The sequence below is a fragment of the Cloeon dipterum genome, chromosome 1 (genome assembly GCF_949628265.1).
Source record: "Cloeon dipterum chromosome 1, ieCloDipt1.1, whole genome shotgun sequence".
Classification (NCBI taxonomy): domain Eukaryota; kingdom Metazoa; phylum Arthropoda; class Insecta; order Ephemeroptera; family Baetidae; genus Cloeon; species Cloeon dipterum.
Genome location: NC_088786.1, coordinates 36,609,376 through 36,666,748, shown reverse-complemented (window position 1 = coordinate 36,666,748; position 57,373 = coordinate 36,609,376). Strand labels below are relative to the sequence as shown.

General features: G+C 37.6%; 3 protein-coding genes across 8 annotated transcripts; all 3 read right to left on the bottom strand.

Annotated features, from left to right (window-relative positions):
- Positions 1 to 1,474: 1,474 nt before the first annotated feature.
- On the bottom strand, positions 1,475 to 6,794 carry Rpn13 (regulatory particle non-ATPase 13). Of its 4 annotated transcripts, none has more exons than XM_065497218.1 (5): positions 6,494 to 6,794; positions 6,205 to 6,433; positions 5,893 to 6,144; positions 4,259 to 4,416; positions 1,475 to 1,854 (listed from the first exon to the last, which is right to left on the bottom strand). In XM_065497218.1, the coding sequence occupies exons 1-5, from the start codon at positions 6,701 to 6,703 to the stop codon at positions 1,663 to 1,665; spliced, it is 1,041 nt and encodes a 346-aa protein (XP_065353290.1). In that variant the 5' UTR covers positions 6,704 to 6,794; the 3' UTR covers positions 1,475 to 1,662. The 4 variants fall into 4 exon arrangements, with proteins under 4 accessions (XP_065353290.1, XP_065353292.1, XP_065353293.1 ...); XM_065497220.1 differs by having other exon boundaries at positions 6,214 to 6,433; XM_065497221.1 differs by having other exon boundaries at positions 5,893 to 6,141; positions 6,214 to 6,433.
- A 610-nt stretch (positions 6,795 to 7,404) lies between these two features.
- LOC135948578 (arginine kinase-like) lies at positions 7,405 to 39,640 on the bottom strand. 3 transcript variants are annotated; one of them, XM_065497926.1, is made up of 5 exons: positions 39,506 to 39,640; positions 9,870 to 10,110; positions 9,595 to 9,762; positions 8,438 to 8,764; positions 7,405 to 7,967 (listed from the first exon to the last, which is right to left on the bottom strand). In XM_065497926.1, the coding sequence occupies exons 1-5, from the start codon at positions 39,550 to 39,552 to the stop codon at positions 7,617 to 7,619; spliced, it is 1,134 nt and encodes a 377-aa protein (XP_065353998.1). In that variant the 5' UTR covers positions 39,553 to 39,640; the 3' UTR covers positions 7,405 to 7,616. The 3 variants fall into 3 exon arrangements, with proteins under 3 accessions (XP_065353998.1, XP_065354015.1, XP_065354005.1); XM_065497943.1 differs by lacking the exon at positions 39,506 to 39,640 and adding an exon at positions 34,694 to 34,717; XM_065497933.1 differs by lacking the exon at positions 39,506 to 39,640 and adding an exon at positions 10,588 to 10,743.
- A 995-nt stretch (positions 39,641 to 40,635) lies between these two features.
- Cog3 (conserved oligomeric Golgi complex subunit 3) lies at positions 40,636 to 52,844 on the bottom strand. Its single transcript, XM_065497917.1, has 14 exons — positions 52,632 to 52,844; positions 51,852 to 52,199; positions 50,841 to 51,122; positions 50,552 to 50,791; positions 50,309 to 50,500; positions 47,745 to 48,043; positions 45,357 to 45,496; positions 45,140 to 45,300; positions 45,007 to 45,079; positions 43,179 to 43,354; positions 43,000 to 43,126; positions 41,411 to 41,625; positions 41,158 to 41,352; positions 40,636 to 40,921 (listed from the first exon to the last, which is right to left on the bottom strand). Exons 2-14 carry the CDS (start codon positions 52,008 to 52,010, stop codon positions 40,733 to 40,735), a joined length of 2,448 nt encoding a protein of 815 aa, XP_065353989.1. The 5' UTR covers positions 52,011 to 52,199; positions 52,632 to 52,844; the 3' UTR covers positions 40,636 to 40,732.
- Positions 52,845 to 57,373: the final 4,529 nt, after the last annotated feature.

The following is a 57,373-nucleotide window of genomic DNA, read 5'->3' as shown; positions in this document are numbered from 1 at the left end:
TCGAGACAATGAATTTGAAATTTGAAAAATTGTTTCCTTTGAAAATCCAAGTACAGTCTCAAATTAGCACAGTCAAATGCAGGAGTTCACAAAAACCCACATTTTTTCGGAAAACCAAAGCATTGCAAAAAAAAACTGTATTTTTCGGGTTTTTCTGCAATTTTCTGCACGGTCACAATTTCTCATGGTGGATGAGTAGAATTAATGATTTTAAAAAATCAGTAAAAACGCCACTGGCTTTACCAAAATAAAAAAAAATCGTAATTTTCTAAAATTTAAGTTTTTTGGCGCAAAATGTGACCTTTCCGGGGTTAAGTTCGGAAAAAATGTGGAAAAACCCAAACTGGTGGGGGGTTTTCTAGCTGGTTTTTTGCGCATTGCAAAATTGGCGAGCCCTGATTGCAAAAAACTGTTTTCGGAGTTTTTCCGCAATAATTTAGCTCATTTGTCCGAAACATGTGCATTTTGTATTGAAGATCTGGATTTCTCATGATAGATGGCCAAAAATAGGAATTTTTACTGCCACTGGTTTCACCAAAAGACCATAATATTTCAATTTTCATCGTAATTTTCCAAATTTCTGACATTTTTGGCGCAAAATCTGACTTTTTCAGGGTTAAATTCGTAATAATGCGGAAATGAGCAAAAACTGGTGTTTTTGTTAAATAAAAACAGTGGCAAAAAAGCTATAATTTCAAAAATTTTAAAATTAATAAAAATATAGTTTCGAAAATATAAGGATTTCAAGGGGCAAGAAAACGACTTCAAACCATCTTCGGTAAATTCGTTCCAAAAATATTTGCACAGTAAATAATTGCAAATAAATAGTTCGTGTTCTGCATTTTACCAAACTTCTGGACCGTTTAAAGTCTTAAACGAAAAAATTTAAAGCACTTTATATATCGAAGAACCTTTACTGTTTTTAAGGTGGTCTTGATTTTCTGTATTATCGGTATTATCACATTTTTAAATAAATTAAAGAAAAATTATGAGGACCAAAAAGAATGGGAACGAATTTGCACTTTCCTCTCAAGCATTCAGAAGAAAAATAGAAAGTTTATTTGGCCAAAATTCCAAATATATCATTGCTCTCAGGGTTTGGAGGTCCTAAAATTGAGAAAAATTTAAAAAAGGAATTTCCGGTGTTAACTTTTCGATCCAGAGAATTTAAAACTGCCACTAAACTCATTTTAAAACGCCTTTACAGAAAAAAATCCATTTTGTTTAGCTTAAAATCCTGTAAGAGGTCGCCTGGGAAGTCCTCGTCGGCCCCGGCTGTCCTTGCTCCTGGTGCTCCCGGTCTCCAGGCGGCTCCTGTGGCGCCCGTGCTCGCGGTGGCTGTCCCCCTGCACTTCATGGAATTCTTTTGTCGCTACGAACTTTGCATGTCCGGTTTCTCTAGCCTGTCTTACGTTAATCACTAGAAAACAAACCTAAAAAAATCCAGAAGTGAATAACAAAATAAAACTGCAAATTTTGAATCATTTAGAATTGCGTGTATTATTTCAATTACAAGCTTTCTTTTTGAAGTGAAGAAAAAGAAATGATTCACAAATCTCCAGAAGCTTCGCAGGGCGTGACTTAATTTTATTAATATTGTTTAAGTCGTATTAATTGGATTCATTTCGGAGCGGAAGCGAGTTGATGAACTCCAAAGGGCCATCACTGCGGCGGCGGCTGCATGTCGACGTCGGCAGGCTGCTCAGGGTCGCGGGGCAGGCGCTGCAGGGCGCGCACGAACTCCTCCAGGTCGCCCTGGTTGGCCGCGCGCACCGCGTCGGCGCCCACCTCGAATTGCTGCACCACCGGACCCAGCTGCCCAGACTGCAACGCTGCGCTGAACATGCTCACAGCCTGAAACAAAATTCAAATACGCACAATAAATAAACAAAAAGTGGAGAAGATAATTATTTTCAAGTCAAAAATTCAAAGGAAAAATATTTTCGAAGTTTTAAAATGTCAAAATGTGCCCCAATTACAGTGGAATGATGGTGAATTTTCCCGGTTTAATTGTTAAAATGAAAAAAAGACAATTTTCGAATAAATTAACTTTATTGTGGGTATTTTTATTAATCCCAACAAAATTTAAAGGTTCTCTAACGGCCAGTGGAAATTTTTAGACAAATTTTGTACGAAAATAGCAAATTTGAGATAAATTTGCTCAATGAGAAAAAACTGGAAATTTAATCAGCTTTCTGAAAATAGGTAGTTTTTGACGCTACTTTGAAATGATGAATTTCAATGAGGCCAAACACAAACCCCTTTAGATAGTCTGCAATTTTTGGAAAAAAATAGCTTTCAAGACTAAAAAATACTGTTTTTTATCTTTTCACTTTTGAATTTTCATAATTTTTCTTACCCCGGAAGCATTTTTTCATTTCCTACGCTCAAAAAAGAGGGACTTAACCAATAAAATTTAAAAAAATGGTCGGTTAAGGGTAATTTTTCATGTAATATCATTTTTTAAAATAAAAAAATCAATATCATTCCTCTCTAACGGACATTGGACTCAAAGATAATTTTTTTTAGCGAAGTGCCGTACTAATTTAAAAATTGCAAAATAAATAAGTAGATGTGTATAGTGTTCCGAAAAATGCCTGCTTTTTTATTTCGGCCAAGCTGCTATTAACCAGTTTTTAGCCGGCCAAATTGGCAAAATTGGTTGAAATTAGGTTTCCTTCAACTCAAATATATGTAAAGGAAGAAGAAAACGGTTTCCCTTGAAACATTATAATTTTAAAGCCGCATTTAAAAATTTTCAACACCGTTATTAAAAATAAATTATTGACCATATTAATTAGTGCTCATCGTTTTATGCCTTAAAATTCAACTAATTAAAGAAATGCCAATTTAAGCCCTGGTTTTAACCACCCTGGCTAAAACCGGCAAAATGGAAATAATTAATTTCTTGCATTTCAAACGAAACAAATATGTAAAAATTGAGTGGTAAAACCAGGGGTGAAAACTGGGTGGTAACCCTGCCAAAAAAATTGAAATTTGCCCAAAAAATCATTTTCATTTCCAGGTACGACTTTTTTCATTCCAGAAACAAAAATTTAACGTAAAACAGCAGTTGAACAGATTTTTGCAAAGAACCTGATGTTTTTTAATGCAGTGCAGTGGTAAATAACGATTTTTTTTAATTTTTACCAGTTTTTGGCAGGCAATGTTTGCACCTTACTTTTTAATAATTTTTAATTATTTGCTTGTGACGTCGACTTTAACATAATTTGAGCGAATTTAGTAATTTTTTTAGAATGCAGACGTAGAATTTTATTGGACGGATTTTACTAAAATTTAAGTTACAATCTTAAAACCTATGCAGTCAGTATTTTTGCTTTGAAAAAACTCTTTCACCATTTGACAACCTTGAGAAATTCAAATATCTATTTAAAATATAAAATTACAGTGAAATCTTGCTACACCAAGAAAAAACAATAAAAAATGCACGATTTAGCCCATTTTCATTCAAATTAATAAATTAACCACAAGATTATTTTATAAATCCCTTTTTTTAATTTCTAAGCAGGATTGCAGAAAACCTGATATTTTTTTAATGCAGAGCAGTGGCATAAATCCAATTTAATCTTTCCAAATTGACTGTACTTACTTAATTAATTCCAATTAATTGATTAGCAATACTGCACTGTAAATTCTGACGATAAAGATAACCCCAATTTCATCCTGATTAATGTACACAGCAATAAATATGATTCCAATCAACACTAGATTTCAAGGCTTCTTGTTGAATTTTCGTAATTAGATGAAATTGCGTTTTTTTTATTAAACTGACCCCAAGTTATTCCAATTATTCCCTCACTCAACCCTTCAACCATTTCTATCATTGAGAAGTGAATAAATCGAAGTGCAAAAGATTAAAAAATGCAATGTTTAAATTTTTTCAGTTAAAATGGGGAATAATAATGGTCAAGGGATGGTTAGGAGGACGGCTGAAGGGACGTCTGATTTGGCACCCACCCAACTGTGCTAAAGAAAGCATCATTTTTAATTTCCTTGAATAAAAAATTCCTTGATAATTCAAACTTTAGCGAAACTAAGCAAAATCTTGCCTTTATCTACAGATTTTGAATCAATAAGACTGTTTTGAACGCTTTAGAAGGTCTTAAATACGGTTGAATGGCTCATTTGATGGTCCCACAACGATTTTAAGCTCAGATAAAAATGGGTGACTGTCTAAATTTCATATTAATTGTTTTTTGAAAATTTTAAAGCCCAATAATTAGAGAGTTTAAAGAACCTGTTGGAACTGCGGCGACTGAAGGGTGGACCTTAGTTGGTCTGCCTCGGGCGCAGCGTCCGTGAGGGGCGGCAGGTGCCGCTGCAGCTGCCGGACGGTCGACGGATTCGCCAACATCGCCTGAAGGTTGTCCACGGTCAACGTACTCGCCAGGTCAACTGAAAATACAGTCAGATTAGCAAAAGAACAATAAGTTACTTTAAATTTCCAGTGAAAAGCAAAATGTTATTTTTGTTTAACCCTTGGGTGGATAAATCGACCAATATACTAAAATAAAAGCGATATATGGAACAAAAAATACCACAAAAAAAAAACAGTCCTTGATAGGCAAAAATGAAAAATCGCCAGAAAAAGCATTAAAAACCTGCCTGAGAGCAGATCTCAGGTCGTGGCATCGCAAATCAAAGCCCTCCCTAAGACCTATTCGATGAGTGGTCAATATTAAAGATCGGACAAAATATCTGAATTTAATTAAAAAAAAAAATTTTCGTCGCTGATACGAAAAAACAGTAAAAATTATTTTTAATTTTTCTATGGGCTCAACAAATTTGAAAATTGTTTTCCAAGTCCACGGCAGTCTTTTACATGCGATGGACCCGGTAAAACTCTTAAATTGTCCTTCGTTTAGAAATAAAATTGCGAATTTCTAAAGGAGGAATTGAAAAAATTACGTTTTTTAAAGTTATAAATTTATCTCCTTCTAGGATTTGATGAGATCGGCTTATATTAGGTCTGAAAATCGTTCTAGATAAATTCTGCATCGATCCTAGGGCAATTTTTCAAATTTTTGCCCTGGCCCGGAGAAAATTCTACTGTTTAAAGAAAATAAAATCAACAGCACGACCAAAATTGTTAAAAATATCACAAAATGTTCTTTAAATTGAGGCTAAACTGATTGTCTGGGAAAAATCGATGTATTTTTTTTTTAATTTTGACTTTTTCAAAAATCCAGCAGAAATAAATTCGTAAAAATTCGAAAAAAGGTCTGATTTTGAAAAACCACACATGGCTGTATGCGCCTCACCAAGGAGCGTCAATTGGTGACAGAACCGGCGCCATCCCGCCCTTAAGACCCCAAAAACCACCCTATGAGCAATGACTTGATTTTTTTGGATTTTTTTTTGAGTACATGGAAGATCCGCTTTCTTCCTTAATGCGGAGGGATTTGAAAGATGACAATATTATAGTAAGTTGCAAGAATTCCGTGCACGCCGCCTTTTGATAATTTATCAAGGAAAGTAATTTTTAATTTTAAGTATTAATGTTATTTAAACCTGATTAATATTAAGTTGCTCTCCAAAATGGCGAGACAAATCATTTTCAATTTTTTTGTAATGAAATTCCATGAAAACTACACTGCAATTGTATAAAAATATTTTTAAAATATTTCCCCAGTAGAAAACAAGTAAAAGATATTATTAAAATGACCTCGAAATGTTGGTGCTATCTTTAAATAACATTTTCCAAACATTGCTCTACTATTAAAAATAATTAATACCGTTAAATGTACCATAAATATTAACAAAAGCGTGTTAAATAATATTTACTAAATATTAAAAATAAATACAACCATAATTTTCTATGGATTTCTGTTAAATTTCACGGAAATATTCTAGTTTGTAGTAAAAATAAACCTGAGGCCTCGGCTGGCTGCGCCTGTTGCGGTGTGTCGGCGCTTTTGGTCTCGGAAGAGCCGCGTTCGCCGGTGGTCGTCTTGGAGGCGGACGTCCTGGACGGCGTCCTGCTAGACGATCCGCCGCTGGACTGGCTTCCGGAGATGCCGGTCGGGCCGAGGAGGCTGCTCAGGTTGCCTATCTGCCCGCCGAAGAACTGCATCAGCTGCTGCTGGCTCATGGTGTTGAGCAGACTCTGCAGGTCGCTGTCTGCTTGATGATAAATAAATTGTTTTCAGAAACAAAGCGGAAAACAGGATTAAAAAGACACACTGTTTTCACCTGGGGTAGCACCCCCACTGCGGGTGCTCCCGGGCGTCGGAGGGTTGTTGAGCAGGTCGTTGACCTTCTTGCACAGCTCGTCGTCCTTGTCGCTCTTGGGCTCCTGCATCCAGAAGAAGAAGAGCCGGTGCGACGTCTTGAACTTGAGCACGTACACCCTGCCGGTGGTGCACTGCGGCACCCGCTTGAACTCGCAGTCGTCCGGGAAGATGATCAGGTCCTGTTTCAAACATTAAAAATGGGTAAAATTCGTGAAATCCGAGTTTTCCGATCAAATTACATCCTCGATGGCGCTCGAGTGGCGCTCCTTCCAGCAGAAATGCATCAGCGAGTCGTCCGCCTGGTACACGTACAGCAGGCCCTTGCGCTTGTCCGGGTGCACCATCTTGCCCTTCTGGGTCATCTTGCCCACCCTGAACTCGACCAGGTGCTTGTTGCCGCTCCGGCTGGTACCGGTGCTGCCGAAAAGAGCTCCTCGGTTCGACGACATTGCGCTGGAAATTCTTTTTCGAAATAAACTGCCGAATTCAGAGCGAGAAACACGCGTCCATATGTAGCAATGTAATGCTGATTAATACCGGATACCGGTTATGAATTACGAGCAGTCATGGCCTTACCGGTTTTTAATTGGATGAATTTCTGTGTAGATAGAAGAAAACCGGTATCTGGTGCATGGGAAAACCGGTTTTCTTATGAATGAGTTGTGTTTTTCGTGTTGGTTCATTATCAGGCCGGCAGGGGCGTTGCCGAACTGGAAGAATTTTGAACAACAAAGAATTCTGATGGAAGAGGGCACAACCGAACTGAATGAGTGAAAATGAAAGGCGGTGGCCATGATTGAAGAATTTTTGCATTTGAAAAGCTGAAGAATAAATAATAATTAATCATTGCCAAGCAAAACATTACATTAGGACGATGAAAAGTACAAATTAATCAAATTATTTGAATTTTAAAGATGGCAGGAGTGGTTTCAGGTCCAGAAAATGGTTTTTTTGTTGATTTTTCTCGTCTCTATAAACGACAACACTGCGAAAATGAGTTATCTTGGCTCCTTAAAATAATAATCTTAAATAATCTAAAGTGGCGAATTAAATTTTTCAAAATTCTTCATACTGATAAAACCTAAATTAATCTCTTTTATCCTCATCATAGCGAATTTTAGGGTAGGAAAACGAATGAAACAGCTGGGAGTGGCCTTGATTTATATTTTTATTATTGAGTTTTAATTCATTTTTTATTGTTTCGCGAGAATCAATTAGTCTTGTCGGCTGCTACTGACTAGCTGCTTTTGGCGAGCGACGAGTCTCGCTCTAGTTTAATGAGTGGCCTCGGTGTCTCGTGCGATGGACAAACAACAAACGAACAAGGTGGTGGTTCTTGATTTAGCAGCGGGAATGGCTCGTTCAAGGCAGCTCCTTCTCGATCTTGATGATCTCGAGGATGCCATCGGACATCTCCTTGACGGCCTCGTACTCGGTCAGGCCCATGCGGCGCTTGTTGGAAATGTCGTAGACGCCACCCTCGGCCTCGGTGTGCTCACCGCGGGTGCCGCGCACCTGCAGGTTGAACTTGGAGGCGACCTCCTCCAGCTTGGCCTTGTTGGCGGCCAGCTTGGGCACCTTGATGTGCACGGAGGCGCGCACAGTCGTGCCCAGGTTGGTCGGGCAGAAGGTCAGGAAGCCGAGACGGTCGTGGTGCGAGAAGGGCACGCGCTTCTCAATGTCGTTGACAGCAGTCACCAGGCGACGGTAGACCTGAAATTTCGATAAAATATTAATTTGGTTTCATAAATAAAACTTTTAGACGGGTTAAAAGTATGAAAATTGTTCAAACAGTCTGTTAAATCAATAAAATTAAATTTGGACGCTTGAGGCAGCCATCTTTGCGCAGAAATGAAATTAATAAATACGGGAAATTATCGCCTTGAAGCTTTAGACAGCAATTTCATAGAGGAAATTTCGGTTTTGTACGAAAAATTCTCAAAGGACGCTTGAGGCAGCCATCTTGGGGCGGAAAAATTACTGATGGACACTTTTAACAGTCCAATTAGCTATAATATTATTTCAGGACGCTTGTGGTGGCCATCTTTGCGCGGCAATTTTAGTCTCAACAGCCCGATAAATCGGATTATACCAGTTAAGACGCTCTTGACGGCCATATTTGCGCAGGAAGCTCCTCAACTCATCCCTACAGTCCAAAGAAAAATTCAAGAATTTGGTATCACCTGTCCCAGGTCACCACCGGGCTGCATGGAGATGAGGCGGAGGTGATCCTCCTCGTTGCACCAGATGAGGAAGGTCTTGGCGTCATTGTGGAAGATGCCACGGCCAGTGGGCCAGAAGCGGCAAGCGTTGGCGGCCTGCAGGAAGCGGTCACCCTCCTTGAAGAGGAAGTGATCGTCGATCAGCTTCTGCTGGACCTCCTTGGTCATGCCGGCCAGGGGGTAGTAGGAGCCCTTCAGGTCACCTTGGAAACCGTCCAGGGTGGCCTTCAGCTTCTCCTCCATCTCCTTGTACTGAGCCTCGGTCAGGCAGGGGTTGAAGGGGTATCCCTGAGGATGATACGGAGTTTTAGATTGGAGTTCAGGTTTAGAGAGGTCCAAATGACTTCAAAAGGGAGGTCCGAATGACCTCAAGGGGGATTTGAGTGATTTCAGGACAGTTTTTTGTTTAATTTCAGGTTCAGAAGAGCAATTTAAGACTGGAAATCAGTGCGATTTTTAAGGAGAGGTCCGTGTGACTTCAATGGAGGTGCGAATGACCTCAATAAAGGTCCTGATGACCTCAAGGGAGATCTGAGTGATCTCGGGACAACCTTTTTGTTTAATTTCCGGTTAAGAAGAGCAATTCAAAGACTGGAGGTCGGTGCTTTTAAAAGAGAGGTCCAGATGACCTCAAGGAAGATCCAAATGACTACAAGTCAACTTTTGTGTTTATTTACCGGCTCAGAAGAGCATTTTTTCATGACTAAAAACCGGCCAGATATTATAAGAGAGATCCGAATGACCTCCTGGAAGGTCCGGATGACCTCCGTGGAGGCCCAAACGGTTTTTTACGTGTCAAATCATCAACGTAGCTTCAGTTTTTAATATGAAAAGAATTTCCGAATCAATATTGGCTTTATACCGAGTTTAATGAGAAGTCCGGATGACCTCTTGAGAGGTCCTAAAGACTTTCGACTAGTGTGAGAGGAAATTTTCGCAGTGATTATCGTCTTAATAAGATAAAATAGGGATATTTATGAATTTAGGCTGTTGCAAGCTAGAGTAGGTTTTAATAGAGAGATCCAAATGACCTCAGATGAAGTCCACACGACTTTTTAGGAGTTCAGCCCGAGGTTTTCAAATAAAAACAGCGAAATCTATAACAATGAATCGTTTACCTCCATGGAGCGACCGCAACGGACGCGGGTGGAGATGACGTACTCGCCAGAGGGGTCAACATTGGGCAGGGTGTCAACATCTCCCCAGTCCTTGTTGGGGTGCTTGGCGTCCTTCTTGAAGCCACCGTGGTAGTCCTCAATGATGGGGTCGAACAAGTCGGAGAAAGTCTGAGCAAATTAAAAGCCAAAATTAATTTCAATTTTCTTATTTTCTGGATAATAAATTAATTTAAAAAAATACACCATGCCGAAAAATAGCAAAAAATAATTCTTACTGAGTAAGACTCGGCGTCGGGGGCATAGATGCCAACACCGGAGTCGGGGTTTTCCACGCCAGACTGGATGACGTCGAGCAGGCTCGAGTTGAAGCCAGTCTTCTTGGTCTTGAGCTTGTCGAAGACCTCCTGGCTCAGGTATTTCTTGAGCAGGGACTTGCTCTCGGTGCCCTGCAACTTCTTGAAGGCAGCCTCCAGCTTTTCCAGAACAGCGGCGTCCACCATTTTGTCACTCGAAAATCTGCCGAAAAAAATGCAGGCCTCGATTAGAAATGTGCGAATTTTGTTGCGAATTTGCGAAAATTGCCGGCGCGGCAGACCTGAACTTAATGAGCGATCGCGCGACGGGAGAGGCTAGGACTCCGCCAACCGGCTGCAAAAATCGCAGCATTTCCGCACAAATACATAAAATTCGCGAGCCTCGCATTCCACGCCGGGATGGGCGAATTTTCGCGAGCTTTCACGGCGGAAAAGTGGGGTAGCAGCCCCGGAAAAGGCGAGCGAACCGGGTTGCCAGGGCCGGCGTCGGATTTTTCGGACTTTTCTCGGCTTATGACATTAACGCACGGAATTGCACAGCAATGAAAAATTCGCGAGGGTTAGGGGGGCGAGAAAATCCACGAAATTCGCCGGGAAATGCAACTACGACTCGTAAAGAACGCTTCGGGGGCGCGGGGGCGTCGCCGGGGGCAGCGGGGGCGGCCGTCGGAGGGCCTACCTGTCTTGCCGAGTGCCAAAGTAAAGTGATCGGCCTGCGTCGTCCGCTTCGTTTTTCTCGGCTCGCTCTTGGCTTGCTTTGTGACGTCACGGCCAATCAGCGGCGAGCTCCGACTGGCGCCCCTAGCCGCTCAAAGCCGAACCAGCAGGCGATTGCGAATGTGGCTCATCGGAATTCTGCGCTCGCTCGCTCGCCGCTCGCTCACTGCTCGCCGACCGAACCGGCCGAAAAAGCAGTCGCTTCCGCTTTTTATTGTCTCTTTCGCCGGCCACTCAGGCTTCCGGTTTTCTGGCAAAGCGGTCATGGAGGGTCATTTCCAATGGGGAAATTCATAGATTCGCGGCACGTGGCGATGAAATTATTATTAAAGGACCCCTAAAATTAGTCGAATTAAATTTTTAGAGTAATTAAAACTTAAAGGAGCCTTTAAAAATGGTTTAAAAAAGCGTTTCCAAACGAATTTAAGGAGGAGCTCTGAAATAAAATTTCGAAAAACCGTCCGATCTGTCGAAATTCGGTGGACAGCTGGGTGCCTTTCGATTGAGAGCCGATTGTGCAATGTTTTGGGCCGGGTTCCGAAGTGTTTTGGTGCCTTTGGCAGGTGTCTACTTTGTTGCAAAGCGCAGAAGTGCGAAAATAGCAGAGAAGAGTCTGGCGGGCAGTATATAATATATAATTGTATTCTGGTAATCGGATTGCTCTGGTTGTTACACACGTCACCGGGGCCGTTTTTTTCGCACGCTGCATTGGAACACATTCAAACGAGCTCTCGTGGTCTTATCTCCGACGGTATACGTGCAAATCGAAGCATATTCGCGAGGAAAAGCCGTGCAGTCGATGCAAAATTATCATTTGTCTCAAATTTTAAATTAATTCTAAAAATATTTCAAATTCACGAGCCAAAATCGATTAGGAGCTTGCTCAATTAAAATTAATTGATTTGTCAATTCACCGGCCGGCCCGACAATTATATAGGCGAGTCAAAATAAACAGCTGGTGCGGCGCCAGAAAATTGTTTCGCTTTAGAGATGCAGTTCTGCGGGCAGGGCGTGTGCCAGAGTTGCCGACTGCCACCCCCGGCGCCCAGGGGGCGAGTGCACTGCGCGCAGGGGGTGGCTCCGTGCACTCTGTGCGAAAATCGAAATCGCGAGCTCTCGGTACCTCGTACCGTCGGCGACTTGCTACGCTCTACTTCGCAAATTGCGATGGTTTTGTATGACTGAATCAGTTGGCTTTCAACGAGGAATATATATTTCAAACTGACAAAGTTTAATCTTCAGTGGAAATTAGTATATTCCTTGTTTTTAAATAGTTATAAAGAGATTATCATAGTTAAAACTTTATTTCAGTAAAAAATTCAGTTAACAAAAAGGTTGAAAATTTCCAACTCTTTTTGATTTATTTCCAATAAATAGAGCTTTGAAAATTTTAACTAGAAAATTTTTTATTTTTAAAGGGATAGAATTTTAGATCTGAGTTTTGTGCGACATTAAACGGATAATTTATATTAAATTTTCGCACCAATTCCTTCTAGAAAATAGTACGATTTTTAAGGAGAGGTCCGAATGACCTCCAGGGAGGTCCAGAGAGGTCCTTACGGCTCTTTACGGAGTCATACAGAAATATTTGTCATATTAATACAATTTTTGGATGCGTTTGCTTTATAGTTGTGGTAAAATATTGAATTGGAGTGACGGGAAGGTCCGAATGACCTCCAAAGAGGTCCGAGAAAACTCCATCGAGGTCCTTGCAAGAAGTTTTTCAGAATTTAGCAAAGAAAATTTGATTCAACACAATTTCAGCTAACGTTTGGAGTTTTCTGAGGTCCGGAAGACCTCCAAAAATGTCCAAATGACCTCCATCGAGATCCGAGAGACCTCCATCGAGGTCCTTGTGAGAGGTTTTTCAGAATTTAGCAAAGCAAATTCGATTCGACACAATTTCAGCCAACAATTGGAGTTTCCTGAGGTCCGAAAGACCTCCAAAGAGGTCCAAATGATCTCCACGGAGTTCCTTGCGATAATTTTTTCAGAATTTAGCAAAGCAAATTTGATTCAACACAATTTCAGGCAGAATTTGGAGTTTCCTGAGGTCCGAAAGACTTTAAGACTTCATAATTTTGTGGAGAAAAAATTAATTTTTACAATATTTAGCATTTCCACCAAAACAAAAACATTCTTTTCGCCTTTTAACCAGTTTACTCTCGAGCTAGTTAACTCGAAGGGCGTTGTCGTCATTGTGTCAGCATATGTCTCTCGTGTGTCGTTGGGCGATTTGCACGCGAGTTCAAGGTCGCCGCGGCTGCAATCGACCCCTTTTTATTTAAATATTTGTGCAGCACTATACTGCTTACTGCTCTCGGATCGTCACGGGAATTGGACTTGCGGTGTCCGGTTGCAGCCAAGAAAGAAATATATGTTTCGCGTATTAAGTGAATGACTCACGATATCTAATCGGATTACTTTATATTTAAATCCCTTCACCCCGACCAAGCAGCAGATTATTTGCACGGTTCGCAGATTTCTGTTTGAATAATTGCTGAAGCCCCAGGAAAAAAATGAATGCCAAAATTAAATGGATATTGTTATATACCTTAGAATTTTATAATGCAGCTGGAGGATTGAGGGGAAAATTAAAATGAAGAGAAAGCATCTGAAGAGCCTGGTCACGCGCAGTTTGGTTGAAATTCTGACTCGATAGATCCCAAAAATTTTAAAACTAACCAACAATTAAAGTGGAATGATACTGGGCAACAATTGAAAATTATTTAAATTGTTGGATGCCATAAACAATTTGTTCAACAATTTGCAATAGTAAAAAAGGACCTTCCTACAAGAAAAATTCGAATTTTGCCAATTTTCTCCAAAATTTCGAGTGCTTGAACATATTTTCTTGGCTATTCCGATTCCTCTCGTTGAGATCTGTCCAATTGTGTATGCCACTTATTGGGGAAACTCTTGGTTTTGAAATTAAATCGGATTTCAAGTAAGGAGACAGCCATTTTACCATTTGAAAAACACGCTAACTTTCCAGCCAATTTTCTCAAAAAATTACAGTGCTTCTCAGGTCAATTTAGGCTTTAACTGAATCCTAAGGGATGAGTTTATGCATTGGCAACAAGTATTTTCCAAGCTTTTCCAGTATCATTCCTCTTTAACAATAAAAAGTTCTGAATTGTTTTATCTTTTTTTTTAATTAATTTTTTAATTTCTCGTTTCGAAACGTTTCTGTAACGTTTTCCTAAAAAAGGAAATGAACCCAGCAGTTCTCCTAATTTTTACTCAATAGGTGAGTCAATGCCCTGATGACAGTGATGACGTCATAAAAATAAAAACAATCCATGATAAAATGCGTCAAAACGGTGTATGAATGAGGATCTGCTCGAGCATTGCGTGACCGATTTGCATGTCGTTTCCGAATCAATCACCGTGGCTGCTGGGATGACAAAAGCAGGGAGAAAGTGTTGGCCAACAATAGAAAAAAACGAAATATTTCCAAACACAGTCAAAAGGAATGACAACACCATTCACTCGAAAAATACAGAGACAAAAAACAACAAACTTGGAAAATGTTTTACAAGTGTCAGAGTCATTTAGATTGTGAGAAGTTATGTACACGTTTTATCTTTATTTTGAGGTTTGATTTGTGTCTAAGATAGGTAAAAGTGTGTTTTAAAATTTATTTCTGAGGAAAACGGCTGTAAATATATTTTTATGATTGACTGTACAAATAAATAAAATAAATGACTCTATCTTGTTGAAGGTTATTTAATCTAAGAAACGTTTATCTATTTTTCTTTTTTAACTTTTTAAAAAAGCCAAATGTTTTATTTTATTTTGCAAAGCTCTAGAAGGATCATTTTTCTCAAAAAGGCTAATTTTTTAGGTTGCAAAATTGGCAAACCCTGTTTTGGTTGAAATATTCCGGCTGTCATTTTTTTATTTTTTTTTTAAATCTGTAATAAATTAAAACTTTTTAGGATTCCCTCTGTAGAAAAAAACGACATCAAATATTATATTGCATTCTTCCAGTAATTTATTTTATGTTATTTAAATGTTCTTGTTAATATCTTTTTAATTTAAAATAAAATTATTCTTCATCAACGGTTCTATTTTTTTGGGCTAAATTGAAGCGTTATCATGTTTTCACTGGAATTTGGAACACTTTTCCGTTCTAGACACATGTTTTCCGATAAAAAAATCCATGTTTAAATATTTATTTTCGTAAAATCAAAAACAAAAATTGTCAGAAATAATATTTTCTCTCGTTATAAATTTGTTTTGGGTTTTGCCAACTTTTCAACCGACAAAGAAATAATATCCGTTCAAAAATTTGAAGCTTAATTGAAATTTTAATTAAATTTGCAGCCATGAAACCACAAAGAAATTGTATTTTCTATAAAAAATATAGGGATTATTGAGTTTTTTCCTCTTTTTTGTTGGGAATTTTTGAATTATGGTCGGTCTGTTCGAACCGAAAGCTTAACAAACTAATATTTCTATTTAAAAATGAAGATAATAAAAGTATTAATTACAAAATGACACTGATCAGAGGACTTTTATTGCAGGATTATTAAAATTAAGAAGTGTTTTGGATCAATTATAATTCCAGAGAATAATTTTAAAACATCCCAGAATATCAATTCTAAGCTGGAAAAACGATATTTTGGTTAGAAAAAAATTGCGGATTTCTCAAACAATTGATTTAACTGGAACCAAATTAATTGTTGCGTTACTATTTTCTAAAAAAATAGACTTTGACCTTTACACACAATAAAAAAGCAGTTTTTATCAGACAAGCGTTTCCTGTCTCATGATGCAATAACACGGGATGAGAGACAAGAGGTGCGGTTTGTGTGTGCTCAGAATTATTACGGTTGCATCACACAAGTGAGAAGGAAGAAGGAACGCTTGTTTGGTCGGCGGGGGCAAACAGAATCGAGAGATTTAATTGAGCGACGACGTCGGCGCGGCCGTTTATTATTATGATTATTACTATACATATTCGTCTCGGCGCGGAATTGAGCCGACGACAAACAGCATGTGAGCAGTTCAAATAAAACGCATGCAGTCGTCGCAGTGATAAATCGCGGAGGCGGAGTGGCAAAAAGCAAAAAGCAGAGCACGCACGCAGAGCGGAGCAGAGCAGAGGAAGTCGCCAATTTGCCCTCTCTCGTCGCACTGCTCTGAATAACCCTTTCTTTCTTTCTTTCTCGTGCTTCTCCCCTCTCGCTTTCTTTGATTGTTATGACGCATTTGAAAAATTCCCTTCATTGATTGCGCCTCGCGTGCATGCGGGCGTACGCGCGCGGGGACATTTCTTTTTTTCTCTCGGATCTGCTCTCGTGCAGGAGATACTTTTTCAGATAAGAGAGTTGCTCGTAAAATTGAGCCGCAATTGGGGATGTCCGGCACGGGGACGCATCCCGTTTCTTTCCGTAAATAAAGCAGGCAGCAATTTGTTTGGAGCCGGATATTTTTCTATGTATGTTTAATTTCACAATTTTTCTTTGTTCTTAATTTTTTAATTTTGAAAATTTCAGCAAAGAGGAAAATTACAATTTTCCACTATTTTTTCGTAAATGGCTGAAAGTTTAATTAATATTTGAACACAATATTTAAATTTGAATTAAGCTTCATTTTTAGAATGGAAATTATTTCCTTTTTTATTCCCGAGAATATGAAAGGAAAAACGAAATTACAACGAAAGAAAATATTTTTTGAGGCAATGTTTGTTTTTGATTTTTTGAAAAATAATATTTAGACCTGGATTTCAGCTGGCAACCTGTTTTTAGGACGGACTAGTGTTCAAAATTACAGTGGTAACAGATGATAACGCGCTACAATTTAGCCGAAACATTAAATGTGATAAAGAAGATATAACATTAATTATAAATTTAAAAAAAATAATAATAAAATAACGCAGTTCATGCTGTTGTTCTTTGTTTTTTTGCTAAATGTGCAGTTCTAAAAAGAGTTTTAATTTTTGTAATTAGAGATTTAAAGATGATTTTTGAAAAAATCATAAAAAAATATTAATATTAATAAACGATTAGCCAGAGTTTTTCGATCAACAAGCAAATTCACCAATTTTGCATTGCGCAAAAATGCACCACTAGTTTTTAGCGCAAAAACCAGCTGGAAGAAACCACAAGTTCTGGGGTTTTCCGCATTTTTCCGAATTTAATCCCAAAAATTAGAAGTCACATTTTGCGCTAAAAAAATCAGAAATCTTAGAAAATTAGGACAATCTTTTGGTGAAACCAGAGGCTGTAAAAATTCCTATTTTTGGTCATCCATCAAGATAAATATTGATCTTCAATAAAAATGCACAAAGTTGCAGAAAACTAACAAAAATGTTTTTTGCAATGTAGTGGTTTTTTTTTCGGAAAAATGTTTTTGCGTGACCTGCTAATAATAAGGCAACATTTTTACGAACTTCAGAAAAAAACTGTCTTTTTAATTTTTCAATCATATTAACGAAGAAATTACCAATTTTCGACCGTTCAATTTAACCATTTTTCTTTGTTCTATTTTTTTAATTATGAAAATTTGAGCAGATAAATCAGAAGGCTACGTGGCAAAACAATATTTCATGATTAAAAAATTCAGAGACTATTTTAAAACATAAGAGAGCCTGGAAATCAGGCTCTTACGAAGAATAAAATTCAATTTCCAACATAGTTGTCGAGAATTCAATTCTGAAACTCTAAGAGAAAGGAAAATACTTTACTGGAAAGGTTAATTTTGGCATCGCGATTTCTTAAATTTTCAGAATGGAATAGAAAAAAAACTATTTTAATTAATCTTTCAACGAAAATAAATACTGTTAAATTAATCTCCTATAGAGCCACGACATTCGAAATTCAGGTTTAAAACAATTTAATCAGACGATTTAAATTATATTTAACGAAAAAATTATTATTGGTTGTTTTTGAGTGTTTTAATTTAATTTCCCTGGGTTTTAAAACTATTATTATCATTATACGTTACAAAATTTGCTGCAATACTTCTTGAACTGATTCTTTCAAACAAATTCCGTAAATGAAAGTGAAAGAAAAAATTAAAAAATGATAATAACTCGTTTAATTAATGTTTAACCTGAAATTTTGACCTCTGTGTAAAATACTAGAATTTCTAACTAGCATTTAAATTTAATAGTTTTAGGTTTTAGATTAAATTGAAACATTGATATTTCGAAAACTTAGGAAATATACCTGGATCAAAAGACGCTAAAAGCCATCACGTGCGATTTTATAGGTTTTTGAGATACTTTAGACTAGAAATCTCGACGATTTTAGTTATCAAGTTAAATTTGTGTTTTAGAAAACAGAATAACTTTCGGTTTGTGTTTCCAAATCAGTAAACAACCCCTCTGCTCATTCGAATTATTTCTTCATCACAAAACTGTTGAGAAAATAAAGTTGAGAGATCGATTTTGCTTGAGAAAGGGTTTAACAAATTGACGCCTAGACCAAGCAGATGGGCTATTTTCTCATCAAGCGACAACAGTGTTCGCCTTGAGTCGGCGGGCGGGCGGGCGCGCCTTTCTTTGCAACCCCCGCAGCGACACCCTTGTTTGCGCTGCTCGAACGATTTTTCTCTTTCACTCTCACACGAAGAGCGACAGCTTTTAGGCGTAATAAGTTGGATTTAGTCGGACACACCCCTCGGTTGTGCGTCCAGGCCGCTAACTGGACGCGGTCCAAGCCGCTTTTGTCTTCACTGCGTCGAGAGAGTTCGTTCAGTTCGTTGGCCACTTTTTGCACACCTGCGTGCTCCCTTTTTTCTGCTGTCACACGCAAGAGCACGAGAATTTATTCGTGAATGAATTAGGGATTAGGGGTGTGAAAATCACACGAAACAAATGACCAGTTTTATTTAATTTAATTTAAACTGCAGAAGAAAATTAAAATTCAGAGAAGTTGACCAAGTAAATGGTTCATTTTTGTTATTTTTATTTTTTTAAATAATTTTTCAGAGCCGGTTTCACGCGACGCGTAGATTTGGCGTCTGGTAGAGTACGGCGGGAAAATCTCAAATGTAAAATGAAATTCGCTTGGAAAATTTAGCATGAAAATAGCTTCCGCACATTGAATATTTTTGTTGTTAATTCTTTACTAACAGCCGAGTAGCCCTGTAATTGGCGATTTGACCATTAGATGGCAAATCAGGCGAATGGAAATGAAACAAAATACGCTGGAATGAAATTATTAGGTCGGCACGCCTCTTTTTCGACGCTTCTGATTGGCCGCTGGACTGTCTCCTGATTGGCCTCCATTATTTCGACGCCATATTGAATTCTGACTGGCGGGAACCAATACAGATCGCAACCAGGCCCCCGGTGGGAATTACGACTGCGCAGAAGGTTTTAATTTGGGTCACGCATGCGCAGTGATGAGTTTCAGCCTTACTTTTAGATTAAGAAGCGATCTGAGCTAACTGCGCATGCTTAAGATGCGCACAAGTTTAATGCGCAGCTTCAAAATGGGTGAATATTAAAAAAAAACTAAAAATTTCGAGTCCATATTGATTTCTGACCGGCGGTAACCAATAGAGATCGCAATCCGGGCCCCAGTGCTTCTTTGTATTGAAAACATAGTTTAAATTTACATTTCTCTTTCACTTATAGGTATTGTAATCAACTACTAAACTAATAAAAAATTTAATTCCTCAGCTGTGTTCTTCAATAACGTTCAACGAATCAAATCTGCTAAAAAGCATGCCAAATTTTGGCGAGAAGATGAATGGTTTTTTAATTCTTCATCTACTTTATTATTTTTTCAATTATTTTTGGAACTACATTTTAAGAATTGGTATAGCGATGAATTAGAGGAGAACAATAGAGAAAAAATATTTTTCTTTTGGGTATTTTTATTGTTACAATTTTGAACTTATTTATAAATGTATTAAATTAAGTTAAAAATCCTGAAAGTATAAGAAAGTTGATTTAATGAGATTATTATTTTGTACTAATAAGTACATTTTATTTTGAAATAATGCAGCTGTTAATTTTTTTAATTTATACAAAAATATATTTAGAAAAGAATGGCCGTTCATGAATAAAATATAAATTTTCATCCTCTCTGCGCATATATATGGCGGCTCTGAGAGTCTGGCCTGAAATCCAAGTTTCATCCATCATTCATTCTCTACTATAATTTTTAAAAATTATTTATTATCAACATTTTATATGAAATATTTAGGAAAAAATCGAAGCCGAAGCAAATCCGTGAGAGGCGATTTATAAACCAATGAAAGATAATCGAGGCGGATTTTGAATTGCTTTTGCTTAGGCTGCGCTGCTGGGAGGAGGAATGCCGAGGAATTAAGCGCGGCTGGCACCGAAATTGATCCCGCGCCGCACGGCCCAGCTTCTATTTTCGCCGAGCGATCGAGAGTGCAGTGCAGCCGCGCGCCCAGCTCGCTTTTGCTTTTCGCTTGGCCGAGCGAGCCAGCCAGCGAGCCAGCAAGAGAACGAAAAATGCACAACCAACGGCACCGCAACGACGCCACTCTCTTCTTCTCTTCCCTGCGCTCCAGCCAGCCACTCGACCGAGATCAAATCGAGCGCACAATCAATCTCGCGGCTGCAGAAACTGAAAGACGAGATAGCCAAGGGGGAAAAAAGTGCATTTAGCGGTCCGATTCGCAAAGTGCCGATAAGAAGGTGTGCAAGGACGCGATAAGTTCCAATCCGAAGCCAGAAAAGGAAAAATTCCCATTTAAATAAATTAAATTGTTTTGATTACCAACAATTTAGGTATAATTTCCTGTGGTAAAAATCACAATTTTAAATTACAAGAAAAAAATTGCACTCAGATTATTGCTGATAATGTCAGAAGAACATCTAAAACTTATAAAAAGGAAAAATAACAAATTTAAATAATGGAAGAGGTGCCTCAAACTTCGCATGAATAAAACACAATGTGTTAGAAATTGGAATTTATCAAATTAAAAAAAGAAGAACAAGCTAAAAGTGCCAGAAAATTTTTCGAATTTTACCGGTTACGCCCTCTTTTTTGGGCAAAGTAAATTAATTGCTTCCGGGGTGAGAAAAATTATGAAAATTTAACAGGGAGAAGGTAAAAAAATGTCACTTTTGAATCTTGAAAGCATTTTTTATTTTTTAAAAAATTGCAGATTTTCAAAAAGGGTTTGTATTTAGCCTCATTAAAATTCACCTGTTGATAGTAGCGCCAAAAACTGCCTATTTTCAGAAAGCTGATTAAATTTCCAGTTTTTTTCCTATAGAGCAAATTGTTCTCAAATGTACCATTTTCGCACAAAATTCGTCTGAAAATTTCAACTGGCCGTTAGAGAACCTTTAAAATTTTCTTGGGAAAAAATAAAATACCCAAAATCAAGTTGATTTATTCGAGATGAATCAATTAAAATTACTAGGCTACAAAATATTTTTAAAATAATTTTTTTCATTTAATTAAAAAATATTTTTCCTTATGTTTCTAGTTTTCAATTTTGAATGGACAATACGAAATATTATTTGAGCCTTTTTAGCTTAAACATATTATTCATTATTTTATTTATTTATTTAATAATTTCCTCTAGCAAGATGTTGATAATTTTAAAATTGGCAAATTATTTATTAATACTTGTTTGAAAAAATGTTTAGAAGATTATAATTTAAGATATTAATATTCTTAAAAAAATAAAATGATCGGAATAAGCCTTATACGGGACCCTGCTAATTAAAAAAAAGCTAATTGAATCTGCTGTAAGGCAAATCATATAGACGCATCTGCGGTACTTTTCGCGGGCCGGCGATAAGCAGGTGGCCAAGGACGCGGTGCGATAAGTGCTGATGTCACAGCCGCAGCAAATAATATGACTGCAATTACGAGTGTGTTTGCCCAGCCAGGCCCGCCAGATGGATTACGTGACTTCTCCGCCGCCAATTTGCGGCCAGCCAAAATTATTGTTTCACCAGCCGTTCAGAGATTTAAAATTTTGTTTAATTTGCCTGTGTGTACGTGATAAAAATTTGCAAATTAAAAGCGATGATTAGATTTCTGATTAGACAGTAGTGCGGTCTCTAATCTTTTTATCTAATTTCCAGCTCCTCTAACCAAAGTGTCTGCTCTAAATAGAACAAAAAGAACAACCACGTGCCAAAGATCAAAAGGAGAGTGGTTATGGACTGTGAAAGTTATACTGCTATTTTACGGCTTCTCTTTAAATTTCTCAAACTGTTTCAACCTTTAGAAATATTTAATTTTAGCGGGGGAATTATTTAAAAAAGAAGCCAAAATTTTGGATGCTTTAATTTTTCCAAAAATTGCAATTTTCAGACGAATTTTGTGCGAAAATAGTAAATTTGAGGAAAAATTTGCTCAATAGGTAAAAAACTGGAAATTTAATCAGCTTTCTGAATTTAGGCAGTTTTTGCCACTACTATCAACTGGTGAATTTTAATGAGGCTAAATACAAACCCCTTTCAAAAATCTGCAATTTTTGAAAAAATAAATAAACGCTTTCAAGATTTAAAACTTCAATTTTTTTTATCTTCTCAATATTAAATTTTCATAATTTTCTCATCAACTGGTAGCAATTAATTTCCTTTGCTAAAAAAGAGGGCGTAACCGGTAAAATTTGGAAAAATTGAATTTTGGGGAACTTTTGGTCAGAAGAATGTAAAAAATCGGACTGATAAATACAACATAAAATTACTTTCCTTTGCATAGCCGATCAAATTTCAAGAGAATATAAAGCCGCAGTCAAAACAAGCTCTTAACACCGAGGACTTACTCTCCTGCGGGTCGTCTCTGCTTTTGACGCAATGCAGCTTTCGTGACCGCTGCTGCTGCTGCTGCGTCGCTGGCACCACGGGCCCGCGTTTCCCGTTTCGGGTTTCGAGCGAAAAAAAAAAGAAAATATTGCAGCGGTAGCAGGCGAATTTCGAAACAAGCGCGACGAGAGTTTCGATTTCGTTTGTTTGTGGATGAAGCAACCCCTCAAGGTCTTAATAGGGGTGGCTCGACGTGGCTGAGAGTGCACTGGGTCAAGGATTTTCTTTTAAAGCCGATGGAGCCTTTTCTGGCTTCAAAGGTTGCGGCCCGGCGGATGCTCAAGAAAATCAATTGCTATGCAATTTGCATCGCTCACGCGGAAGAAATCATTACTGAATGCTTAATAGGCGTCTCCGCTTTTGTGCCTCTTAATTGCATAATTTATTTTTAAATCGTACAGGAATAATTATGACTTAAAATTAGACTTTGGAGCCGACGACAACGATTTTTAAGCCCGAAATAATAAATGAAAATTTTTTAGCTGCGCAGAAATGGCCGTGTTTAGGGTTTTATGAAATAATTTAAATTTAAATTAAAATTTGGTTGTAAAAATTAATGGGAAAAAATAAAACAAATGTTTTGAAAATTCACCAGTTGCATAAACCCTAAGTAATCGAAGCGGCCAACAGATGGCGCCACCGTAGACTTTCGATTTTAAGGCATTTCCGCTGCGATTTCAGACTCAATCTAGTTACCGTGCATTCTTCAATTAATTTGCTAATTTTTGACGTGCTGAAAACCAAAATCGGTTCAGCCAATCGCCGTAGAATCGTGAAAAACTATTTTTTGAAATAAAAAACCTTTTCCAACGTTTCTACGGCGAACGGCTGAACCGATTTTGGTTTTCAGCACGTCAAAAATTAGCAAATTAATTAAAAAAAGCAAAATAGCTAGATTGAGTCTGAAATCGCAGCGGAAATGCCTTAAAACCGCTTAAAACCAAATTTTTAAGAAAGTCTGTGGTTGCGCCATCTGTTGGCGGCTTCAATAACTAAGGGTTTATGCAACTGGTCAATTAAAAAATTAAATTCGTTGAAAATTGCAGCGGGGTCCAGATTCGTGCGACGCGCAGATATGGCGTCCGGTCGAGTATGGCGCGAGAAAACGGTGAAAATGCGGGAAAAGAACCAAGTTTTGGTTATGTACATCATAAAAACCTTTTTTGGACTGTCTTTAATGCGTCGAAACTTTAAAAATTTAGTTTCTGCATTTCAAGAAGAATTAATTATGAAATGAACGCTTAAATGAAAACACACTCGACAATTAATTATCCCGCAATTAGGATGAACAGATTGGCCGGCTGCGTGGCAATCGCAATCGCACACAGAGATTTTGGCACGGGCACCGTGATTGTGAGACAATCAGTGATTGGCGTCGAGCAATGAGTCAATTGAAATGGCCACTCGAGTGGATCCAAAGTCGAATAATGTGGCGCAGGAGAATGAGCAGCGAGCGCGCCCTTGGCAATGAGGCTTCGAAAAAGCGGCGTGCGTGTGTGTCTTCTCTATTTTCATCTGCAGCTGGCCCGGCGCGCGGCCCAACCACCAACCGAACTTTTATTTTTGAACAGCCGATCGCACACCCGAGTAGCAAATCCTAAACGAGAGACCTGCACTTACAATAACAGCCAAACTGAAGCAAAAGAGAGCGCCCCGTTTTAACAGCGTCTTCTTAAAACAGTCCAGATTTTCAACTTTAAAATTAAATACAAGAAGAAATAAATCCTTGTAGAGCGGTTCTGCTTGTATATTTTAAGACGCTTGTTAGTCTACTCCCCAATTTAATAGCAAATCCCATGCTTTGAATAACATATTTTTTTAATAATTTTTTTACAAGAGGTATCGATAGAATTTTCATTACAGAGTAAGTGAAAAAATACTACTGGTAATTTTGTAAACAATGTCATTGTTTTTTTAAATACTGCGAATTTTTATAAATAATACTTAAATTACTGGAAAGCCGTCCAGATGAGTTTCAAGCTTTGTATTTCGATAAAAATGAGGGTTTTGGCTGACGCACTTTTGTATTTTCGCCTGAAAAACTCAGTCTTTTGGAGCGCAAATGGTATGTATTTAATTAATTTACTAATTTTATATAAAAATTGGATTCAAAATTATTTATTGCAAATCAGTTTGCTTGCCCTTGAGCCTATTTTAAAAAAATTGACGATATTTTGCTGGCCTCACTGGCAAACACTAAAGTGTCGCTAAAAGATACGTCCATTTAATAAAATAGTATCAAAATTTACGACATTGCATGATCTAAACTTTTTTTTTAAATATAAATTGAGAACACCACGCAACTGTAAACATTTCTCGTGCATACCGGTAAAAATCTCGTCCTCAATAAATGTCCTTTTTAATTATCAAACTTATAGTGACATCTCTAGTGATTATCAACATGTAAGAATGACGTCTTCACTAGACTGGAGTGTGAAATGGTTATTGTTCGCTGATTTCGCCAATCTTGCGTTTTGTCTTCTACACTGTGGCGCCACCTTTCGCGTCGAATAAGAAAGGTTGGAAAGTATTATAATAATCCCCCCAATTAAAGCGCGTTTTTCACCTACAATCGGATAAGTTTCGAGTTCCCCCAAAAATTATTCGAGCTCGCATTTAACGATTTCTCACCCTCGCCTGTAACCGACCTTCCTCAGGTCACCTGACCTGAAACTTTTGGTCCGCCGTTGCTTCTTTTTGGCAATATTTCTCACCATTTATTTTATCCATCGCCGCGCCGACTATTTTGATGCAATTCGCGATGTCGACTTCTTAGACAGTTTTAATTTTCTAATAAATCAACTTGTTGATGGATTTCAAATCACGATGTCTCAAACGATTCGTCTCGTCAAGCCCTACTGACTGCAATACCCTGACAACCTTCTTCAGGGTAACCTACCCTGAAATCGGTCCCGGAGCCACTTTACGCGATTTTTAGAACGCCGCCGACAATTTTGGACACAATGCCGATACATCAGCTCGGGGTTTTTCAACACGATTCACATGAAATGTTAAGGACGCAGAGCCCAAATGCGAGACGCGAAACTGTCTCGACGGACAGTCGCCCGCAGTCGGCGCAGTGATCGCTTCTTTTTATGAGAAAATAAATTGAAATTACAAAATAAAAAATTAACTGATAAGGAACGGAAAACTTTCTTCTTAAATCAGAGAATCACACCCTGAGCACAAGAATTGAGGAAAAGTGTTTGAATAAAGGTCATCTAATCATCTTTGAAGATGACGTTTTAAGCAACTATATAACTATAAGAGAAACTATATAAGATTAAATCATAGAAGTGGAGGCGGAGTCTACGCCGCTGATTTGATAAAGAAAGGTTCGCGCTATATATATGCCCCTGCAAATGTTTTTCGGTTTGCAATCTTCATATTTTTAGCTCTACTCGATTTCAGTTACATTACAATGTCAGAGCCGAATATGGAAATTGTAAAAGCAACTCATAATACACCAAAAAAGGTTAAAGAAATTAAAGATAACTCTTTTGCTGGTAAAATGTATCGCAAAATTCTGAACCGCAAGGCAAAAAGTCAGTCTAATCCGGATTCTAGTCGTCCTTCGTTAACTATTCGTAGGGTCAGAACTATTCACCCTGATGGCACCCAGACTATCACTGAAGGTAAATATGAATTTGTGATGTTTAAATGGAAAATGATTTGGCATAATATGATTGTGTTGTTATTTTCAATTGTTTTGTTTCAGAGTACGTTGAAAGCTGAAGTGATGCCAACTAAACTCTAACTTCACGACAACAAGGATTTCTTAAACCTATCATAAGAGGAGAGCCGTTCTGTGATGAAGAATTCAGTTTTGTTCATTTTGTTTGAAAATAAATCAACTTAAGATAATAACAATCGGATTTTCAATGGTAATGCAAACAAAATTGTACAGTTATGTTGAAGTTTTTATGTGACAAACAAGATAATGAATGTTTTTAAATTAATTTGTTACAAATGCCATTGTTCACAAAATTTTTAAATTGACTGTAATTGATATACGTAGAACAATAAACAACTATATAAATAGAATGCAAGAATCTCCCTAGAACTTTGCCCAAGAATATAAAATATTGGAAATTGCAATCAAAAATTAACTGAGAAGGAACGGAATAGTCTCCACTTGAATCAGAGAAAATAACTGCCATTAGTAATTAGAACAAACCCCAGTCTAAGCATAGAAGGTGAAAAATCGACGCCAGTCCCCACCCTCAGCACAAGCAGTCTCTGATAAGAATTGAGAACAAAGTTCATCGAATCATCTATCTTAAGCTTGGAGAGTACCGCGTTCAAGACAACTATATAAAAATAAGAGAAACTTCATAAGATTAAATCATAGGAGTGGAGGCGGAGTCTACGACACGCCACTGATTTGATAAAATAAAATTCGCGCTATATATATGCCCCTGCAAACGATATTCTGTTTCGAATCTTCAAATTTGTAGCTCGCTCTACTTGATTTCTGTTTCATTGCAATGCCGAAGTCGAATATGGCATTAGTAAAAGCCAACACCGTCAACGCAAATGAAGATGTCTCTTTCGCTAAAGAAATTTCTCGCAAAGTTCGGAACAAGAAAAAAAAGCCCAAGCCACAAAGTCAGCAGCAGCCGTCGTTTACTTTCCGTAGGACTGAAACTCTTCAACCTGATGGCACCCAGATTGTCACTGAAGGTAAATATTTGTGATGTTTAAATGGCACATATGATTATGATGTCATTTTCGATAGCTATAGCTTATGGAAATTATTTTTATATTCTCTTTATTTTGTATGATGCGAACTTATAGTTCTTTTGTTTCAGAGGTGATTGAAGTCAGCATAGTTTCCATCTCATCTCTAACTTCACAACAACAAGAATTTCTTGCATCTAACAGGAGAGCCATTCAATGAGGAAGTTCATTTTGTTTGATTAGAAATCAAATAAAGATTATGAAAATCGGGGTTTCACTGCTAATTTCAAGCAAGTTATTAAATTTTATAAATTTGTAGATCAATAATTTAAATTCATTTTGATCATAAATTTTATTGAAGCAAAAGAAGAATAATACGTTTTTATTCCTCTGTAGCTCTTTCTCAATTTAACATTAAGCTATCTAGTTTTAAGTACTATGGGGAAAAATCTTGTAAAAAAAAACATGTGAAAAATAATTTATGTTCCCAATATGTAAAAATATTATTAAAGTCTTCACGTCACAAACAAGATGATGAATGTTTTTCAAAAGAATCTCCATAAAACTCATATTCTGGCGCCTATAATTTCTTAAAAATTATCGTATTAGAAAACCAAACACTTTTGGAATCAAGACGAGTCGAAAAATGTGCAAGTTCATTATTTTTTCGGACACTTTCGACCTTAACGGTTTTTCAGGTGGATATTAACGGCTTTTGCTTGCACGAGAATGTTTTTATTTTTTCATAAGCAGCTAAATTTGGGCAATCTTGAAAATTGTAACCGATATTTTTCTTATTTTTCATAAAGTTAAGTGAGCTTAACAGAATCGAAGGTCTTCCATGAGACACATTTTCACCTGAGCGGCGCAGCAATCAACGAGGAGGGTAGATACCAATAAGGGTTATCTTCCCCCACAGCCAAAGTTTATGCCACCTTTGGAATTTTTCGGATCAGGCCCCGAGCTAGAGCCCCGGAAACAGTGGTCGTTGAGTTCAGTTATTAGCAAAGTGTTGTATCACTTTTCTTTCCACATTCATATGAAAAAAATGTCGAAAAACCAGTAAGTGCGCAACTTTATGAGCAGTGTTATTTAGTAAACAGGTAGGTGGTGGGTTTTTTGCTTATCATTCATTACTAAGTGAACCGTCTGGAGACTGGATCTATCATCGAAATTGATAGTGGACTATGAGAGCGTATAATAATGGGCTTAGGAATTTTGCAATCATTAACAGCACACATAGAGTACAAAGTCAAGCTATTATCACGTTAACATGAATATGAAGAGCTATTAATCATTGAGCTCTTCAAAATTTGTCGTTTGAAGAGGCCTTCAAGTGGAGAGTACATAATATGTATTCTATGTAAGACATTTGCAGACGGTCGAATGATAAAAAAATTAAGGCGCATTATACTTCCATTTCCTTTTTACCTCTTCATTGATAGATCATTAAAAAATCAATATTTATTTTTTTCTTAAATTTTCCCCAATAAAAAAGAATTAATCATCTATCTAGCTCGTGGAGGACGTTTAAAGCAACTATATGAGTATAAGAGAAACTATATAACATCATATGAGATTCAATCATAGAAGTGGAGGCGGAGCCTTCGCCGCTGATTTGATAAAATAAAACTCGCGCTGTATATATATATGCCCCTGCAAATGATATTCTGTTTGCAATATTCATATTTTTTAGCTGTGCTTGATCTCTGTTACATTACAATGTCGAAGGTGACAATGGAATTTGTAAAAGGTGGAGGAGGGGACCCACTCAGCACCTTTTATGTTGCTGTCAAAGTTGCTAGAGGAATTAGAAGTGGATTTCGCAAAGTTCGAGAAAAGATAAAAAACCGCAAGTCAAAAAGGCAGTCTTCACCGGATCGTAACACTCCTCCGGATCGTAACACTTCTCCGGATCGTAACTCTCATTCGTATACAAGGACGAAAACTACTCGTAAGATCAAAACTACTCACCCTGATGGCACCGAGACTTACACTGAAGGTAAATATTTGAAAGGTTTAAATGGAAATGAATTAGCATATGACTAACGCATTATATTGTCAAAAATCAATTTGTATTTTCTCTCTGCTATATTTACATTTTTTTTGTGGTGCGAACTCAAAGTTGTTTTGTTTCAGAGCAAATTGAAAGCTATAGTACATCAGCCGTTGCACCATCTTAACTCTTACAGCGTCACAATAGAGTGTAAACAGGAACAGATTTTCCCGTCCTGTCTTTACAGTTCTGGACAAAATTATTCCGGTTGTTTCTTGTTCTTGTTTACTTGGAGAAGACATTGTCCGGTCCTGTTCCGGTTAAAATACATCCGGTTCCGCGTGAAAAAACTGGGAAATGACCAGATTAAGCTTTCCTGTCTAGGGATACGCTCTTCAGTTTTTTTTTTCAACCTAGCAGGATAACCGTGGTTTGTGATGAATAAATCAGTTTTGTTGGAAAATAAATCAACTGAAAATTATGAGAGTTGGATTTTCACTGCAAGTTTTTTAAACTTGAAAAAATGTGTTGATTAACATTCCTCCACTTTGATCATTAATGTTATTGAAGCAAAAGAAGAATTATATGTTTTTCGTCTTCTACAAAGCTTTCTCAATTTAACATCAAGCTAGTTTTAAGTACTGGCGAATAAATCTTGTAAAAATAATTATAGAAATAATAATTTGTTTTACCACCGAGCCAAAAATGTGTATACAAAATTGTATAGTACTATTAAAGTCTTCATGTCACAAACAAGATGATGAATGTTTGTTTTTTTAAATTTATTGCAACAAATAGAGTGCAAGAATGTCCCAAAATCCCTATTCTAGCACTTTAAATTCCTTAAAAAAAATCATATTAGCTAATTGTAAGCCACAAGTTGTTTGCTAAACAGGTCGGTCCAGGGTTTTTTGCTTATCATTCATTATAAGTGAACTGTCTAAATCTAACGTCGCAATTGATAATGGACTATGAGAGCGTGTAACAATGGGCCTAGGAATTTTGCAATCATCAACAGTACACAAAGAGTACAAAGTCAATCTATCTCATTTACATGAATATGAAGAGCTTATCATTAAGCTATTCAAAATATCTTAAAAATCAAATTTATCGTTTGAAGAGGCCTTCAAGTGGAGAGTAAGTGTCTATTCTATGCATGACATTTGGGATCGATCGAGTGATAAAATAAATAGGACTCATTTTCATTACTTTCTTACCTTATGATTAAAAAAACAATAATTTTTTATAAAAATTGCTCTCAAAATAATAAGAACTTTTAAAGGAGATTAATTATTTCGGTCATGTACAAAGTGAAGCAGTTTTTTTCTTTTCATGCGACATATTCCTGGAATATATAATATAAACTTCATTTACGAAATATACTTAGGTGCTATAGTCTATAGCGAAGTTGGCTTTTGCCAAAGAAAATAAATTGGAAATTGCAATCAAAAATTAACTGAGAAGGAACGGAAAACTTTCTTCTTAAATCAGAGAAAAAATTCGCCAATTAAACAAACTCCCCTAGTTTGAGCATGGAGGAGAAAAATCGATGCCAGCAGTCCCCCACCCTTAGCACAAGCTGTCTCTTATAATAATTGAGGATAAGTGTTTGAATACTCATCACCTATCTTAAGCACGCGGAGGACGTGTAAAACAACTACATAAGAAACTGCATATAACATTATATAAGATTCAATCATAGGAGTGGAGGCGGAGTCTACGCCTCGCCACTGATTCGATAAAATAAAGTTCGCGCTGTATATATTCCCCTGCAAATGATATTCTGATTGCAATATTCATATTTTTTGGCTCTACTTGATTTCTGTTACAATTAATGTAGAAGACGACAATGGCGGAAGCTTTAGTAGTTGTACCAGTAGTGACTATTGCTTTCAAACTTATTCGTAAAGGATATCGCAAAGCTCGAGAAAAGATAAAAAAACACAAGGCAGAAAAGCAGGAAAAGCAGGAAAGGAAGGAAATGCAGGAAATGCAAGAAAGGATTACAATTAAGACGGCAACTATTCGTAGGATAGTAATTACTCACCCTGATGGCACCCAGACAATCACTGAAGGTAAATATTTGTTATGTTTTAATGGAAACAAATTGGCAAAGATTAACGCATTATGTTGTCAAATTTCAACTGCTAGCTTATATTAATTATTATTTTAAAAATTTGTTTATTTTTTATGATGCGAACTCATAGTCGTTTTGTTTCAGAGGAAGTTGAAATCTATAGTAGTACTTAGGCCGCTGCATCATCTAAATTCTAACTTCACAACAGAGTGTAAACAAGAACAGATTTTCCCATTCCAGTTCTGGAAAAAAAATATTCCAGTTCTTGTTTAAGCTACTCGGAGAAGATCTTGCCCGGTCTTATTCTGGTTAAAATATTCCGGTTCCGCGTGAAAAACCGGGAAATTACCAGTTTCGGTTTCCTGTCTTGGGATACGCTCTTCAGTTTTTTAACTTAACAAGAGAGCCGTTCTGTGAAGAATAAATCGGTTTTGTTTGGAAAAAAAATCTCCATTTTGATCATAAATTTTTTGGAAGCAAAAGAAGAATTATGTTTTTTGTCTTCTATTAGCTTTCTCAAATTAACATCAAGCTAGTTTTAAGTACTGGGGAAAAAATCTTGTGTAAATATAATTATATAAAGAATAATTTAGTTTCCTACCATGTAAAAAATGTACATACAAAATTGTAGAGTATTATTAAAATCTTCATGACACAAATAAGATGATGAGTTTTTTTTTAAATTTATTGCCACAAATAGAATGCAAGAATTTCCCAAACTCCCTATTTTGACAATTTAAAGTCCAAAAAATTATCATATTAGCGGTTCATTTTCTGGACTGGTCTTCCCCCAATTATGATTGCGACACGAAGTTTTCGCGGGTTGTTCGGTATCAGGGGAAAAGAGATGAACCAGAAAAAATCTATAATTTAGTCTATGAAAAAAAATAACTTATATAGACGTTGAAGACCACCAATTTTTGCAAAATCAAATAAAATCTTACAGGGGTTCGATTTTAGTTGAGATGTATTATAACGTACGAACATCCTGGTTCCCCTACAGGTAGAATATCAATTTCCAGAAAATTATTGCTCCTCCCACCCCTTTTAGGAAGGGCCCAATAGTATAGTGGTCGTTGAAATGTCCTCGACCGCACGTGTTTCACATCTCGCGATAAGTGCCAATACAATTTTTAGTAGTTCTAATTCCTCTATATCGTCCTTTGAACAACCCGTATTTCTTAATCTCATAAGATGATAGAAAATAGCGATTACCCTTTGTACCCTTTCAATTGTTGGGGAATTTTGCATTGCTCTGATTGTGATAAAGTATGCTCCCACTTCAATAAATAGACCAGTAACAAAAGATGAAAATTATATGATAACTTTCATTTTACGGTATCACAGTTGGTGATCAGCAGCAATGATAATCTTAGGGCAGCATTTCGTGGCTTTAGAAATTTAATAAAAATGTACAAAAAGAATATGGGACTCAAAAAATAAACAATGTCTGAATTGAGCGCCGAACATGCGAAGTTTCGAGCAGGATTTTTGGCAAGCGGATCACAATTTTTTCCTAGATCAATCATATCGAAAGTCAAAGTTGCGTATGCATCCAGTATATTATAGGAGAGTGCGTCTATGTACAAAATTTTTTGGTTCAAAGCAAGACGACGTCTTGTCGGTCTGTGCGCTTGTGGCAGTGCCAAAACAGTCAAGATAAGCGCATGGAAGTTTATCATTCCTTCCCTCAGTTTTGGTCTTTCGAGCTAGCCTCAACTGCCATTTATTCCCAATATTCCTTCCCTCGACTGTTTGATCAGAAAATTTTCGGTTTTTCCGGATTTTATAACTCTCAATTTGTTTTTTCTGGCTTAAGAATATTGTCTGTAGTATATTAAGTGCGAGTATTTAATGTTCATTTTGATATTCATGCATAAGTATTTTGTTTATCATATACAGAAATAATGTAAATTTCAGTATCGGAACAATTAATTCTAAAATCTTAGTGCCGTTTTTATTCCTTATTTTTTCTATGAAGTATCTATAAAGGGGTCTATCGAATCCGGTCACGTGAAGACTTATTGCCCGCTCGTTGGGAAAGGTTGAGAATCTCGACGTGGAGACCTTCCTCGGGTACCGCGAGCCACCCCACACGGATCCACCCTCAGTCGGAATAAGCGTGAAGCGCGTGTTCCGCTGCGATAGAATTATTTCCCAACGAGCGGGCATTAAGTCTTCACGTGACCGGATTCGATAGAATTCCGGTCACAGGGGTTTGTGTTGTTTTTGTGTTTGTTTGGTATAACTAGAAATTGGTTATCAGCAATGATATAAATGCAAAGGAAATTTTTGCTCTTAAAAGATAATTTTGAGAGGTGTTCAAGTGGCCGACTTTCTATTTTTCGAATCAATATTAATTAGAGGCAAATGACCAACTTCAAGTTAAATCTACCTGGAAACAATAAAAACTCGTCTACGCGTCGATTGAGCATTGTCTTTGCCTAATTAACATTAATGGACGCGCGTGATTTAAAATCAGAAAACGCATCAACAGCCGTTAAAAACTATTCGTTGATAACGCAATGAAAAATCGTGACAGGTAGACAGTAAGAAATAATCGTATTTTTCTACCCTCTCTTTGAAAATCACCAAAATCCGAGATAAAAAAAATATCACGGGGCGACCACACCTGCAGTACTAAATTTATGTGCATGGAGAGCATTCCTGTGCTTTAATTAAGAGATAAAAAATAAGGAAAACTGACCTAAAATATATCTAAAAGTAACAAAAGTACAATTAATATATATTTAAAGAGAGCCTGGTCAATTTTATGAATTAAAATCAGCTTGAAGATGAAAAATTAATATTTCGAGTAAATTTTTAAATTTTACTGACAATGAGAGGATGCTTTATTAAAAGCTGATTTTATTTAAATAAAACTAAGCTAAATATTCTTTGATTAATATCCAAACATAAAAAAACCCTGTCAGCCGGCGCTTGTTTGTGTTTTTGACAGTAAAAAACGTCTGCTTTGCCAGATTTCCGCCGTTTGAAACACTGCAGGTCGCGTATATACACGTTTATCGTTTTTCCCCCCATAGAACAGCTAATTAAACAGGGGCGGTGTTTGTTTGAAATTTTCGACGCGTCTGTTCTCGAGTAATCGAGCGTAAAACCACTTTACCAATTCCGAAAACACTTGAATAAATAATCCCTGACCTTTATATCGATTTTCCTTCCCGGGAAATGGTTATTCTTAGAGCAACAAACAAAATAAATCATTTTCACGTTTTGTTCTGCGTCAGCCGTTGGCTCGTCCTACCGCAGACATTTTCATAATTCATCATTTTTTTTTATTTTTATTTTTCGCGCACACACGAACGTAAGCAGGCAGGCAAGAAAGCAAGCAAGCCAAGCGCCTCTCTCTCTCTATTCTTAGTCTCGGGCCGAGCGAACGAAGAAAGAAGCGCATCTCTCGCTCTTCGCTCGGCCTCGAGGCTCTGACATTTGCAAAACGCCGCCGCCGCCGCAGCCAAACAAAAAGAAAATAAGGAGCAAGAGCCAGTCTGATGCTTCCCGTTCGGTCGAATTTCAAATTCACTTACCTCTGGCGTTGCGAAGTGAAAAACGGCCCCTTCAAATGAGTCTGAGGAACGAAAGTCTCAACGGGCTGCCACTACAATTCACTCTGACCAATTTTAAAGGAAGTAATTTACTTAGAACCCTGATGAGATGTTTGTTTTTGAAAACAGTAATTAAAATTATATTAAGATTCAATTTTGAAATGGGAAATTATTTATTTTTAAATTGGAAAGTTTGCTAAAGCCCGAAAAATTAAATGAGAAACTAAATTTTTTGTTTTGATTTTTAGAAAATTAAAATTTAAACCTTGAATTTAACAGGAAACACGTTTTTCGGAAATTTGTTGACGAGGAAGTGTTAACAGATGGTAGCCTTCAAACTTAGCCCAAAAATTCAGGCGTTGAAGTAAAAAAATATATATAAATTAGGCAATTGCTGTTTAAAAAAATTCACCAAAAACCGCAAAATGAAAGCAAGAAAATAAAATAAATAAATAAACATAGAGAGCAGTTTTTTTTAAATTTAAAAAATTGCAGATTTTTGAAAGGGGTCTGTGTTTGGCGGCATTAAAATTCACCAGTTGATATTAGCGTAAAAAACTGCCGATTTTCAGAAAGCTGATTAAATTTCCAGTTTTTTCCTTAGCAAAATTTTCTGAAATTTATTATTTTTGCACAAAATTCGTCTGAAAATGTCAACTGGCCGTTAGAGAACCTTCTTCTTTGTAAGAATAAAAAAATATAATTTATTCGAGAATCAGCTCTTAAAAATTTTATTTTATTTCATTTTAATATTTTCTATAATTCTTAGGGGTAAAATAGCACCTCAAAATAAAGGCTAGAAAATTAAATAAATTAATAAAAAAAGAAGAAAGCAGTTCTTGTTGCGTGTGTTTAAAGAACTGACTCTAAAACAAACCCCACTAAAATCGACCTGACTTTTGAAAAATTCTGAATTTTGGAGAAAAAAATCCACCTTTTTAAACAATTTTAGTCGTGCTTTTCCTGTCAATTTAAAAAAAGACATCCGTTATTGCACTTTGAAGTAGGATGGAGGCGAGAAACCTATATGACAGCTAGCTTTTTATTTCAGTCTGGTTTTGACAGCAGGCGGCGCATTTCGGGCCGCGGCGCCGCTGGGGTTTATCTGAATTTTATCAGGGCCGCTTGTGCTCGCCGCCCGCCACCCGCCACCTGACTCTCTCCGCTGGACACGCGCGCGCAAGGAAAATCGGCTATCGCGCCGCCACAGAGGTCAACACTCCCGCGTACTCTTTTTTGCACCTGCGGAGGCTCGGCTGTCGGCTGGCTCGCTTTCCAATCGCATTTCTGTTTGCACAACTGAGTAAATGCGGAAAAGGACGTGTTATCCTCTGATTTTCAGAGATAAATTTATTATTTAGGTGGAATATTGGAGTTTATTTCATTTAAGCGATAGAAAAATAAAAAAAAATAATTAGTAAGGTTTGTCTTTACTGCTGTTAAATTTAAATGAGTTTGTAACATTTAATTTATCATTCCAAACCAATTTTAGTGTAATTTACTGGTAATTTTAAATATCTAAACACAACTAATCTAAAGAATTTAATTATGTAGATGGAATTTTATTATTTTGTTGGTTCACTTTGGACGTAAATAAATATTTAATATATATTCTCTACAAACAATTTTTACTTGCAAAGTTATTTATATGTACATTTAATTTCTTTTATATCCAGATAATTTTTTGTTACAAAATTTAATAAAAATTGTTACACACAATTAATGTAAAATTTGAGAAGGTAAATTAAATCAAACGTTCGCTGTTTTAGTCCCGCAATTATTTCATTCTTTTTTTTAATTTTCGGGATTATTTTCGTTATTTAATCGAAATTTCCCGGATAATCAGTCCATGTTGCGATTTTCGTGGCGAATACCCTAGAAAACGACACCGCAAGACCAAAATTGCATCCCGGAGGCAGGGGTTGGCTCGCAACCCCCGATTATAACCTCGAGAAGTCTTAATTAATAATTTTCAATCGAATTTGGGTCAAAGCGGCTTAAAATTTGGACCAATATTACCGTATATTTCGGAAGAATCCGATTTTCAAGGTACAAAAACACTTTTTTTTAACAATTTTGCCTCAATTAGCTCTAAAAAAAGGGAAATTAACGTTTTACCAAATTATTATATGGTTTTAACACGAGTATTTTATCAATTTTCGGTTTAAAATTGATCTATCTCAATCATGGCAAAATAAACTTTCACTGAAAACAAAAATCGCAAACTCTGAGTCCCTGTAAAATTGGCAATTTTATGAATTGTGATAAAATATTTAAGGGTTGGACAAAGGTTCACTAGAGCAACACCTCCACAAACCCCAGGGGTGTGAATCTATTTATTTCATTCCGAAAAATAAATTAGGAAAAATTGCAGAAGCAAAAATAATACAAATTATATAATTAAAACGAATTTTCCTTCGATTTTGAAAGGGAAAAATCAACCCTGTCTAGTTAATCAAAGATTTTTATTTATTATAAATAAAAAAATGCAAAATCCTCGTTTTCGTTGTAGAAATTAAATAATTTTTCTTCATTTCTGATTGGATCAATTTTTTATTTTGAATTATTTCCCGCGAAAAACACGTTTAACGCCCACAGCGACGTAACTGACCTGTCCAATTTGTTAATTCTTCCCCCAAAATTTAATTTAAAATAATTAGGCAGAGAATTTCCAAATTTAGCGGCCGTACATAAAAATAAAAATCTAAATATGTCACGACACAGGACTTAATATCAAAATTTATAGTTTTGGCAGCAGTCGCGAACGGCGGCGGCAGAGCGCTCTTTCGCCGCTCTACCAACTATATAAAGGGGGTGGCGGGGGCGGGTGCAGGGCTGCAGCCACCCCCGGCAACACGACCACCCTGGTGGCCCACTTGGCCGGATCGATCGAACCTCTCGGCGCAGCAGTGGCGCTCGGCCGGCAGCAACCCATTTACGTATTTAATCATTCGCACCGCGCCGATCGCAGTCTCGCGCGGCTCTTGCGAAACTGCGAAACATGTATTTTGGCTCGCCAATTGAGTGAGGCTCGACGAAAACAAACAAACGGACCGGCCGACGTTGAGCAGATTCGACTATTTTTGCCGCCTCTGCCGGCGCATTTTCACACCCGGCTCCGCGCGATTAATTAGCCCGAAAGCAGGCACATTTTACGAGCCTTTGCCGCCGCATTCCTCGTGATTGTGATGTTTTTACGGGAAACAAATGCGTTTCGTATTTGTAAACAGCAAAAATTAAGCTTTAAAATATGGAAATCAGAATAATTTTAATTTGCTTAGACGAAAAATTGAGTTAATTCATTTTCAGGGGGTTTTGAGACAACCAAAAAATGGGTAACGCCCCCTTTTTTCGTGCTACAATAAATATTTATCGGTATATACTGGTAATCCAATTAAATAATTAAAAAAAAACTAATTAGCTCTCACTCTATCTTGCTTCAGAATTAAAATTTCAACATGTTCAAACTGGCGTTGATATTTTTTTTAATTGAATTTTTTTCAAATTTAGGTCACGTAATGAGAACATTTTCAAATAATAAATTTCTGTTTGTGATAAAAAAAATATTTTAGCTCAATTTTAGGCCCCGATTTCCTTGAATTTTTTTTATAATATTTATTGGGAGCCAATTTAGGTCAAACTGATGCGGTGCTTCCTCAGCTGCTTATTATTAACAATTAACAAAGCAAAAGAATATTAACGAAAACATAACCGCGATAAAAATAGTTTCTTACTCAAATTAAAGAATGAAATCTTTGATCTTTGTCAGAAATCGGTATACTTAAAAAATATTAAGATTAAACTAAAAGAAAATCTATAAAATTATCTTTTAATAAAATACGTATTTGGGCAGAAATATTTTACTTTCATTTTTTAATTAGAGAAAAATAGAAATATAATTTTAAAAAAATATTCAGCAGAAGATTTTAATTAAAACTTTTAAAAATGCTGATCATCAAAGCTGGTTATAGCTTATAATTTTAATTGTGTTAAACTCGGTTCGCAAAAACCCGCATTTTTTGGAAAACCTACTGCATTGCAATTTATTTTTATATTTATTTTTATTCAAGATCAAAAATTCACATGATGGCTAAGCGAAATAGGGATTTTTTTACAAAATCAGTAAAATAGCCACTTGTTCCTAAATTTCTGACTTTTTCGGCGCGAAATGTGACCATTTCGGGGTTAAATTAGGAAAAATTCAGAAAACCCTAAAACTGATGATATTTTCCTGCTGTTTTTTTTTCAGTGGTGCATTTTTTCACATTGAAAAATGGTGAACAATGGTTACATTTCATTTTATGTCTTTTGTGCAGCAAGAGATTAAAATAGAAAATGCTAAAATAAAAGATTTTCCCGATTTTCGTAATTTTCTGAATTTTTACGGGAACGTCAACAAGTATTTTATCCCTTTTAAAAGCCTTGGAAATAGAAAAAACCCGACGTTCCCCGCCCTAATTTATCGATCGGCACCTGTTTGCAGCTAATCATACAGAAAGTAATTTGAAACCAGTCAGAAAAAATCTAATTGCAACTGAAATCGCAGTCACAAAATAATCTTCAAGTGCCGACTGAGTGAGTTTACAGAAGATTAGACTTTTTCAGTTTTTTAAATTAGCAATCGCAGTGTGCTGAAAGGAGAGGCGCGGCCGCGACTGCATAATTCTTATCGAAATGTAAAATAAAATCGTGACGAAGCGCACGCAACCGGTCTGCTTTTCGGGGAAATTCGGGCCAAAGGTCGATTATTTTAACCATGTAAAATCGGGAAAACGTGAGAGAAAAGAGTCTTACTTTGCGTACTCTCTGATGCCGAGGAAGGTGTACCAAAGGGTGAACATGCTGGCCGACCTGTGTCTTCAAGAGGTCCTTCAGGAAAATTCGACGCCGACGCACGGTGCAAATTCGGCTCTCCAGCAGCTGACTCTGGTCGTGTTCCAGTAGCTGCTTTTTGTCTTATCGATTTTTCCAGGCAGCTACGCGCCGGTCTCTGTTTTGGCGCCAATCCACCCCCCGCACCAACGCACACAAACCCCTTCCGACGCTCAACGGCTTCATTGCCTTTCGTAATTCTCTAAAAGCAGTTTCCCAGAAAAAAAATTGGTGGGGGCTACTTTCCTAATTTCTATTATCAACTTTAAGCGTGAAAGCACTGATATCAATTATTTATGAAGAAATAAAACAGTAAATTGTTACTTTTAAGACGTAGATAGGATTTTAATGTTATTTTTAATAAAATATTTTATTTTATGTAAATAGAATGGATTTTTATAGCTGTAACTGTGTAAAAATTGAGATTAATTATTATAAATGGTGAAAATGCACCCCCTTACAATTTACATCTCTTTTTATTTTAAAGAAAAAATTAAATTTTACTTCAGAAAAATCTAAACCTTGAATAATTCCATTTTTCTAACTTAGGGATAAGCCTAAAGCAAATATCGACCACAAATGAAACTTTTAACCCCTCAAAACCACCCCTTTAACAACAAATATCTAGTTATTGTTAAGTAAATGATCGAATTTGTCCCTTTTTCAACAGTTAAAATCCAAAGCTGGTGAGTTTTATATGATAAATTCTTTCTAACCCTTTACCACCCTCAAAATCTACCCCTAAATGCATTTTTTATTAGAAAATGACTCTAAATATAAGCGCTTTTTAATGAAATGCACCATTTTCTCCTCCAAAATGATTAAAAAGTAAAAAATTTTCATTACCCCCTACCTTTTACCCTTCAAACTACCCCCTGGGATGGTTATGGAGTTGAAGAATCATGGTTTACTAATTTTAGTTACTCGCAAAACGGTTAAAATCATGTTGAAAACTAACGAAATTAAGGATTATCTTTCAAAGGGGTGGTTTTTAAGAGATTTTGTACAAATTTCCACAAAGTTACAGCCATAAAAAACTTTAAAATCAAAGATAACATTTAAACTTCACGGCGTTTTTATTGCTCATGCGATAATTAATCTATAAAATAAAATAAACCGGCGTAAACTTTGCAAACAAAAGAAAAATGATCACTGTGCCTCCAGCGGGGCGCTTGTTGAAGGCGTGTTAGGGGTTTGTGGCGACGCGAGGGTGGCCAGCGAGAGCAGCACGGACACCTGTTCCGGACTAGGGCTGCCGATTTCCAGCAGCTGGTCCGACGAGAAGCCGCCGGCCGCCAGCGACTGCTGCAGCGCCACGAACGCGCCCACCACGTTGTTCTGCACATTTCATTCATTGTTTTTTAGATTTAATCGTAATTGTATACTTATAACGAGTCATAATTTGAATTTCCTCATAACTAATTGCACTTGATGACAGAATTAATTATATTTTTGATTATTATTTAATTTTAACCCAACTGAAATTAGCATTCCATTTTTTTTGAATAAATAAAAAATATTCAAATTGGAATTTTGTCTATGAAAAAATAGAATTAAAAATAAATAAAAATCACCTTGATGGGTCGAAAGAGGATAAACTCAGTTTCCCTGTTGGCGAGGTAGAGCTGGAGCGAGCGTTGCAGGCCTGGAAGGTTGCTTTTCACCTGGCGCAGGGTGCTGGAAACAATGTCCGCAAGCCGGGCCGGACGTGCCCACTCCTGCTTGCTCAACTCGGATGGCTGGCCGCCCCCTTCCTGCCACACTCGAATCTACAAAATTTAAATAAAGTAAATAATTTATAAATTCGTGAATTTTATTTTTAATTACCTCTGTGAGCAAGTTCATGATTGGCTGGGCCAGGTGTTGCGTGGCATTCAAGATGAGAGCCTCGCACGCCGTTTTCAGCTGCCGGTCGACCTCTTTGCGCGAATCTCGCACATTTTCCTTCACATGCGGCGTCACACCTGCCACAATCAGCTCCAGCAGCCCATTACTTGTGCCCAGAGAGAACATCCGGCCTGACGAAGACCACAGCCCAGCAGCTGAAATTATAGAAAATTTAATTTAAAGATACCAAATTTAAATTTTAATAATTCAAGTGGCTTGTGACCTAACTTCAGGGTTGCACGCGACCTGAGGAAGGTCGTTCAAAGGCAAGGGTGAATATATATCACTGAGTATCGCCAAATATGATAAAAATTACAGAAAAAGAATTAAAAACCGGTCTGGGAACGGATCTCAGGTTATGGGGTACCCTGAAAAAGGTCGTTAGGGTATGCCAAGTACGATTCCAATAAGATTTCATGGTCGATGAACGGACAAACGGCCGAATTTTAATAAAAATAAAACCACTTTTCGCGCGTGCACACCGCTAAGCCGAAATAAATTAATTTTAATTTTTCTGTGGGGGCGAAAAATCTGAAAATTGGATTCCAGACCAGCGTTGGTCATGTAAATCCAACAGCGCAAGCAATAAGTCCTCAGGTCGTGCGACCTGAGCAAGGTTGATGACAGGCAAGGATGAAAAACGTCGCCACAATGAAAACAGTGAAAAAGCATTAGAAATCAGCCTGGGAGCGGATCTCAGGTTGCGGGGTACCCTGAAAAAGGTCGTTTGAGTACCGCAAGTCAAAGCCCTTTTCAAGACCTGTATGATGAGGGGTCATGGTCGATGATCGGACAAGCGGCCGAATTATAACAAAAATAAAATCAATTTCGCCCATGAATATTACGAAGCCGAAAACAAATAAATTTTAATTTTTCTATGGCAGGAAAAAATCTCAAAACTGGTTTCCAGACTGGCGTTTGATCTGAGCGTGCGATGGAGTCGAAAGGATCCCATTATAGGGGTTCGTTCGACAAAAAATCGCAAATTTTGAATTTCCCACATTGTATTCTGGAAATCGTTGTTAAAAAAACATTTCCACTACTCGGTAATTAATAAACTGAGAGTAAATATCACAAAATTTGCTCAATGTTATGCCAGCTCAGATGGCTAGGCGGCATATCTGAGAAAACTCATTTAAAAAATTTTTATTTTTGGAATTTTTCGGTTTTTTAGAAATTTGGTTGAAAAAAATCTTAGTAATTTGAAAAATGGTCTGATTATGAAAAAACACACACAGGCAGACGCGCCTAATCAAGGGGCGTCGATTGGTACCAAAATCGACAGAGTCCGGTCCACTAGACACCATTTGGCCCCAAAAACCAAATTTTGAAATGTTACAAGTCGTTTTCTCGAATTTAAAAATTTATAAATCAGCTCCTCAGTACAGTAATAAACCAAAGTTGGCAAGGCTCGCCGTAAAATTCCACGTTGAATGGACCTGAATGCTACCCCCGCCAACTAATGGTATAGTCACAAAATCACTGGCAATTTAAAAAGGAGCTGATTTAAAATAAAAATAAAATCTCACCAGCTGTCTTCACTTGGCTGAAGTCAAAGCTGGTCTCCCTGACCGTGAAGTCGACCTGGAAAGGCGCAATTTGTTCCCTGAGAATCAAAAGGTGCTTCACCTGGAAGAGCTCAGCGTCGATAGGAGTCTGGAATGAAATCAAAATAAACAACTAATCACAGGTTAGAAAAAACAGAGACCTTATTGGCGGCGATGGCAGTCGAGGCGACTTGCACGCTGAGAACGCACGCGCTCAGGGCCTCCTGCGAGAGACCCTGGAAGATGGCCCTGTCCACGCAGCGGTACAGGCGGGACAGGCAGGCGATCGTCCGGCGAACTGTGGGGTACCACATTCCGTGCAGGTCGGCGGGCGAACCTGAAATCGAAATAACGTTCAATAATTGAAGGAAAATCAATAAAAAATCATTAAATTTGGATTTTACGTGGACTCTGATTTTAAATTTTTGAATTTTCGGATGCAGCTGGTCAATAAATAATTTGCAATGATCAAAAAACGACCTTGCCACACTAAAGATTCAAGATTTTTTAAATTTTCTTCGAAATTTCCAGCGCTTGACTGCATTTTTTTTGCAGTATTCGTTGAGATCTGTCCAACAGCAAAAAAATACTTTTAGGGGAACTCTTTGTTGGGAAATTAAACGGAATTTCAAGTAAGGAGACAGTCCTCACAATTTGAAAAGCATGTCAACTTTGCAGACACTTATTTCTCTCAAAAATTTACGCGGCTACTTAAGTCAATTTTGGCCTGAAATAAATCCTAAAGGATCAGTTCATGCATTGAAAATAAGGATTTTCCAGGAGTTGGCACTTTCAATCCTCTTTAAATAGTCATTCTAAGGGAATCTGTCTTCGTAAATAAAAAAAAATCATTTGTGCAATGTCGGAGTCTCTTAAGGCCATGAAGGTCCGAGTTAATCTCTGGAAACCAGAGAAATTATTAAAAACAAATTCTAAGATGAGTCTCAAATAAATTAACTTGATTTTTTTTCTCCAAAAAAAATTTAAGGTTCTCCAATGGCTAGTTGAAATTTTCAGACATGTATTGTGCAAAACTAGTAATTTTGAGAAAAATATTCTCAATATGAAAAAAACTAAATTTAATTATCTTTCTGCATATTGACGGTTTTTGACGCCACTATCAACTAGTGAATTGTTAAGAGGTCAAACACCCCTTCCGAAAATCTGCAAATTTTGAAAAAAAAATTAATTTCTAGACTAAAAAGTACTATTTTTTTATCTTTTCAACATCTAAATTTTCATAATTATTCCCTCCGAAGAAGCTATTAATTTAATTAATTAAAAAAGGGCGTTACCGGTACATTTTAAAAAATTCGATTTTCAGGCACTTAAATTTTGATAAGCAGAATATTAAAAAAATGATCGCTTTGGGTTAACTTCTCACATAGCATCATTTTTTTTTTAAAACAAAACACTATTATTCCACTTTAATTTATTTGATGAGATATTTTTAGATTTAAAAAATTTTAGCACTTTTAAGGAAAAAATTTAAATTAAATATTTATTTTCTCACAAAAGCTTAAAATAATGATTTTTTAAGTCTTTTACTCCTTTGGGCAGAACATAATGGTTTTTTCGCATTTTTTGAAATAGAAAGAAATAACATTTAAAAAAGAAATAACTACAACGAATTATGTGCAATAAGAATTGTTCTCTAAGACAAAAAATTAGTAAAACAAAAAGGCATGAAATATTGCAATGAATCACACAAAAACCGCTTCCGTTTGCGAAAACCGGGTAAAAATTTTATTGAATTTAATGAGGAAAACAAGTGCCCCTATATTTTAAAATATTGTTAATATATAAAAATAATTAAAGTCATTTGATAATCTCGTATGCACTTGGAACCGGTAAAATTTGAAAATTTGGATTTTTGGCACTTTTGGTCAGAAGTTAAAAAAATGGTTGGTAAGGACAATCATTTCGTTTAAAATCATTTTTTAAAATAAAAAATTACTATCATTCCACTTAATGAAATATCAAACATACTGCCTGTTCTGGAGCACGGCGTCATCGTATCTGCAGCGCCTGCTCCTTTTTGCTGCAAGCTCAGCGCGATGCTCTGAATAAAAAACCAATAACAAATCAAAATCCCAAAAAATTCCCATTTTTCACTGCTCACCTCCATCATTTCGAGTTTCTCAGGGTAGGAGAGGTCTCCTGGCGCGGCCTTGTACTGCTCTATGTCTGATTTGAGGTAGAGGTGCGCCCTGAACACGAGCCGCTCCTGCACGTCCTGCAGCAACTGCCAGGCCAGCTTTCCGAATGCAGCCAGTGGTTCAGCTGAAATGAGATTTTTTTAATATTCTTGTTATTTTGGATGGTTTTAAACAACAGACGATTAGCTTGGACATGTTCCTCAAGCATCTCGAGTCGGAGAATGCTGCACAGCTCGGCCAGGGTTTCCAAGTGGTTGATGTGGATGATCAAAGGGCGCAGCTCGTCGTACAGACTGTTGCACAGCACCTCCAAGTACGACCTGTAAGAAGAAAATAAGGGGTTTATTCGATTAAACTAAATGATAGGGCTGTAACAATAAGACAGTTTTTTACGGGAAATCGCTGACTATTATGAGAATGTTGTCTCGTGCAAAATGGACGTTTTGTTACCACCCGGTTTTTCCCCACTGGTTTTTACACTCAATTTTTACCCATTTTTGCGGAAGAAAAGCAATAATTGAATTTCTCACAGATTTCCCCTGGGAAAATCTTAAATTCGCGGTCAGACTGGTCAAAATTTCCTCTACTGCGCATTTTTTTGTCTTTTAAATTGCCATTTTCTGCCTCAATTTCTCTAAATCTCTCTGACAACAAGTCAAAGTCCCAAACATGGCCTGAAAGAAACTGGTAAAAACTAAAAAAAGTTTTTCACCTCTGGACTGCATTGTTTTTATAAAAAATGCGTTTTTTTGCAACCCTGCCAATAAAATTTAGTATTCGCTACAATTTTGCATTTTTCCGATGTTCTTGCATAAAAAATGCCACTTTTCATGAAGAGCAAGATGTTCAAAAAGTACGAGAAAAACTAACGATTCGAAATAGACTCAGTTAAGCAAAATTATAGTGTCACAAGCGCTTTATGTCTGGGGGCACCTGGTTTTATGACGGATAATTCAGGTTTTAAACAAAATTTGGACCTTTAAAAATTCATAATAATTCTAAAAATGGCCCTATTTAGGAAAACCACTCATGGAGGGACGTGCCCCATAGAGGGGCATCGACTGGTGCAAGAATCATCGCCCTCCAGACCACAGGGCTCTGGCTAGGCTCCAAAAACAACAATTTTGTAAGGTCCAAATCTCGTTTTTTCGCCTTTAAATATTGATAACTTGGCTCCTATGGGTGGTAGCGTCAAAACTAAAGTTCGTTAGGCTTGCCATAAAATCCTGCATTGAATGAACCTGGAGACGCCCCTAAAGCCCCCACAATCTGCGCAAAAAGTCCCATTTTCTTTTGATTTTACGATTTTTTTAATTGATTTATGTGATGAAGGATGATTTTGACTTGCGCTTCCTTCGTTTTGAGAGGGTTAATTCCGCATTTTTCTGGAAAACCCCACTGCATCGCAAAAAACTGTTTTTTTGGGGGGAGGGTTCTGCAATTCTGCACATTTTTCCAAAACACATGCATTCTTAAGGAATATCAAAAATTCTCATGATGAATGACTAAAAGTAGGGATTTTGAAAAATCAGTATTAAAGCCACTGGTTTTACCGAAAGACCATAAAATCTCATCGTAATTTTCCAAATATTCTGACTTGTTTGGCACAAAATATATGACGTTTTCGGGTTAAATTCAGAAAAATGCGGCTGGTTTTATCCGCAAAAAACCCGTGGTGCATTTTTGCGCATTGCAAAATTGGCAAACCCTGTTGGAAACGGGGGGTCGACGGTATTTGTTTCAAAATAAAATAAACCGCTATCAATTTTATTCTCTTTGCATTAAAAATCTACTTAAAATTAAAACTGGCGAAAATTTCTGATAGCGAAGAAAAATCATGCACTTATCTACAATTTTTGAGTCAATTGACGTTTTAACTTTGATTCCAATGGCTTAAAATTGCATGATTTGTGCTCATTAGATGGTCCTGCAACAACTGGAAACTCAGATAAAAAATAGAGTGGACCATCTAAATTTTACAGCTATGCTAATTTGATATAATAAATAAATAATTTATAGAAAATGATTAAATTAACAGTTAAAATTATGTTTTCAGATTTTCTAGCAGTGAGAAATTGCAATTATTAAGATTTTAATCATTCAGGATCAGCCCGCACTTCTTAAAACCCTAAATAAACCACCAGACAGTATTTTAATCAGCTGTCCACCCATTTGCCAGAAGCCATCATCCACAGCTTCGCCAATTTTTAATTCGCAAAACAACCCAGATGGAAAAAATCACCAAGTTTTTCCGCATTTTTCCCATAACAACCCAAAAAAGGTCACATTGTGCTACAAAAGCCATAAATTTTGGAAAATTACAACGATCAATTCAAATTTTCGATCTTTTGGTGAAACCAGTGGTTCTTTTAAACTGAATTTGTAAAAAGCTCTCTTTTAGGTCATCCATCATGACAATTTTATGCCTTCAAAAAATTCAATGTGTTTTGAAAAAATGAGCAAACTGCATAAAAACTCCATGCAGTGGCTTTTTCGTTAAAAAATTGAGGTTTATGTGAAGCCTGCATCCAAGCGTTTTGGCTCAAAGTGAAACCAATGTGAACGTACGTCAGAGCCGGGGCATTGGGCTCGTCAAAGAACTGGGAGAAGAGTTGGTGTTCGTCGCGACTGAGGTGGACGAGGAAGGCGCAGGCGGAGCGCACCAGGCCGCAGTGGTCGCTCTTGTGCGCCCTCAGCAGCTCCACCACGGAGGAACGAACGCTCGGCCCCAGCAGCGACTCGCGAAGGCCCACCAGGTGTTGCTGCGCCTGCGCCAGCAGGGCCGCGTACTCGGAGCTGCCGGCGCCGCCGCGACGACGCCGCGTTTCCAGCAGCGAAATCACGCTGCGCACACGAGGAATCACAGCCTGGAATGCAAATTGTGGAATTATTCAATTTTTAATTAGAAAAAATGTTAAAATTAAGAGTAAAAACCAAATAACAAAAATCCAAATTTACAAAAATAAAAAATAATTACATGCAAAAACCACAAATTATTTGAAATATTTAATCTTAAAAGAAAGTTCTAAAAATAAATTGAAAAATAGATCTTAATTCGAAAATCAACATAAATTAAATTCAGATTTTTATCTATTTTTTAGCCTCATTAATTATTCTTTAACAATAATTTTTTAGATTTGTTAATTTGGATTTTTCTTCTATTTTTTAAGCTCATAATTTACATTTTCTACTCTAGTTAAGCTGGTTCTTAATTAAATTTGAAAAACTATTATTTATTGGTTTTGGCAACATTAAAAATATAATATAACTAAAAATGTTTGAAGTTCAGTTATTTACTCAAGGAGGAAAAGGCAAAAATTGTTTTCTTTTTGTTAAAATTTGACGGGTTTAATGAATTTAAAGTCACAATCGATGTCTCAAAAGATTCGTCTCGCCTAGGCCATCTGAACAACCCTGACGACCTTTTTCAGGTTGACCCACCCCGAGATCAGTCCCGGGGCCACTTTTCGCGATTTTTTGCCACTTTGTCAACTCTTTTTCGCCACCACTACATGCAAGCGCAATGGTCTTGTCGTTTTCCTGATTCACCTTCAATTTCAACAATGATTAAAACTAAATAAAAATTTATTTGAAGAAGCAAAAAACCAGACAAATCCCAATTAAAAAAAATTGATAAAATTATTAACGTTTCTAATTTGATTCATAAAAATTTAAATTAGGAAAAAATTATACAAAAAAGATTAAAGTAAATGGAAATTAACAAATCTAAAAAGCTATTATATGCCAACAAAATTTAGAGAATAATTCATAATTATTTAATTTTAAGAGAAAATTCTAAAAAATTTAATAAAATTTAAAATCTAAAAAATTTATACATTAAATTCTTTTAAATACTTAATATTATTGTTGAATTAAATTATTTTTAATTCAATTAAAAAAATAGTATCTTATATTAATTTCTTAAACGAATTTTAAAAATAAATAAATGTTCAAAGTTTAATTTGCTCAAATGTATTAGGAAAACGACAAGCGCTGCTTTCATGTGGGGGCGGCGAAATCAGTCAGCAACGTGGCAACAGTGGCGGCGGCACAGAAAAAATCGCGAAAAGTGGCCCTGGGACCGATCTCAGGGTGGGGTACCCTGAAAAAGGTCATCAGGGTTAGTCGAGTGGTAGGGGTCGTTGAGACGAATCGATTGAGACCTCATGACTTTGAAATTCATGAACCTGTCGAATTTAAACAAAAAAATCATATTAGCCTGTGCTGAAGAAAATAACCGAAAAAAAAACAAATTTCATTTTTTTATGGGCAGGAATGACCTAAAAATTGGTCTTCAGACCAGAGTCAGGCGTGTTTGTGTGCAATGGGACAGAAAAGATCTCATTCTGGGTCCCCGTCCGGAAAAATTTGTTGAAATTTCAATTCCTTTACGGAGAAAGTCCAATAACCACATTTTTCACAATGCAAAACCTATCTACTTCTTGGATTTTTATCCGATTGGCTCGTAATTGGTCTTGGAAATGTTCCCTGAAAAATTTCCGCGTCGATTTATATTTTGGCAGGTCACGATTTGGCTGGCGGAATTTAAAACACCCAAAAAACATTATTTTTGGCTTTTAAACAAAAACAGCAAAAATTTTTAAAAGAAAATTCCCAAAATTATATTCATTTGATGCCCATCTGAGATGGCCACGCATTATTACTGAAAAAATCACCAATCATGTTAAAGAAAAAAATTATTTTTTTTTTTATTTTAGAACAAGCGGCCCTTTGAAAAATTGTAGTAATTTAAAAAATGGTCAGAATTTGGAAAACCGCACAAGGGGGACGTGCCCAACCAAGGGTCATCAACTGGTGCCGGAATTACAGGCCTCTGGTCCATAGGGCCCCTCCCGGACTAAAAAACCACAAATTTTGTAATGTCACATAACGTTTTTTAGCCTTTAAAATTAATGGCGCGGCTCCTATGGATCGTTAAAACTAATTTTTTGTTTATACAATTCCAGTTATTTATAAAAGAGAATATTTCAAACTTCTCAGGATCTTTCCCAAAATAATATCAATGGATTTAGTGAGAAAAATCGACTAAAACTCATACCGTTGCCCTGCTGATCCGTAATAAACAAAATTTGAATCTATATTATATCCCTGTTCTCATCTCGTATTTTTACCTGGAAGCGACCATAAAAGAGGGCAAACGAGTTGCCTTCAGGCGTGGCACTCTGACTGCTCTGTGCCGCCTCCGCAGCCCCCGACGCTGCCCCCGCCAGCGCTTGCAGCAGGAAGGCGCGAGCCAGGGCGATTGCTCTCGCCCTCAACGCCGCGCAACGACTCAAATAAGCTCGGCTCTCCTTGAAATTCTCCTGCAAAAGCGCAAAATTGACAAAGCTTCCAATAAAAGATTCAAAAAATACGTGTTGTTCAAGATAATCAGTGGCCTCGTCGAGTCGGTCGAGCAGCTGAGCGAAATTCTCCGAGTTCACAGTCAAAGTGGGCGAGTTGAGCTGGAAGGTGAGCGCGTCCACCTCCAGGAAGGGTCGCAGCCTGTGCTCCAGGGCGGCTTCCAAGGCGCCCAAACGGCCCTGATCGGCCATCAGCTGCTCACTCAGCTCGTGCAGGGCCGACGTTTTCCCCGAAACTGACGCAAATTGGCCCTGAAATGAAAAATATTTAATATTTTCATTTAAACAATTTGATTTGTACTTGGAGGAGGTCCAACTGGGCCAGGGCGGTGGCCAGACGGTCGAGCAGGAGGCCGCACTCGCGCCGCCGTTCCTCCAGCTGGCTTCTGTAGTTGCGGAAAGGGGCGGCTCGCAGGCTTCCAAGCTGCCCTTCGGCCGCGCCGATCCACGCCAGGGCCTCCAGGCCGGTCTCCAGACGCTCGGTGCCGCGTGCCACGCGCCGGAAGTTGAGCACCAAGCCGCCGTCGTCACTGTCCTCATCCTCAGGGGTATTTTCCTCGACCTTAACCTCGGCTTCGACCAACTGAAAATCGAGGAAAATTAATTTTAGAAGTGAAAAGGCGATTTTTTTGGTTAAATTACAGATCTTGTCAGGGGGATTTTGAAATTGCAGGCAATTACTGTAAAAATTTAAGAAATATTGGATCAATTACAGATTGTGGCCACCTTTTATAACACTGTCAGATAAGTTTGAAACCAAAATGACGTGTTTAAATGTCTGATAACTGAAATTATGTCTGCTTGAAGGTCAAATTACAAATTTCGACCACTATTAACATCCTTAAGACCCTTTACCTTAGATTTAAACTGACTTGAGCTATAAAATCATTCAAAAATCAGCTTTTCAGAATGTTTTGAGTGGTTATATCGGTTAAATTACAGTTAGTGACCACTGTTTACAATTCCGGTCTATGTTGTTGGCTTGTACAGGGATTTTTTAAAAAAATATTCCCGCTTTTGAGGCGTTAAAATAATTAAATCCACATACTCACAGCCTCCTTACACGAAAATTTAGAAGATTAAACGGATGAATTACAGATTGTGGCTAGCCCTTAAATAATACATACTCGCAAAGTGCACAACAGCAGTGTTTCATGCTTTAAAAGTGTGTTTTGTTGTGTCTAGCAGCTGTATTTGAGTGGTCAAGTTACAAATTAAGGCCATCTCGATTAATTTCAACCTTAATCAGGCCTAAAATCCGCAGCAAAACTATTCTTTCCGCCTACAAAGAATTTTGTATTAATGACATTACCTCTGGGGGCAGGGGTTGCTGCGCGGCGGCCTCCATCAGCACGAAGAGCGTGTCCTGCTGGGCGGCCGAAAGCGGGGCCAGCGGCCGCTCGCCGGCCTCCCATTGCAGAAGGCGGCCACGCACGATTTTGGCCTCGTCGCCGGCCACGTCTGCAGCCATTCTCGCTTCTCGCCGCTGCTTTGTTGATGTTTTCGAAGCGGCCGGCCAGCTGGCAGCTGGCGCGTGCGCCCACGCCCTCTTTCGCCGCTCCGCTCACAACAGCAACCTCTTGCTGTTCATGTTTGCCGCGGCCTCAGTACTTTCGAATCCAAATTCCGCCATGCATTTCCAGCATTTTTCGCATTCCACCTGCATTCAGATGAAAGAAACGTCCGATTTTCCAGAAATTGGCGGGAAATTAATTCTTGGCGTGGGTTCAGAATTAAATTCTTGATTTTTCTGAGCGGATTTTTAAAAGAATTTTTCAAATTTTCGAAAAATTTATTTTTATTAGGAAGGAATTTAATTAATTTAGCATGTGAATTTAATTAATTAGAGCAAATTTGCAACTGGATTTAAGCGTTTTATTTTAAATTACGGTGATGCACGAATTATGAAGGAAGAAAATTCTCCCCAAATTATTTAGGTCCAAATTTTATCGATATTTTGGATTTTTTAATCGAAATTCATCCTGTTCCGATTAAATCAAATTAAAATTATAACTTTTAATAAAACAACCATTAATGAAACTCTAAATATTTTCCCAAAAAGATTCCCGATGCAATGCAAAATCAAAAAAACCGGAAATTCGGGACGCTGGACTGTTGCAAATTCAAGTACGAGTCCCGAAATCGGTCGAATGACACTGACGTCCGATGACTGGCAACGATGGAAGTCGGGGGCGGCGCGGGGGCCATGCGGGGGCAGGAGGTGGCGCCGCCGACCGGCCTTGTTGAAAGGCGTCCGGAGCCGATCTCCTCGAGTCGCATGCGCGCCTGTCGGTTGCAATCCGTACTACCCTTTGTCCCGGCTATCCCGAGGTTATTCCTACGCGCGGCCCCGCACCGCACACACGACCGGAGCACGTGACCCCCCCAAGAATGTGCATCACAGCAAGTAGAGCGCTCTGCAGCTGGCGGCCGCACGGCGCGCCAAAATTCAAAATGGGAAACATTGCGTAATGTTGCGCAGAACCGACACTTTGAGAATAAAATGGATAAAATGAAAGGATTGAGTGATTTTACGGATTTTAAACGTTCGCATCTATGAAAGAGATAATAATGCGACTTATTAGGGTTCAAAAAGCAGCCAATACATGGCGTCACCAACAACAATCAGTACAATCACCGTTGAAATGTCGGCAAGAATTTTAAAATGTTTATGTTTTGCTGTTGATCTTGAGCTATAAGTCGCATACCAAGAAAACAAACGGTTTAGAAAATTCAAAACTCCTTGAAAAACAAAAAAATTAAATTGCATAATTTTAATAAATCATCATTAAATTTAATAATCGTCAGAAAACGCTATGATTTAAAGTACCTCGATATTCTTCCGAAAATTGTTTTTGTAGACTAGCTGAGCTTATTTAAGAGATTAAATATTGAATTCCTGGTGTGTTTTAGGGTTGCCAACCTCCAAAGTAAGTTTTTAAATTCCGAATAATTAATTTCTCAGGGATATGGCAACTGAGCAATAAAAAATATTACTGTCTTGAAAATTTTTGGCCTAAAGAACTATACCTATTATTGATCTGTAATATTAAATGCCCGATTTAATTATTTACTTACTCCTCTGGCATCCCTAAACCACTCATCACAGGTGCTTACAGCCAATAAAGTATTTTTCTCGCTGTCAAATTTTGTCTCACAAGCAGCACGGATGCAATCTTTTATCTCCTCCTGCTTTGTAAAATATCGGAAAAAATGGTAGGAATTTTTAAACACTTCTTTTTTCATTTTAAAATCAAATCGAGGAAGCTTTATATTTATTTGAATCATAGTCAATTTTGAATGTTAATTTAATGCCACAAATCAATAATAATAATTTTGTTAACAGACGGAAAACAAGGGATTTCACATGCCGAAACGCCTTTTGGACATGGCTGTCCAAACTGTATTTGACAACATCGACAGCTATGACAAAACTTTGGCACAACAAATAATTGGTAAGTGTTTTTTTCCACACGATAGTTTTTCCTTTTATCAATCGAAGAGGGTTTCGAGATAGTTTTGATTCTATGGATTTACAGAGCCCATACGGAGGGACAAGCTAGAAGAAATAATTCGAATGGCGAAGTTTCACTCGTTTTTCTGCAATGATCGAGGCGCGCACGTTGACAAAGTCTGGGCAGCGTTGCCATTTCTCATTAACTCGAAGCTGTATACAAAGTTGGACACGACCGTTTTCACTCACATGGACTGCAACTCCTCAATCCTGACAAACTCCCGTTTTCAAGAGGTATAATTAATTCTAATAGAATTTATTACATGAAATGTTACAAATTTTTTTCAGTTCGTCAGGTGTTTAGGAGTGAACACTCCGAACCTGCAGATGTTAACCATCAAAAGCCAGCCATGGCAGAATCTCTCCCTTGAAGAGAGAGAATTGGCCTCCATTCTCAAGCTCAAGAATCTGACGCACCTCAAGATCAATTCCGTTTCGGTCTCGCTGACAGGATTTCTGCACATCACACGTCATTGCAAGGCATTAAAAAGCGTCGGTGCGAGTGATGTTGAAGTTGATGTAAAGCCATCATGCGAGTCCTTCGGCGAGGCCTTTGTTTTCATCTGCATCAAAGGATGCAATTTATTCAGATTGCGGCTGGACATCAAGTTAGACACGACGTTGCCAAAATGGACGAACCAAAAATTCGAGATGACGTTACCCCGCTATTTTCAGTTGGAACTTGTTCCGAGATGCATCACAGAATTTAGTTTGGTCGAGACGCTTGCACAAGTTGATGAAATCGATGTAAGGAAAAACAGTTGATAAATTTTTGCTCAAACATGGCGGTGGATAAGGGAACGTGATGACTTTATCTTTGAAAGAATGGGGATTCCTCAGCTTTCTTCCTTTTATTCAGAGTTTGAATCGTCCCTATATAAGGTTCCCATGTTAAATGAGTTTGCGTTAGCGGCTGTATGTCAAAATTGGAGCCATTCGCGTCTCAATTGGTGTCAAACAAAAGCGCACGAGCTGTTCTACAGCTTTAAGTCAAAACCATGACTGCGGGAATTAAAACAACTGAGTAATTCGCGTACGAAAATTGCCCCTTTTTGTCTGGGAAGAAAGCTACAGCTTGTGGAGGCGACAGTAGAGACATCTAGCTCATACCCAGCATCAAGAGTATACACGCAGTTTGAGCAGTCACGTGTCCAAATCCCGCCATCTCATTGGCCACGAGAAGGCGCACGCCTCTCTCTTGCTTCTCCCTTCCTTTCTCCGTCCATAAGTGCATCACGCAGTAAAGTGCGCGTGCCTGTTCTTAGCCAATGAGATTACGGGATTTAGTCACGTGACTTTTCTTGTAAGTCATGTGCTTCACTGCTCTTCATGGGTATAAGCAGATGTCTCCACTGTCGCCTGCACAAGCTGTAGTAGAGACATCTGCCTAGCGAGATCAGAGAAGCACACGCAGTTCTTGCAGTCACGTGACTCAATCCCGCCATCTCATTGGCTAACAGCAGGCACGCACTTCTTACTGCTTGGAAGGAGTGGAAGGGAGAAGCAAGAGAGAGTCTGCTTTTGCTCGATCTTAGCCAATTAGATGGCGGGATTGAGTCACGTGACTGCAAGAACACTGCACGTGCTGTATGCTTCACTGCTCTTGGCTTGCTGGATATCAGTAGCAGATGTCTCCACTGTCGCTGTAGCTTTCTTCGCATACATGAAGGGCACTTTCCGAACGCGGATTTCTCGGTTGTTATATTTCCAGAAGTCATGGTTTCGACATATCTTGTAGATCAGCTCGTGCACTTTCGTTAGACACCAAGTGAGACGCGGATGGCTTCAGCAATTTTTGTAATTTTGACACAGATAGTCGCTTACCGAAAAACTCATATCCAATTTCAATATTTTGAAATTCCAGGTTACCTGCAGTGAACTAAGTGATGAAGATGAACTTCATGACTTCCCCAATTTCCCCCAAGTGAAACTTGCGCGTTTCTTCTGCAACCAGTACTCAGCGAGTGCTTTGTGTCACTTTTTGAAAACAAATGGGAACACTCTGAACAAGTTGGTGGTCTGGAACCTGGAATCTAAGGAGCAAATTTCCTTCGGAAATATTTTCTACTGCTGTCCTAACCTGAAGACTTTAATTTTGGAGTATTCGCATTTGTGTGGAAATGATGCACCGGCTGTGGGAATGCAACAACTGCGACACTTCTCTTGGCATTTTACACCAAGGCAAGTAAAATATATTGTTGCTTTTTCTATGTAAAATGCCTTTAATACAACAAATAATTGCAGTGATTCTGACTTGATTGCGTTCTCGAGCATTTTGTGGGCGCCACAGCTGGAGGAGCTCGAAATTCATGGAGTAAAATTCGACTTCAGTGACAATTCTACCATCATACCTCTAATCATCAATCGGGATATCCTGCGAAAGCTCAAGAAATTCAATATGCTTAAACCTCGCGAGGACTACTTGGAATCCGGTGACGATTTTGATGATGGTGAGTTTACGGACGAGAGTGACTTTGAAGATTTTCCCATTTGCGACGATGAATACAAAGCGGATTATAGTTTTAGGGAATTGTACGATGCCATTCAATCTGTGATTGAGTGATTCCCGATTCTCACCCATTGGATAATTTTAGTCCAATTTTTTTAGCTTACATGAAATAAAAAGTCTTGACCGCATGCTTTAACAAAATCCTGGAAAATCCTAGTTCTCAATTGCATGTACCGATCCTTGCGATTCAGTTGAAGCCAAAATTGACTTTTGAGAAAATTTAGCATGGTTTCCAAATGGTAAAGACTATATGTCACCTTAATTTAAATTTGCATTTTATTTCTTAATTAAGAGTTTCCCTGAAAGGTTTCATACGCTGTTGGTTAGATCTCGACCAGAGGAATCAAAATCTGGCAAGAAAATGTGGTCAAGCGCGCTGTGAATTTTTTAGAAAATTTGAATTTTTACCGCGCCACTATATACCCAAGAAGAACCGTTTAATGACTGTATAAAATAGGGTTTTCTTTATTTTGCATTAACGTTGAGCGAGCGCTGTTCAACTCTTCCTCGCCCTGAAATGTACATATTTTCCAATCACTTTTGACCGGCAAATATCACCCAAAGTGGTGTCACATCCCTACCGCTGAAGCCTTCACCAGCTCTCGGGACCAGAGCAGATCTGCATATTTTTCCTCACAATCAGCGGGGGCTAAATTCGTGCGACGCGCAGATATGGCGTCCGGTGGAGTATGGCGCGAAATAACTATCAGGTGAAACTATCAGGCCATAACTGCGCGTCGCACGAATCTGGCCCGCTGCAATAAATAAAAATCAATGCCCAAAATGAACTCCTAATTTTTTTTAATCCACA

Bases quoted from the DNA above. Each gene is read 5' to 3' on its own strand.
- Cog3 (XM_065497917.1), bottom strand. From the start codon at position 52,010: ATGGCTGCAGACGTGGCCGGCGACGAGGCCAAAATCGTGCGTGGCCGC. The intron at 50,501-50,551 runs GTATTTTTTGAA...GCGCTTTTGCAG, and splicing joins CTGATTATCTTGAACAACAC to GAGAATTTCAAGGAGAGCCG. The intron at 45,080-45,139 runs GTGAGCAGTGAA...TTTTTTATTCAG, and splicing joins AGAAACTCGAAATGATGGAG to AGCATCGCGCTGAGCTTGCA.
- Rpn13 (XM_065497218.1), bottom strand. From the start codon at position 6,703: ATGTCGTCGAACCGAGGAGCTCTTTTCGGCAGCACCGGTACCAGCCGG. The intron at 6,434-6,493 runs GTAATTTGATCG...TGTTTGAAACAG, and splicing joins ACTCGAGCGCCATCGAGGAT to GACCTGATCATCTTCCCGGA. The intron at 1,855-4,258 runs GTTCTTTAAACT...ATTTTGTTTCAG, and splicing joins AGTCGCCGCAGTTCCAACAG to GCTGTGAGCATGTTCAGCGC.
- LOC135948578 (XM_065497926.1), bottom strand. From the start codon at position 39,552: ATGTTCACCCTTTGGTACACCTTCCTCGGCATCAGAGAGTACGCAAA. The intron at 10,111-39,505 runs GTAAGACTCTTT...TTTTTTCGGCAG, and splicing joins GGCATCAGAGAGTACGCAAA to ATTTTCGAGTGACAAAATGG. The intron at 7,968-8,437 runs GTGATACCAAAT...TCGAAATTTCAG, and splicing joins CCGGTGGTGACCTGGGACAG to GTCTACCGTCGCCTGGTGAC.